The following is a 71,416-nucleotide window of genomic DNA, read 5'->3' as shown; positions in this document are numbered from 1 at the left end:
AGGAATCCTTCTTCATTTGTATCGGATTGGTGTCACCCATAGTAACACACGTGGATGCTCATGTTGATCATTGTCCCCCTCTCCAATGGTGATGGAGGACTATCCGGTCGAGCACGTCCAGAGTCGTCTTCAGCCACGCTACAGACCCCGAGCCGGCATGACAAATCCAAGCATTCGTTATCCGGTTCAACGACACCCAAGCATTTGCACTACAATGTTTTAGCATTTTAGCATAGTTTTGTTCACAATGGAGGTTGCCTCCCTATCGTATTGGATGTCCTCTAATATTTTCATGTTTCGTATTATTTACCTTGTTTTAATCCATAGGAATGTGGCCTTGTTGGACCGTCCCCCAAGGTGGCCCATGAGGGCAAACGTGTGGGTGAGAGATCACTTGCTCTTGTTTCAGAAGAAGAAGATTTACAATCAATTTTTTAGGTTTTCTATTCCTCCATTTTAGGAAGAATCTTGTTTCAAGCACCCTTGATCGCTACTCACATCTTCCCCCCTCTCTTGATGACTTTGTTGTACTACTGAACATTGGGGACCCCACCACAATTATTCGCCCGGCCATCATTCCCTTGGTCAACCATTGATGGTCCCTTTTGGTTCATTCCTGCCCCGCATCATCTCGACCTTATTTCGGGAAGCAATGGTGTTCCCTTGCACCGACGCACATTGCGGGAATGTTTTTGTAGGTAAACGTGAAAGATTCATGCAAGCTGCATCCCTCCAATTGAGATAGTGCAGGTTATCAGCTATTGTTTGGTCTCAGTTCATCTTTCAATCTAAGGATATTCCGAGGGTTTGTATCTGATCTGGGTGTCTGTGGTCAATTCTTCAAAGTATTATTCGGTGCAAGTCCACCTCGTGTGAGGTCATACGGCTGGATTCTTTAACCAGTGTTAATCTATGGCCCTGATGAATACCTACCGCCTTTTTTGTCATTAGCTTGGTCAAATCTTCAGCATTCCCCAATGAGATCTACTCCGATCCAATGATGGTAACCCTCCATCTATGGTGAGCGACTGGTTTGACTTAATGCTTCCTCATTGGGAGTGCAATTCTACGATAAAGTTTACTCTGCTAGCATCCCTTTGGTTCCTACAAATGAGTTACTCGGCTCTATAATTATCCCACCAGCTTTGGGCACTCTTAAATACTACACTTACGTGCGTCGCAGCTTTGGAGGTGATTATGTCTCCCGAGTGACGTCGCTACAACCTCTGTCGATGCTTTGTGTTGTGTTTGATAGCAAAGGCTCATGACTTGATACTCACACGATTATGTTGATCGATGCCCGATCTGTAACACCTATGCTTCCATCGTCAGCCTACACGTGCACCCTCCCAAGTCGATGTATAGTTCTGCCCACTATAGGTGACTCTCCCCCCCAGTCGATTGTTGTGCCATCAGGCTCTAAGCCTTGGTAGCTCACCCTTGGTGCAAAAATTGACAAATTATTACACTCCATCGTCTCTCAATGTCCTATAAGCCAGGACGCATAAGTCACAGCTCACGGCACTTAGTGATGATCCTTCTCTGATGTTGGCACCGTCCAGACACTACTCAAAGTTGCCTAACAGTCGCATAAGCATACACTTTGGATCCAGCATACAGGTCTGATCCTATCTCTCCTTTATACAACATTATTATCTCCATCAGTGTTGGTTTCCCATTCCACATTGCCCAATAGAATTTATAAACATTATAGGTTAGCCATTGCACTCATAATAGGAACATTTTTTGTTGGCTTCGGATCAGTGTGGTTGTTGTCGAGGAATGGGGACATCTACGGACTATGATTATCCCCCTCATTGTTGGCCTTTGGATTGATTACTTGGGTCATTGGGAGCCCATTTGTGGCATGGCTCCCTTGAGTCTTCTAACTGCCTTGTCGACTCATATCCCCGGTTTACTCTTGCATCACTCATTGAATTTAAACTATGCATCATCTAATCACATTCACATCATGCAATCATGTCATTCCCTTGTGGTGTAACACACGCTATCTGATCCTGACCACTGTGTTCCACCAGTTGGCCTTCAAACTGATCACACAGGTCATTGGGAGCCCGATTGTGGCACGACCCCTTCGTGTCATCTACCTACCTTCTTGTCTCATATTGAGTGGTTTTCTCTCTTACTTCTCATTGAACATAAAGTATCCATCATTTATTCTCATTCGCATCACGTCATTTCCTTGTGGTGTAACACGAGCCATTCAATCCCCATACGTCATGTTACAAAACTATGGCATAGTTGCTTACGGGGAACACAGCACCTATAGGAGTAACATGGTCTTCCATTAGATATCTTATTGTAGGCACAAGCTACTGCTTAGGGACCTCTCATGACTGCCCTATTTGGACACTCAAGCTCGATGAAAATTTCTCCTGTTGGTACTCTTTGGGTCATTTTTGAGAGAGATCCCATATAAAGATTTGGGGTTGCCGCATCTAGCATCAGACGATCATTATTCACGTCATATTCTTCTTTTGAAGATTCATGAATAGTGGCCTCCCAACAGATGAATGGGTTACAAGAATCAGTAACCCAGTTGGTTTGCAATGCCATTGCTGTCCTTTTCTCTCCAGGTTGAGACTATGGAACACCTTTTGTTCCGTTCTGAGACTGCGCTAGACTATTGGCACCAATTTACATACCACTGATGCCCATTATTACCTACTCACAATACACCAAAACTGTTAGAGTGCTCTAACAATATATTTTTGTTGTCAGCATGCTCTAGGTGGAACCCTTACCAATCCATCACTATAGCCTACCTACTATGGTAAATTTGGAAAAAACAAAATTCTTCTTGTTTTATAAGGTCTCCATTATGAGCATTAGATATTATGCGACGGGTCAAACTATGTGTGCAACGAATGCATGACCACATACCACTCCTTTGCCGCAGTTCAACCTTTTGCGTGATCTTGAGCATTCCGCTCATCTTGACCTCCATCGTCACTCGGCCACAGATTGTCTATTAGCACCCACCGCCAATGGACATTCTAATGTTGAATCTGGATGGTGCGGCAAAAGGAAACCAGGAACTGGGCAATGGGGGTGGTATTCTCCATGACCACACAAGGAGTAACCTTTCTGCTTTTTCCTATTTTTATGGAGTCCAAAAAAACATAACCGCCAAGGGTGTGATGACAGGTGATGGCTTGCTTCTCTACGAGGAGCGAAACCTCCTCAATATTGTTATAGAATCGAACTCATAGTTGTTAGTCGATATACTTCGTGCAGGTACATGCTCCCAGTGGTGTCTTCAGAGCTTATGGAATGACATCATGAGGTGTTGTCACTGCTTGACAAGCATCTATCATCACTTGCAAGAGAGGAACTAGACCGTTGCCACCCTTGTGTAATATGCAGTTTGCTCTCATACCTCTATCTCCCTATTCCTTTCTTTGCAAGATCTTCCCCGGGTGGCTCGAGGTTGTCGTCAAGTTGAGCTCCTTTGCCTTCTGATTCTTCTCGTGCGGCACACCCTAGCAAAGGATGGACTCTGCAAGCGGTGTATCACATGGAGCATTAGAGGCGGGACCTCTCATCCTCTCACCTAATCAATGTACCCGTTGCGCACCTCAACACTAATACCTGATGAAGATGGGCAGATGAAGCGCACTCCATGTACCACCATCATTACAGGGCACCAGCACACTGGGGCATCGACAGACCCTCTCCTAGACTACCATAGTACCACTACTCTTCCATCTTGTTTATTCCATCATGGGCATTATCAAGTATGGTTTGTGTGTACGTGGGACATTTATGCTAGCTCCATGCCTACATATGCTGATAAACACTACTCTTTATATATAAAATCCCAGAGGTGACGACCACGGCATGGCTCGATTGGTCTTTGCACACAACCCTAGGGTTGGACGTGCCCGGCAGCGTGTTTTCTGCCAAAAATAAAAAAATAAAAATAAAGACATGTATATGCAACTAACTCAAGTACATTATTAAATAAAGTTGGGACAGAAACTTTCCAAGCTGAAGAAGGCCCTATATGGGCTTAAATAGTCCCTAAGAGCATTAGTTGGCCAATTCTCCTATAGCATGAGACACATGGGGTATAAGCAAACTAATGGTGCTAACACTTTATTTGTGAAACACTCCGACCCACGTAGAGTTTCATTTATGTTGGCATATATCAATTACAGTAACGTTGCATGCATTGGTGACTAAGAACAAAGCCTTCAATGCTAGGATGTTAAGGATATGAGGTATTCATATCATAACACAAGTATATGCTTGCTCTCCAAAATGAAACAAAAAGGAGTGGGTGAAAACCCTCTAACACGTGTATTGACTTAAATGTGCAGTTGGGTCTGTGTGAATAAGAGTCACATGTAAAAAATGTCCAAAAATGAAAGCTGATTGGGAAAATCATACAAGACCTGATATTGCATTAAAAGTTTGAATATTCAATAGATTCACAGACCATCCCAGGAAGCCTAATTTAGATGTGCATTACAATGTAACATTGCATGATCATCGTCAAGGGGCATATAGGTCATGCAATATTGTATCATCATCAAGGAGGTGTGGATGTCAAGTTATATATACATGCTGCGTATGCCAGAGCACTGGTAGATAGATGATCATCAAGAGGTTATTACTCATTCTAGATAGGAAACTTGATCGCCTGGATGGCTACAAAACAGTCTGAAATTTCTTTATCGAGTGACGAGGCAAAGTACAAGCCCTAAGGTAAGGGCATTAGCCAGAAACTGTGGATAAAAGCTATCCTCATGGAGCTTAATCATGAAATTTACACAACTACAGTTATGCACTATGATAGTAAAGCAACAATTGATGTCACCCAAAACCTTATCATACATAAAAAATGAAGCATATTGAGCTTAAGAAATAATAGATCAGGAGGAAGACTGATCATAAACATGACGTTATTACACACACCTAATCAGCTAATTAAGTTACTTATATTTTCACTGGGCTTTGTATGGAAATTCTTTGACCGGCAATTGAAAATGCTGGATATCATAAGCATCTTTTTAGCAGGTTGTGGTGGGAAGTCAAAAATAGCCTCCTCATCATTTTTATATTTTTATTGTTTTAATGACTTTTACCCAGTATACTTCTTTTATCTTCTTTCTATTATGCTTGTATACCAAAGCCATTTATATTGATCCCACTATGTAACCCCATAAAACTTGGGGTGGGTCCTTTACTGAAGGCTGGTTCCTTCTACTATTAACCTTCTACGATTAGACCATCTACCAATTGAAGGAGAATAAGTCTTGACAGATCCCATGACCATTATTTTGGATATTCTAAGGAAAGATGATTGCTGATCAGAAATAACATAGATCAGTTAATTGATCTCAATGAATCTCTAGATGGTTTTTTGCATCTGCATCAACCAGGTTCATTAATGTCATAGTTATTTAGGTGATCCTCTTATCTTATACAACAAGGAACTTTTTTGGATGTAGGATTATGTTTTGATTATGACCTAAGGCAACCTAATACTATGATTCTAAACACTGTTTAGCTTAAATGTAAGAACAAGTCAAGAAGGTGAGTGTGTTGTCAGTATGGATCTATCTGTCATATGTATAAGAAAATGGATTTCAATGAAGAAGACATGATGAAATCACTGGACAAGGTATTAAAGATATCAACTACATTGTTCTCCGATGATTTTCAATTGTAAGGGCTGTAACTAGGATTACGGAATGTGGTTGGACAGATGACCATGGTGTATGTTATTGTAGGATCGTCACTTAAATATCAGATTACATATTCATGGTAATTCTTCACATAAAATTTTCATGAAAGGGTTGATGAGCCCATTACCTTCTAGAGTATGTAGTGTCACTTGACACCTGATGTATTGGTAAAACAAGTTATTTTTTGGCTTGAATCAAACATAGACTAAATTAATAAATGGTTAATTAATTAGGTTAGCCAACAAGATGATCAAGATGATGTAGTCATTGGCTTGACTAGTGTATGTGCCCAAGGAGTCACATACCTAAGGTTCATTGGACATTGGAGAATACTGAAAATAATAAACATAATTAAATAATAATGGGTTCAATTCCTTACTTGAGAAACACCCACAAAAGTTATCCTCAAATATCCTACTCTTCTTACCCCTTCTTATTGGCTTTCACCTCTCATAGTTCAACTAAAATGGTGAAAATATCCTAATAGATCTCAAGTGACACTTATCAAGTAAAAAAACCAGAACATCTAACACTGTGAGGCTTATGTGAGGCTTGAGAAAAGACATTAAATTAGCCACATATTTGACTCTACCTGAGTTGATTTGACCAGCATTGTGAAGTGGATTTTTTAGAGGTTCATTTTGGTTTCCATTTCTCACACTACAAATCTTGTATTAGAGTACTCATCATGCTTGAAACCAAAAAAACAGAGCCTCTAACATTTTGTCGTTGGCGTCAAGACTACTGCATAATCTTGAAACTGAGTTTTTCTAAAACAGATACCATGCCTTTTATTTTTTAATGTTTCCCGTGTATTCATTTTATTGTCATTGAGTTCAACGCAAACTTAAACAGAATTTGAATGACAACAGTAACAATGAAATATATTTTGAGTTAAAGTTGCCAAATTTAAATAATATGTTACGTTTATATGAGCAAAGTGCTTTCACCACGAATGCATGCATACTTGAACTGCATGAGACAAACTTTAAATAAAAAACAACATTGAAAATTTCCCATTTAACAGTTTACGACCCCATTACTGATTTCTATAATTATCCAAAATATAACAGAGATATAATCAACAGATATTATTAAATAGGATTCTGAAAATTTGGAGAAACAGATTAATTTTTAAAATAGTTTGATGAAAGATAATGAATTTTACACAACTTGACCAAAATCAACTCAAACTTTAGCACTTTAGTAGAACAAACTAAACCAGAATCTTTTATTTTCTATTAACCAAATAAAATAATTTAAAAATTATCATTATCAAAATTATAAATGAGCTTGGTTTCTTTTGACGAGCCTTAAAATAAATTAATAAATTTTTGAGACTAAAATCTTAAAATAAATATTTGTTTATTTTTTAGACTATAAACTCCATCAAAATAAGTTAAAATGTTTTAAATATATATATATAACTATTTTTGCGTTAATTACATATCTGTCATAGTTGAATATTTAGCTATGTTTTATGAGAGCAAGAGATTTGGACAGCCTTCGAATTATTCCTATGCACTCATTATTGATGCATATTATGTGCTAGCTTCCACCTGTTATCTAAGTTCATTGAATGAAATATGATTCTTCATTATGATTTCCATGTGATGTATACATTAAATTCCATATATAAGTACAATGACTTAGTGACTCATGATGCTATAATAATACAGTCATCACTAGTTTTTATGTATGTGTGTTAAATATTCTTATCAGATGGATACTTAAGATAGCGATCAAACTGTCTAGATAGAAAAGCAATACCTGATTCTACGTATAATGCATGTATGAATGATCAAGTGCATCATCTTTCTTGAGTCATTCTTGTCTTATTTTGACGGAGGCAATCCCATATTAACCATGTGATTACATTTGTATGTTTCTTGTTATGTAGAAGGTTTGACATTTGAATCCCACAATTAGAGATTCACACGCCTCAGTAAAAACATAGCTATCTGTCCACAATATATAATACAACCAATGGATTACTTCTGTAATCATGTGTTAGGTACCTTACTATGCTGCATTCCTCCCCAAAGGCCTACGGGCTTAGTGGCGAGAGCAAGTTTGTGGTTTGACTCACGATATTTAACGACTAGGTTCGACTTAGTGGGATTCCACAACAGACTAAGGGTGATGACACCGTACCCTCATGTTTTAAGCCCTTGCCTCCGTGGTGGTGATACACTACAGATGGTGCCCGTGCTCGTCAGGGCTTAGGCATGATCAATTAGGGAATACCCGAGTGTACTGGCTGTGCGGATTTGATGGGAGCGCACGTGGGTGCCAACCGCCGCTCGCGTGTACAGGACACATAGGGCGGGGGAACGTCGTGGTGCAGAGTGTGGAACTCGAGGAACCACACGGCTGTGTGAGGGCATCGTGGGCATCGCGCATGTGGGGCGCGGGCGGGAGACATCATACAAGAAGACTAAGGCATTAGTGCACGGTGAGTGCCAAGGCGGCATGGGCATGTGGCATCCCCACAGATAGAACTAGGAAATGGGCAGGAGACAACCCACTAGAAAACTAAGACATTGGCGCACAGTAAGCAGCAACATGGTGTGGGCACGTGGCATCCCCGCGGATATCACTAGGCGTACTGCAACCAGCTTGAGGTGTCGAGCACGGCTGCGCTTAGCAGAACGCGCGATAGGTGTTAGTGGGGGTGTCCGTGGCATGAGTGATCGCCAAATTTGGGATGGTGTATGTAATCGCCATGCCCACGGGCATGCGACACTGGGCCCCAGGGCACGTGTGTAATGAGAGGGCAAGTGGGCTGGCGTGTAGAGCGGCGGGCCTCAAGGTCTAAGGGTGACACTACCCCGGTGTGTTGCGCCTTGTCTCGTTACTTCAGTATCAACCTTCCTCTTCGCCCATGCAATGTTCATGACTATGATATAACCTCCTATGATATGAATTGAATGAGACCATTACCCATTAGGGCTGCATCCCCTCCTGATCCTATAACCCATTCTTTGCAAACTTATGCTGTTATAAGAGACTTCCACTACAAGAAATCAAGGCTGCTCAGAGTTCTGGTCAAAGCAGTGAGGCCAGGACGCTCCCGATTTGAGCATTTTTCCTAGCTTGAGATTTGACCACTTGACACCATGACACAGATCAATTCAAGGATTAGTTTATAGACACTAAATACAAAGAAAGAGTTTACTGAAGTGAAGTGCATGGCTCCCTTAATTTTATTATATATAAATGTCAGTTAGGTTGATATGTATCATGGTAATAGAAGTACTCTCTTTATTCTATTAATTCTTGTGGATGCATGGCTAGGATTTAACTGCAACATATGAATATCCAATCATGAGATTCAAACATGTCTTCCCTTGAATATAACAAGAAATATACGAAGGTGATCAAAACGGTTCGTATAGGATTGCCTACCCTCGACATAACTGGAGAATAACTAAGGGTACAGGATGCATTTAATCCTTGGTAAGAGTAGTGGGGATATTTGAGAAGGTGTTTGCTAATGATTTCCATTACTGATTAGGTTTTGATAAGCAAACATAGCCTAGTTATATTGCAGTCCCCACATTGATAAAAGATTATGCATATATGCTATCTAATGATGGTAGAAGTTTCATGCGAGAGTTCAAGTAATAATTTTATCTTCTCGAGCAGGAGGTGTAGTCGTGTACCTACATGCTGGAAACTTAACCTATTGATCATGTTAAATTGATTTAGAATATTCCATATAATTTATTCATAATATGGATCCTTAATTGTTATTAGGATATTAAAGTTATTAAATAGGCTGATGCATTACCCTGGAGAGTTGCACAGAATATTACGAACACATTGCTGGATGTACTTTATCCATAAGGGCTTTTATCATAAGTTTGTAAATAAGTAAAGATAGGGCAGACACACATTTTTGGCACACATAGAAGCTAGATATGCCCCTTTCCATATTTCGGTTCCACTCCACTTGCTCCACTTGAAGGTCTTGATACTAAGAAGATCACTTTGATATTCAGTAAGAGCTGAGAAAAAATAAATGGAGATCTAAAATCCTTTAATGATGTAGATACTATGAGAGGCAATGCACACGAACAGTTTGAAAGCACCCTCGAGAGGAGCCAGTCAAAGGTGGAAAAAGTCCTCTCAAAGTTAATTTGATTACTGTTAGGTCATAAATAAACTATAAACTGATAATCCATTGAAAAACATTTTGCAGACCTAAATCATAGGATTAGAACCCAATAGTTCTAGGTTCATCACACTAATAAAACACAATCATTATTCAAACTCTATCTCCCTTGTTTATATCATGACGTAATACAGAATTTTTGAGATCGTTCAACATGTATTACAACACAGAAAAATTAGAAATTATGCACGAGTTAGTATGAATACATTTTATGAGAATAACCCTAAACAATTGTACATGGCAACAGTCGTTCCATAAAATACGGTACACTAAATTTCCGAGAAAGAAAATGATCACAATCAGGCTCTCAATGACCCGAGCAAGTATTTAGAAATGCCTATGACGCGAGGGGCTTGACAGCCCGGAAGCGTAAACGACTCCGTTATCAAGCGATAATCCTTCAACCACACAAAATACCCTAACACTCAATATAGGTGGCTATCCTATATACAAAATTTTGGACCCGGCAGCAGAACAGATAGGGGAAGACAGCAGAACAGATCGTAACAATACTCTCTAGAAAGGGAAAATGAGACGAACCTAGTGTAGGAGCACGAGGCTCCGGTGGACTAGCAGAAATGAGTCAATGTCGCCCGTGCTGTAGTAAGATGGGGCACGACTAAGAAGGTAGTGGGGGGCCTGGTGTAGGTGCGAGATCCCGATGTGCAAACAGAGATGAGTCACTATTGCCCCTGTGTAGTTGAAGACAAAGTAGATAGAGTGACAATGGAAACTCGCCAATCAGCTTATAGGGACGTTAATAGAGATTAGCGAATAGTAAAAGAAGAACGTAACATATACTCGTTAGAGATTAGAGAAATAGGAAAATATAAGGTTAAAGATAGATAGGATGAAATATAGAAAGGGCACACATAGATAGGATCTAACGACTACGACTTAATCAAGACCTAGCCATTATACCAGTTATAACGGCTATGATTAAAACGGATCAAACGATCTAAACCGTTCGATCCATAGCCGTTATAATAACGTTATAACGGCTTTCAGTTTTCAAATCTTACTATTTTCAGCCTATACCATACGATATATAATACGCACCAATGCAGCAACTCATAGATAATGAAGATCTTGAAACTGTAGGCTTACGCATGTGTCTCTTCCTTCTCTCCATCTCTATCTCTCTTCTTCTCCCTTCTCCTCTCTTCTCTTTTCTTTCAACCTACACTCGCGCGCTTACATGGTATCAGAGCCAAGCTGCTCGGCAATCAAGATGGCTGGAGAACTGTCTACCATGGCTATTACTCCGATTGTGCCGATCAATAAAGCCTCTACAGCAATAGTTGGACAAGTCCAAGTTGCAATCCCTCCAGGAATCATCATCAATCCCCGTCTAGACTGCAGGAACTACCAAATGTGCAAGCGCTCGATGCTGCCAGTCTTAGACGGGTATGATTTAATGAGATTTATAGAAGGGATCTCGCCTCCTAACGTGATTGTAGATGCGCAAGGAAGCACGATAGAAAATCCTGTTTTCAAGAAGCGGTGGAGAGCGGATCAATAAGTGTTGGGATTTCTTCACCAGACAATCTCTGATTTGGCTTGACCATATATCAGAAAAGCAAAATCGTCATGAGAAGCATGGGAATGCCTGGAAAACACATTCGTTGGTTGGAACCAGTCCAGAGTAATGGAGCAACATAGAAAGTTTCACAACATGAGAAAAGGTACCCTTAATGTTGAAGATTACATTAAGCATTTCAAAGAAGTAGTAGACTCGTTGGAACAGATGGGTCATCCGTAGATGAGTCATCCATTGTCTACACGTTTTTAAGAGGATTAGGGTCAGCATACTCCCAATTTGTGGTCAGTATCAACGCCAATCTGTATCATCTCAAATTTGATGAAATAGTTGCTCATCTGAAATCACATGATGCCTTCCTCGTCTATGAGGAAGAAGAAGAAAAAAACTCACTTCCACTAGTGGCTAACAATCTGCAGATCCAAAGGAGTCAACCAGTATACAACCATCCGAGAAGATATTCTGGTCAAAACAGATTCTATGCCCAGAACAGGGGACGAGGGAGGGAAAGAAATCAAAGATTTCAGCCCAGATGTCAAATATGTGCTCAATTTGGCCACAGAGCAAGATAATGTCCAGAATTGCAAAACTCAGGTACAAGAAATTCTCTAGCTTTCACAGTAGAACATCGAGAATGCTATCCGGATACGGAGCGACACACCATGTGACTGCTGACCAAGGAAATTTGACTCAACCAAGGCTCTACACTCAGAATGATCAGCTCCAAATCGGTAATGGGTCAGGTTTGAAAATTCTATCCCTAGGCTCATCCAAAATTACTACTTCTAACCGAATTTTATATCTTAATGACATTCTTCACGTACCAGATATCACGAAAAATCTTGTCTGTTCATACTTTTACCAAAAATAACAATGTTTTCATTGAGTTTCATGACTTTTATTGCCTGGTGAAGGACAAAGCAACCCGCCAAGTACTGCTCAAAGGGACAGTTAGGGACGGCCTATATCACCTTGAAAATCAACATCCTTCTAAATGTGCGCTAGTGGGAGAAAAAGCATCATCGGAAATATGGCATTCTCTCCTGGGACATCCTCAACTTTGAATTTTAAATTCAATTCTAAACAAATTTGGTCTTCCCGTTTATCCACGGATTTCAAATTTCATTTGTGAACCTTGCAACCTCGTTAAATCCCAAAAAATATGGTTTGTTTCTACAAATCATGCTTCAAATAAATGTTTAGAAATCATTCACTCTGACCTCTGGGGGCCTTCTCCTATTTTATCTATACCCGGTTTTTCTTACTATGTATCTTCATCAATGATTTTAGCAAATATACATGGGTCTACCCTCTTAAAAAAGAAAGAGATCTATATTCTGTCTTTATTGAATTTAAGAATCGTGTTGAAAAACAACTCAATGCTATTATTAAATATGCGCAGTCTGATTGGGGTGTGAATTCCAATCACTTAATTCTTTTTTCAAAAATAATGGAATCATACATAGAGTCTCTTGTCCTCATACCCCTGAGCAGAATGGAACTGCGGAAAGAAGGCATCGTCATATTATTGAAATGTCACTTGCCTTCCTAAAACATGCAAACATATGCCTAATTATTTTTTGGATGAAGCTGTTGCCACATCTGTTTTTCTAATTAATTGTCTTGCTACTCCTATTCTGAAAAATAAGTCTCCATATAAAATATTGTTCAAATTTCCTCCTGATTACACCTTCTTACGGACATTTGGCTGTTTATGTTATCCGTACCTTAAACCGTATGCTCAAAATAAACTTGAAAAAAGGTCTGAAACTTGCATTTTTTTGGGCTACAGCTCTATACATCATGGGTACAGATGCCTTTCTCTCCAAACATGTAGACTCTACACCTCTCGACCTGTTGTTTTCTATGAAAATAATTTTCCTTTTAAGAGCCATGAGACTCATCCGTCGGATGGTATTCTAAGTTCTTTTCCTCAATTTTTTTTTCAAAGTAATAAAGATATCTCTTGCTCCTTGTCTTCACAAATATCCAACCATCTAAAAGATCAGATATTAACCAAAGGTTATATAGAGTCAGAAAATGATTCATCTGAAGCACGGATGAAGCTCTCGGACTCGAACTCATCCGTAGAATATTGTTCAGAAACCACACACTCTCAAACTGATTGTATAAACACCCCTGTTTTAAGTAAACATTATCCGGATATATTGGCTAAGGAATATCCTGATATTGTTTCCACGTTTGATTGTACTCCATAGTCTAATGTAAAGCTGAAAGTTAAACGTCTCCTTGATATTAATGATGATCCGATTTGTAGCCCCAAATAATCATTCTTATGCACTAAAGTACGTCATCCAATATGTCTTTATAGTGAGAAACAGAATACATCTGAACCTACTTCATTTACATCTGCACCCAAAAATATAAATTGGATGCAAACCATGGCTCTAGAATTTCAGGCACTCATGAAAAACAACACCAGGACACTTCTTCCTCGTAACCCAAATGTCCACATCATTGGCTGCAAGTGGGTCTACAAGTTAAAATTTACACCATCAAGGGATATAGAAAAATACACGGCTCGCTTAGTTGCAAAAGGGTATAACCAACAAGAAGGTCTTGATTTCAATGAAACCTTCAGTCTGATTATCAAACACACAACAATTAGACTAATGCTATCTTTAGCTATTAGTCAAAACTGGCATATTCATCAATTGGATGTCTCGAATGCCTTTCTTCCTGGCAATTTAGATGAAACCATCTTTATGGAACAACCTCCAGGTTTTAAAAATAAAACTTTTCCTGATTACATCTGCCGTCTCAACAAATCTCTATATGGTTTAAAACAGTCTCCACGAGCTTGGTTCACCAAACTCTCATGTAAATTGCTCACACTTGGTTTTTCTGGTTCAAAGATAGATACGTCGTTATTTTTCAAACTTGAGCCTACTCCTGTTTTCATCTTGATTTATGTAGATGACATTCTAGTTATGGGACCAATATTCTTGATATTAAGCTTCTTGTAACCCAATTGCATCTTGAATTTGCAATTAAAGACTTAGGTCCGGCCCATTTTTTCTTAGGCATTGAGTTCTTAAAAAGCAACACTGGATACTTCTTGACACAATCTAAATACATTTTGTCCATTCTTGAATGGACAAAAATGGAATACTGTAAACCATTACCTACACCATGTGCGGTCTCATATTCCAAAACCATAGATGCTCCTCTAATAGATGGAACACTCTATAGACAAACCTGTGGCTCCTTGCAATATTTGACTTTGACGAGACCTGATATTGCATTTGCTGTCAACAAAGCATGTCAAAAAATGCATTCACAAACTACTACTGATTGACAATTTTTAAAATACTTACTGCATTATTTAAAAGGTACTACATTCATCATGGCCTCAATATGTATAAAAATTCCGATCTTACATTACATGCATTTAGTGATGCTGATTGGGCAGGAGACAAACTTGATAGACAATCAACAAGTGTTTTCTTATTGTATATAGGAAAGAATCTTGTTTCATGAAGTTCTAAAAAGCAACAAACCGTAGCTCGCTCTAGTACAGAAGCAGAATATAAGGCCCTCGGCAACTGTGCAGCAGAAATTTTGTGGATACAATCAATTCTCAAAGAAATCAATATCCACTCTAACCAAAATCCAACATTATGGTGTGACAACATTGGAGCTACGTATTTAGCTGCTAATCCTGTTTTCCATGCCAGAACTAAACATGTGGAAATAGAGTTTCATTTTGTGCATGAACAGGTAGCTGCCAAAAGCATTAAGGTCAAATTCATAAAGGGAGATGATCACCTTGCAGATGCCTTGATGAAGTCACTGCCTCATCCTCGTTTTAAGATGCTTTGCGACAAGCTCAACGTCGGGAGCCGTCCGTTGTGCTTGAAGGGGGGTGAAGATGAAGCAGATAGAGTGACAACGGAAACTCGCCAAGCAGCTTATAGGGACGTTAATAAAGATTAGCAAATAGTAAAAGAAGCACGTAACATATACTCGTTAGAGATTAGAGAATAGGAAAATATAAGGTTAAAGATAGATAGGATGAAATATAGAAAGGGCACACATAGATAGGATCTAACGGCTACAACTTAATCAAGACCTAGCCGTTATACAAGTTATAACGGCTATGATTAAAACGGATCAAACGATCTAAACTGTTCGATACATAGCCGTTATAATAACGTTATAACGGTTTTCAGTTTTCAAATCTTACTATTTTTAGCCTATACCATACGCTATATAATACGCACCAATGCAGCAACTCAGAGATAACGAAGATCTTGAAATTGTAGGCTTACGCATGTGTCTCTTCCTTCTCTCCGTCTCTATCTCTCTTCTCTTTTCTTTCGAGCTACACTCGCACGCTTATAGTAAAGTAGTAATAAAATGGGTGCAACCAAGGAGATAGCATGGCGTCTATTATTGATCAATCACACAAAAGTGGTATATCATCAGGAGGATGACGATCTCAAAGCGTTGGCAAGAATGAGTGTTTGCGTGGAACATCGTTGGAGCTTGCAGCGTCGTGGAGGATCCACATGGATGAGGGCACGGTTGGGGCACGTGTACCCAGCGGGAGAAGGATGATCACGGTTGTGGGCCTGCGATCTGAAGGAGTGATCCTCACCGTAGGATCACGATCTAACGCTTTGTTTTACTTAAGTGCAGGCGTTAAATCGTAGCCGTCGGATCTGCTGAGTTATAACGGCATCCATGAGGCCACGATGGAGGAAGTGGGGCCCGACGGTTACAACTGCTATTTTTTACTTTCTGTTTGTTTAAATGCCCGACTGTAGGGCGTTGTTCGTAAGCGGTGTGTGTAAACTTTGTGGCTCTTCTCTTCTTCTAGTGTTTCCGTTTTTGGTTCTCTCCTCGTTCTTGAGTGCTAGGCTAGCAGAAAATCGTTCCTTGAGAGCCCTTTGTGCTTACACGATCTCCGTGGTGGACGGCAGAGGATGCCAATGAGGGCGAGCGATCACGTATGGGCTTGAGCTGACTGAACGATTACCATGGTGAGCGGAAGGACAATCACGGCTGGGGTGCGCGATCACCGTGGTGGATGGCAGAGGACACCGGTGAGGGCGCGCAATCACGTATGAGTTGAAGCTCCCTTAATGATCTCAATGGCAGGATTCTTGACATTTCTTGAATGATAACCGTTCAAGAACTTTGTTTCTTGAGGATTTCAAAGAACTCAAGAACGGATGTAGGCCATCGTCGACGGTGTTCCGTTCCATGGAGTAATCTCGACATGGGAGACAAGCAAACGCAGTGAGTAGTTCATGATCTCGATACGATGTAGGTCTACAACTGGTCTGAAACTCTCTAATGGGAAGGATATTCTAAAGAATAAAGAACTTTCAATTTTCAAAATTTACAACCTGCCTGTCCTTGGGCATGCCACCCTTTATATATGGAGGGGGGATGCCCAAGTGGCCGACAACTAGGGGAAAACCGCTGCGAGACGATGTTCCCCTAAACATACATTACAATGATGAGAGAAAATAACGAACAAGGCCCAAACATAATGGCCCAATCAGATCGTTTGACAAAATTAAAAATAGAAAGAAATAAAATGCGACACTTACAGATAAGAATTAGGCCGGATACTTGAAGCTGGAATTACGAACACCAGCTTGAGCAGTGCGGCATAGTTGAACTTGTCCTGTGTTCACGCTGCAATGGTGGTCCCCCATCATATCACATCTCTTATATTTGTTACAACCATTTATTGAAGGCAAGATACAACATATTTTCTTAATCATTCTGTCTACAAACTGTCTGATTGCATGAAAAATGAGCCAGATAATTTGACTTAGATGAGCAGGAACAATGAGCCAGATAATTTGACTTAAATGAGCAGGAACAATGAGCCAGATATGTTAACCTGGATAAGCAGGAAAAACTAGCGACATAATCAAGATACTTGGCTTTAAAATGAAATGAAAAACTATTGATGATCTGAGGTCCTCTAAGACGTCGTCCAGTCCACATTGAATATGATGGTTCTGCGTCGATGAATGATGAGGGTATAGGACTACGGCAACGTCTTTGGCTGATAGAAAAGTGTAAACGTGAATATATGCTACGATGTGATGCACAGTGCGTCTAATTATGGTATGTGCAAGTGCCGACTAACAGAAAATACCGACTCCAGGGGCTGACGGAGTCGCCCGGTGGTGGAGGGAATAGACCTCTCGAGCCTCGTCCAAAGGGGCGAGGATGTCCACAGCGCCGAACAGAACAATTCTGCTGGGATGCCCACACGTGACGGGGGCGCCCAACTTGTACCCAAGGGAAAGACGCTCTAGTTTATCGCAATTATCACCCAACCTGTCCCTCTCACCTATATCTAACCCGAGCGTGGAAGAGGCAATTCGAGAATGCACTGCAGAAAATAAGAGACGGCAGGCAAGGAAGGCATACCTCGTCGATGCCAGCGATTCGTCCTTTCTGCATGGTGCAACGGATTCGAGCAGAAGGGTGATGTGGTGGTGAGGGGCGCCAGTGGAGAAGCCGGCGTGGTATGACAGCCTCGGGCTGGAGCAGGCAATCAGGAGTCGACAAGGAGGGGATGGCGACGAAGCGCAGTGCCGAAGAATCGAGCTGGCTCGGCTAGCAGCTCAGTGAATTTTGGGGCATTCAAGCCTTGGAGTAGTGGCTGTATGGGTCACTGCGGCAGCGTGAGGGCATCGCGGTTGACAGGGTGTTTTGCTCGACTCACAACAGTGACCGGCCGAGAGGGATTCCTGTTGCAGTTCCCGCCCAGGAAATTCCCAAGCTAAGCACAGGTCCAAACCAGAGGCGTCTCATGGTCCCAGTAGGCCCCGGGTGCGAGCAGGGCCATCGCTCCAACACCGTGGGGTCAGGCCGTGGCCTCCGGACGCCGAAGGGTGCCAACATGGAATCCCTCTTGACCAGTTGTCTTCCCGACCCAAACGACTGAACGAACGCACCGGGACATCCCGTAGGCCCGATCTTAGTCGATAGCGTCACACGGAGGAGCGTTGACCAGTCCAAGCGCCAACTCTTCGCATGGTTTGACGACTAGCCGTCGGGTTGTTCCGACGGTGAGGAATACACCGCGCTGCAAGAAGAGGGAGATGCCGTCGAGAAGAAGATCAGGGAGGGCTTTCTCGGGACATGACTGTGTTCTTCCTTCTCCACCCAGGGCTCTTCCTCACAACACTCTTCTCTCCTTCAACCTCTTCTTCTCCTTCTTGGGGCGGGACGTGCACTTTTCTTTGACAACACAAATTTTAGAAGAAACAAGTCCAATGAGCTAGGGCGCCATCCTTTCCTTTTATAGGGGAAGGATATGAATGGGACCCTAGGAATACCTAGGGGGAAGAAACAAGGGTTTAAGGCCCATGAGGGGAAAAGGGGAGGGGAAAGTCCTTGTAGATTGGACTTCCCCTAACTACACAAAGATGATATGAAAGACCAAAGAAGGGGGAACCATGATATTAAAAGACGAACACTGATGGCGGCAAATGCGGGAAAACATGGATAAAAACTCGGATGAAAGCAACATAAAAATGAAGATGATATGCCCCTTACCCCGGATATTTGAATCTGGGCATTCGCGCCGTCGCTTTGGCTTGTCGGGCAGGCTGAACGCAAGTCGGCAGTGGTGTCGTTGGCGACGGCAACATCTCCAAAGACGATCCTTGGCTGCGTCGCGCCATCATGATCGAATCATATTTGTGAATAATCAACTTGTTCTACAATTTTGCTTCATGAACTACATTTCTATGAGGTGGCAAATCTTCCATTCTATGGATATAGCCTTCAGTCATTGACATATCGAATCCCTCATATTCTGCTTGACACTAAAACTATATTATCTTCCATCTTGCGGGTTAACCTTCTAACCCAAGAAGAGAATGAGAAGAAGTAATGATGCTCAAACAAAAACTTGAATTGTCATGTTTGCTTTTGGATTCCTTCCTTTTATATTTCATGTAAATGATTCAGCAAAAAATTGTTCTTAAATGTAATTATTTGATTCCCAATAAAACATATTGTGTATGACTTAAAAAATGTTTATCATGTAACCCAATATATCAAATATATATTACATGTTGATTAACTAGTATTCGCTTTCTTTAAGGCAATTAGTAGATTGAGTCACCAACATGTGAGATGTCATATTAGACCCTATTCTCTAGATGGTACAATGGACCTATCGACCTTTTACAAAATTTTGTGTCGTGAGCTACCAACTACATATAATTTGATATTTCAATGACACTCCAATGATTTTGTCCATGGTAATTAATCAAATCCTGATCTGTAATCGTATTGAGGACTTAAACAGTGTAAAATCATTGGATAGCCCCCCTGATATTTTAACTACACTAACCCTTCAGGTCTGTTCTCCTTTATTGGGGAAACTTTATCCATCTTGAAAAGTCACCCACCTTTTTACTTTTCATTGAATCTGAGCTAAGAGTGCGTTAAAAACCCCATTACTTGGGGACATACATCACTGTAAGAACAAAATTATGCCAAAAACATTTCTTAGTTTACCAGGAATGAATATCACAAACTGGTCAAAAGCAAGGTCTAATACCATCGATGGGTTCATACCTGAAATCATTTTCTAGAAATCCCCGGCCATCTACACTTGTGGCTCAAAACTATTGCGTACATGATAACCATACTCATCTACATAACACTATCATATCTGAATATTTTGATGTTCCTATCCAACATCAATCAAAAATAAATCTTTATAATGTATGCTGGAATAGAATCTTAATCCTCAGGAACGTTCAAACTATGTAATAACTGTTATGTAATTGAGATAAAGGTTGAATGTGTGACTATCTTCCATGACATTTATGATTCCAACAGTCCCCTGCTACTTGAGCATATGAATATGTTTTCCCTTTAACTTAATAACCTTTATCTCAACCTCTCTTCCTTGATCAGTTCTTAATCATCTAAGTTCATTTTTTCTGGTTTGATTGATAGAGAATATTAACTTTTGTCACCCCTACTCTATTACTATCTATTCTATTATCCTCCCTGCATATTCCACTATTCAACTGTACATTATCCTTTTCTGATGTGTCTAGAAATGTTTAGACTGTATGTAGAAATAGAATATGTATCTTAATTGGTGCTGAAGAAGCATAAGAGCTTGTGTAAGTTGATATAGGATATTTATCTACAAGGGTGTTGAAGGTGCATATGAACTGATGTAGTTGTGTGTTTAACCACCAAACACGATGTTGAATGTGTGACTGTCCTCCATGACATTTATAATTCCATGAGCCCACTGCTACTTGTGCAGAAAAATATGTTTTTCTTTTGACTCAACATCCATTACATCATTGATTCTACTTAGATTAGTTCTAGAACATACAAATTCATTTATTATGATTTGCTTCATTAAGAACATTATCTTTTGCCGTATCTACCATATCATTGCCCATCACATTGTCCTCTCTCTATATTCCAATACGGAACTGTATAATCTCCTTTTCTTATTAATATCCACTAACCATAAAACCAAATAAAGGAAAACATTCGAGCCGCAGTAGAAACATTGAAATGATTAAAAGATATATATATATATATATAATTCTCTCCCATCCTCACGTTCACACTACTTTACTCAGTTTTACATTCTCTATGTAGCGAGTTTCCAATTCTCTACTTTGTCAGTTTCATATGCCTCTTAGGACTCATGATTTTGTAAACTTTTCTTTATGATCCATTATGTTTCCTATATAAAAATCCTGAGGCATTACCTGGTTCAGCCAACATCTATGAAGTTTATTGAAGATGAGAAATCTGACTTTGGCTATGGGATAACGAAATGTGACCTAGACTGGGCCTACTTTCCGCCAAGACTGGGTCCAGTCTGAAAAGACACGGCGGCCTTTCCGATCGCTATAATCTTAAGCGAATTCTGACAAAATGGCAACATCAAAATGATGGAGACATCCAAATGAAAGTCGTTTTTAATTTTCGATTGCACCATCAAAATAAGACGTTTTCTATTCTCGCCTCACCATCTCTGCGGCATCGTTCCCACTGCACATAATAACTGCCCCCTCAATCGATATGAAATATCTCAGAAAAACCCACTAATTGAATATGTTGTATGGAAGTTATTCGTCTAAGTCTAACTGTCCAGGAATCTGGGTCCGCTTGAGGATGCGCTGGCTTCTTCCATGCTTGCGGTCAATGACTCTTCTCGTATGCATGTCTCTTCTTACCAATTCCACACCGTTCCGATTTAGTTAGTCAATAATCTTCCTTGCCCGCGTTTCTTTAAAGACCATCGCACTAGTCCGTTCACAGAAGCTTCCCGTCGTCAGCGACTGGAGGTCAATTCACCTTCAGAACGGGTCAAAATCTGAACTCAATAAATCAAGGAATAGCTTGCCTTTCAAACACACTCGGCAAAGAGAGACATAGAGAGAAGAGAAGAAGTAGAAGAAGAATAAGAAGAAGAAGAAGAAGAAAGGAGGAGAGAGAGAGAGAGAGAGAGAGAGAGAGAGGAGGAGAGGAGATAAAGGGATAGAGAAGGAGAAAGTGAGAGAGAGGGGGAGAGAGTGAGAAAGATGGGAGTGAAAGGAGTGCTGGAAGTTCATCTCCTCGACGCCAGGGGATTAAAGTCAAGTGACCTTCTCTGTGAGTCCATCTCTTCATGACATGATTCAATGGTTTAGCCACGATATTTGATTGAACGTTTTGACAGAATTGAAGAAGATAATAGAGCAGATGATAAGTGGAAGGCGAGGAGAGATACGTAGTGTAAATTTGTATTTCATGTTTCTAGGAATTTTCTAAGTGTAACGGATGGCTATGGTCTGAATTTGCACTGTTTCAACCTTGATCTGTCGTTGAAAGAAAAGTACACAATCCATCAATGTTTTCTTTCCTTCTGTTTATCTTATCGTGACCCATTATTTCTCAGCCAAGATGGACCCATTCGTGATACTGCAATACAAAACGGAGCAAGGCAAGAGCCGTGTCCTAAGAGGTAAATCTGGTTCTATCTATCCCCTCCTTAGTAAACGTTAAAGAGTCAACGAAAGAAAAATGTTAAGTGCTACTTCAATTGCAAACTTTAGGTTTTCATAGTCACGAGATAAAGTTTTCTAGGTCAATCCATCAGAACCTCAAATACGCATATCCAATGATATATGTTATCTGCTTTAACTTGTATATAAATATTCTCTCTTGGTATGTTACAAACTGATCCAATATTTTTACGACGGTTTAGATTATAGTTTAATATCCAATTATATTTTGACCTGTAATTTAATCCATATGCTACCATAGGCATCATCGATGCTCCTCACCAAATAAAATTTTATAGGTCAATACATCGCACCTACAAAAAAAAAGCCTTCCCAAAGGCATTATCTGCTTCAACTTACACCTATAAAATTATAATTCAATCCTAATCCTCCTCGATGTCTTCCTCAGTTATGAAATTTCTGGTTGACTGTTTAATATTCTAATTTGGTATAAACCTTTCTTGATGTATTACTTTGTTATTAAATTCGGTGTGCGTTATATAAGACTATAATTCAACATTGGTCTTGCAGAAGGTGGGACGAAACCGACGTGGAACGAGAGGTTCACGTTTCCTGCTGAGTACACTGCGTCTGATCACAAGCAGAAATTGGTCTTAAAGATCATGGACAACAACAGATTCACTGCAGCTGACTTTGCAGGCGCAGCAACGTATGATTTTATCATGTATCTTATTAACCTTTTGTTCTTCAAAGTAGTATTTTATCTGGGGGATGTGCTCTTAGATGAGCATATATCTTATTAATCAATTGTTTCTTTAAAATAGGGTATATGTGGAGGATTTTTCTGGGCCAAACAAATATCTTATTAACAGTTTTGTTCTTTGAAATAGGATATTTGTTGGGGATTTGATGGATTTTGGAGCAGAGCTGGGGATTGCTGAGATGCCTGCGCAACGTTACAACGTTGTTCTGGCTGACGGCACTTACTATGGCGATGTCCGAGTCGGCGTTACGTTCCGCCGAACAGAAGAAGTGAGCTGATTGATTAAAATTTATGGGATGCCAGAGCATTGTTCCTGATTGTTTATTTTTATGGAAACGATTCACAAAAAAAATCTGTACTAAAATATATAATTTGATTTCCTATAAAACCTAATGTGTATGACTCAAAAAAGCTTTATCATTTAACCAATTCGGCTAAGGCAATTAGTCGATTGAGTCACCAACATGTCGGGTTTCAAGCTCGATTCTATCCTCTAGAAGGTAGAAAGGACCCATAAACCCTTTTACAAACTTTATGTCATGAGCTACCAACTACATATAATCTGATATTTGAGTGACACCCCCAAAATCACTTCGTCCATGGTAATTAATCAGAGACTAATCAGTAATCATAGTCTGGACTTATACTGTGGCCAATCTTGGGCAACTCCTCTGATATTTTAACTACACTTGAGGAAAACCAGATCCATCTTGAAAAGACATTCACCTTTTTTACTTGTTCTTAAATCTAAGCTGAGAGTGTTTGAAATCCCATTACGTGGAAGATATATTCCATTGCAAAAACATGATTATTTATCCAAAAATAAGTCAGTGTATCAGCTATGAAGATTACAAATGGTCAAAAGCAAGGTATAATACCATCAAGAAGTTCATCAAGAACAACAAACTGAAATCTTTTCCTAGAATTCCCATCCATCTACCCTCACCTCTCAAAACAAATGTCGACATGATAACCATACTTATCTGGATAATGCTATTCTATCTGAACATTTTGATGTTCTTCTCCAATATCAACTAAAACGAAATATTTAGAATGTAGGATGGAATAGAATCTTAATCCTCGGGAGCGTTCAATCTATGTAATAACTGATAATGCATGTTGGTAATTATGTGCCGCATCACCGAACGCGATGTTGAATGTGTGAGTGTCTTCCATGACATTTATGATTCCATCAGTCCCCTGCTACTTGACCATAAAATATATTTTCCCTTTAACTTAATTTAGATATATTCCAATCTCTCTTCCTAGATTAGTTTTAAATCATCTAAATCCATTTATTCTGGTTCATTGATAAAGAATATTATCTTGTGTCGTCCCTACTCTATTATTATCCATCCTATTATCCTCTCTCCATACTACACTATTCAACTGTATATTCTCCTTTTCTGGGTCACCTAGAAATGTCTAGGCTGTATCTTGAAATAGAATATTTATCTTCAAGGGTGTTGAAGGTGCATAAGAACTGATGTATGGTGAAAGAGAAATATTTATCTTCAAGGGTGTTGAAGGTGCATAAGAACTGATGTATTTCTGTGAGTTAATACAAAACACGACGATGAATGTGTGACTGTCTTGCATGCCATTTATAACTCTATGCGTCCACTGCTACTTGAAGAGAAAAATATATTCTTCTTTTAGCTGAACATTCCTTACATCAATGGCTCTGCTTAGATTAATTCTAAATACTCGAAGATTATTTAGTATGATGTCATTGATAAAGCGTAGTATCTTTTGCCGTATCTAGTCTATCACTGGCCATCACGTGGTCCTCTCCTTATATTCCAATATGCAACTTTATATTCTTCTTCTCTTATTTCTATCCACTTACCATGTAATCATCTTGAATAAATTATTCAAGCTGCAGTAGAACCATAGAAACGATTAAAATAAAATATTTTGTATATATCGGTCACTTTTTCTGTACTTTATCCTAAATTCTGTCCAATCGTCACTTTTACACGACTTTATTTCCCACTTTAAACTCTCCACTTAGCCAGTTTTAAATTCTGTATTTTCTCAGTTTCACGTGCCATCTAAGACTGAATATTTCGTAAAGTTCTCTTCATGATCCATTATGTTTACTGGATTCCTGTGTAAAGGTCGTGAGGCATTACCTGGTTCAGCCTGCATCTATGGAGTTTATTGATGATGAGAAATCTGACTTTGGCTGTAGTGTAACGAAATGTGACCTTGACTGGACCTATTTTTCGCGAAGACTGGGTCCAATCTGAAAAGACACGGTGGCCATTTCCGATCCTTGTAATCTCAGCCAAATTATGACAGACTAGCAACATGAAAGTGATGGAGACAAAAAATCTTATGCGCGTCTCTGGTTACCAATTCCACACCGTTTTGGTTTAGTCAGTCAAAAGTTTTCATTGCCCGCGTTTATTTGAAGACCATCGCGCTAGTCCCTTCACGGAAGGTTCGCTTTGTCAACGACTGGACCCCAAGTCACCTTCTGAACGAGTCAAAATCCCATCTGAATAAATCCCGGAATAGCTTACTTCCAAACGCACTCGGCAAAGAGAGACAGAGAGAGAAAGGAGAAAGAGAGACAAAGAGAGAGAAGAAGAAATAGAAGAAGAAGAAGAAGACAGGGAGAAGAAGAAAGAGAGCGAGAGGAGAGGAGAGAAAGGGATAGAGAAAGAGAGAGAAAAAGATGGGAGTGAAGGGAGTGCTGGAGGTGTATCTGGTCGACGCCAGGAGATTAAAGTCAAGTGACATTCTCTGTGAGTCCAACTCTTCATAATATGATTCAATGATTAGGCCCCAATATTTGACAGAATAGATGAAGATAATAGATTGTAGATATTAAAAGGAGAGGAGAGGAGAGTTACGTAGTGTAAGTTGTTTTGATTTTCATGTTTCAAGGAATTTTCGAAGAGTAATGCATGGCTATGATCTGAATTTGCACTGTTTCAACCTTGGTCTGTCGTTTGAAAAAAACACGCAATCCATCATTGTTTTCTTTCCTTCTGTTTTTCTTATCGTGACTCATTTTTTCTCAGCCAAGATGGACCCATTTGTTATACTGCAATACAAAACGCAGCAACGCAAGAGCCGCGTCCTTAGAGGTAAACCTGGTTCTCTCTATCCCCTCCTTACTAAACGTACCAAAGTCAATGCAAGAATAATGTAAAAGTGTTAATTCCATCGCAAACTTCAACGTTTCCTTAGTCACGAGATCGAGTTTTCTCGGTCAATCCATCCGAACCCCAAAAATTACGCACGTCCAATGATATCTGCTTCAACTTGTTCTTAAATTCTCTCTCTTGATATGTTTCTAACTGATCAAAAAAAAATTTACATAGTTTAGGTTACAATTTAATAAAATCCAATTATATTTGAATCCTTAATTTAATCCATTTGTTATCATAGGATGTATCGATGCTCCTCACCAAATCAATTTTTCTAGGTCAATCCATCACGGCCCCAAAAATTTAGCATGCCCAATGACTTGTTATCTGCTTCACTTTATAAATATAACGTTATAATTCAGTACTAATCGTTATCGATGTATTGCGAAGTAATGAAATTTTCTATGTACTATATTAGAATCTATTTCGGTACTAATCTTTCTCCATGTGTGAATTACTATGTTATGAAATTTGTAGTTGATTGTATAAGATTCTACTTCAGTATTAATCTTTCTTGATGTATTATGATGTTATGAAATTAGTTGTGGATTATAAAAGATTATAATTCAGTATCTGCCTTGCAGAAGGTGGGACGAAACCGAAGTGGAACGAGAGGTTCACGTTTCCTGCGGAGTACACCGCGTCTGATCACAAGAACAAATTGGTCTTGAAGATCATGGACGACGACAGGTTCACTGCAGCTGACTTTGCAGGCACAGCAACGTATGATTTTGTCATATATCTTATTATTCGTTTTGTTCTTTGAAATAGGGTATATGTGGGTGATTTGTTCTGGGCCAAACATATATATTTTTAATCGGTTTGTTCTTTAAATAGGATTTATGTGGTGGATTCTTTCCGGGCCATGCAAATATCTTATTAATCATTTTTTTCTTTCAAATATTGTTTATGTAGGGCATTCGTTCTGGCCAAGCATATATCTGATTAATCGTTTTGTTATTTGAAATAGGATCTATGTGGGCGATTTTTTCTGGGCCAAGCAAAGAACTTATTAATCGTTTTTTTTTCTCTGAAACAGGATATATGTTGGGGATTTGATGGATTTTGGAGCAGAGTTGGGGATTGCAGAGATGCCGGTCCAACGGTATAACGTTGTTCTAGCTGACGGCACTTACTATGGTGATATCCGAGTTGGCGTTACATTCCGCCGAACGGAAGAAGTGAGTTGATTGTTTAAAATTTATGGGATGCCAGAGCATTGTTCCTCATATTACTCTTTTGTTTGCTTTTTCGTTTTGGTATTTCCAGTAGCGAGCAAAACTGTCCGTCAAGTCCCATGGATATGGAGGGAGAAGAATTGAAGTCTTTCATGAGAAAAATCAAAAGAGGAGTAGAGATTCTTTGAAATCTGTATGTGGATTCAATTGGACTACTGTAACATCTCATATTGGAATAATAATTTTTTGGAATTTTCATGCGAGATGGAACTAGTATGAAGCAAGGGATAATATATACGACAATTTAATTAGGGTTTGATTGTCCCCGGCTGATCCAGTGTGGTCCAGGCTTCTAGTAAACACCTCAACCTTATCTACAGTTCCATCCGTTTCCCATCTGGCCTTGTTTGGTCTGTTTCCTGTCATGTTTACGGATGAAAGTTAAATAATAAAAGCCAAAATAAATTACTGGCATGGACTTATATGATTCCCATCTTGGAAGATGAATAGAACAATAAGAAGATGAATAGAAAACAAACATAATACGAAATAAGAACCATAAGACACTATGGAATGGGCATTCAAAGTTGTTTGATCGTATAATTTTCCAATAGCTGAGGGTGAGATAGACAATGCACGGAGGTATATTATTAATCTAACATATGACTAATGTAATTAGATTTTGGAGGAGATAGAAAGTGCACACAAAGCTGGGTTGCCGTAGGGAAGCCGCCTGGTCGAGAAATATGCAAGTAAGATTTTAAACTAGTTTAATTCATTTTGAGACATTTTTCTTCACATTAGTTTTTAGTCACATTTATATGTTTATATATCGAATAAAAAATACTATTCTTCTGTCTGAAAGATTGTGAAGAAATTGTACAAGTAAATGCTTTATTTTTCACTAAATAATTAAACATGTTATTCATAAAAATAAGGTAACGGATTATCACAAATAGCATGATTTCAAAAGAAATCCAAACGTAACAAGATAAACTTCGAAGTGAATGCTTATTACCCATGATCCAGGTTGATTCCTTGACGCATTATGAGCATTATTAATTTGCCCAGCTCTTATGATGCTCTCTGCATTCCTCATTTTGAAAATTTTTGTTATGAATTATTTATAATTTTGATAATGAATGGAGTAAACAAAGAAGAATTTTTTTATTTATTTACGGATTGAAGGATGTATTCTTAGACCATAAAAGAAAAACATTATAAATTCAGAACCTGGAAATGTGCAAAAATATTTTTAATATAACTCATGGCATGTGCTTTTATTCAACTGAATTATGTTGATAGCATGTAAGTTACAAAAACTATCAAGTATTTTTTGCGGTTCATGACACATAAAATTTTATAGAGTACTTAATATCCAACGATATAAATAACAGTATGATTATTTATGAATTTCTAAAGCATATAATGTAGAGCCTTTATTGACTTCTCACAAGTTAAAAGATATTGTTTTTAGATGTTTTCAAGTATTTGTGTGGATAAAATGCTAGAATTTAGTAAACGGGGTGGAAACACTTGGCATACCTTAAAGATGATCTACCCTAAAGTGTGAGCCTTATTAAACGCACCAGCAGCCCAGGGAGCCAAGGAAACTCTGTTTCATGCTTCTTAATGATAAGTTGTCATGCCAATGGAGGGAAATTTTGAAATTCCCACTGAAATTGGGAAACAATAAAGAGGGTGAGTTAAAAAATAATTAAGAAATAAAAAACATAAATTTCATTCGCATGTTATTTGTTTTCATACTATTTTCCAAACTTTTTTCTTAACTGAGAATCTTCTGGTAATAGTTGGCCATCAAGATAGAGCATTTTGGTTGATGAAATATGTTTAAAAATAATATCACTTTATATCTAATCCATAAGTTAGTATTATATCTCCAAATCACAGTAGAATAAATAATCAATGTAAGGTGAGTCAATGGTTTCAGAAAGACATTTGGATTTAAATTATTAGTTAAATGAAATATTCAAATTTTAAATTGGAGAAACTATTTTCTAAGTGGTCTAGAAGTTACATAAGACGGGGGCCTATTAGGTTGTCTAATAATTGATTCCCATATCAATTTTAATTTTATGTTACATGGGTTCCAGTTTTCCTACATGGACAAGAAGGTAGAGGATAAAGATGTAAAAGAATTGTTCTACAGAGGTTTAGGGAGAACTCCTTTCTAGATCTTCACTAAAAAACAACCCACAGCCTCATGCCTCTAAAACTTGGGCTTGTTCACACATCCTTTGAATCCTTAAGCGGTTGACCATGTCGTCACTGCACTATCTCTCAGTCCCCCAACCTCTACAACATTCATGCTTTCAGATTCGGTGGTGAGTCCTCGTATCTTCATAGTTGGAAATACCCTCACCTTGCCTTTCAGCCCTCCAAAGTTGTGAGCAGACCTTCCCCTTCTTAATTCCTCAGCCCCAATGGAATTTCTCTTATTGATAATAATAATTTTCATTTCTTAAACAAGAAGTTTATGCATATGGATTTTTTATTTGTTTCTAATCTCTTGTTCCCTTAAATTTCCTCATTCTTTTTAAGTCCCTTTTAATATGGAAGTTAGTTTCATGAAAAATACTAGTGCACATTAGTCACAGGTCATCTCTTTTTTATATTGATGAATATACATAAATACTACTTCCCTTTGTTTGTCGTTATCTTTAATAAAAACCAATCCAATTCACTAAGACACCTGTCATTGAATTTTCCTTTCAAAGTCAACTTTAATGTCCATAGTCAACAGAATAACATTTTTATAAAGTTTAACTAAAAAGATGTTAATGGGGACCATCTAGCTCCGAATACCTGGTCTCAACCAGCTCGAGAAGCCTGGCCAGAGATGAAAGACCTGGCCTTTAAGTATTTAACCTAGTCAACGGAAAATCTTTGGATAAACCAGACATCACTGCTTTCCCTGGACCTCTTATTATACACTACCCCTTGAAGTAAACATTGTAACCTGATTTATCTTACCATGGATAAAGGTAAAACACAGATATTGAAGAAAATTTATATGGAAACTCTCAACATGATATTTTCTGAATATGAAACAGACCAAAAGCTACACAAATGTAGCATTCTCCCTGAAAAAATGAAAACCTGAATGAGTTATGTGGAAATCAAACATACTTTCAACGCCAATGTCATGGAGCATGATTTTGTTAATTCTGAGTTTGAGCATATTTCTGTGTAGAGTTAATTTTTGAATCAGTCAGTCAACTCATATTAGCTTATTCGTTGCATTATTGAGTGATATATTTGCATTCGATGTGGTCCCTGGCACACTATGACACCAATTGATGGACCAAATGTGACAAAAAACCATGTTGTATCATTATATTCCAAATTATCCATATATTTTGTGCTAGGAAAAAACATGTACACCTAGTTCAGAGCAGTATTATTTATTTCTTCTCTCCCAATCCTTGTCTCTTCCACTTTCTCGTCACTAGCTTTTTCTGCTCATAACTCTACTGCATGCCACCGTTCTTTCAACTTTTTCTCTCTTTCGATTTCTCAACAATTTTCAATTATATATTTCTGGGTGATCAAGTGCGAAGATGAGCTCCTACACAGTGTCAGTGATCGAATGAGTGGGCATAATGGGCTTTGGACTGGCCTCATACTGTGGAAGTATAACACACCATTAAAAGATAATCCCTAGTAAGCCTATTTTTCCTTACATAAATTGTTGATGTAGTTTATTTACTTGATTACTCGATTCATTAAACAATCGAATTAAGATCAGAATATTTTTCTTAATATCATGCTTGATAGCAATGTATGGATATATATCAGTGGTCAATAAGTTTTAAGGTTCATTCATTAATAAAAATCTCATGGGGTAATCATCTTTTTTTAGTGAACTATCAGTATAACTATTTTTATAGTTTAGTTCTTGAGTTAACATTCTTTTTAAAAATTGCATTCATCTCTTAAGTTTCTCATACCCCTATCTTATTTTCATCATTTAATAGTTTTAATAAAAAACATCATATATGTAAATGTACCCTACCTATGTTTTGGCATGCCACACTGAGTATCAAGGTCAAACTTACCAAAAAGATGCAATTCATCACATTACGTGTTTTATCTCATGGCCTGAACTCCAAAATCTCTATATAGATGAAATCTTTGCTCTTTATCTCCGTAAATTCCAGTTTTGGTTAGTTTTCACATGTACTATGTCCAGGTGTTTACTTGGAAATATAGTCCAAATAATCTTAATAGTGTTCCATGAGAAATCCTTTGTCGATTGGATTACTTTTCTCGTGGAAATGCCAAAAGACCCGAACCAACATCTGCAATATGCAAATCAAAATAATAATGAGGATAAAAAAAACACCGTGATGTAAGTCATTTATTCCTTGCACAATAGGTCTTGCTGTATCTTGTGATCCAACTTGCAATTGTTCTGATGCACCACAAGGAGTGATTGTGAGAAAGCTCTTCTCTAGAACTAGAACAATCATCTGGTTCATTCTCTTTCTTCTCTGCTCCCATAAAAATAGAGAGACTTGCTCAGGGTGGGGCACTGGGATTTCCAACCAAGACAGGTTCTGAGGCACAACTTTAGGAGGAGGCATGAGCAGCAGGAACCAAGGTTATGTTATTTTTTACAATAAAATATTATCTAATAGAAAATCAATAAGTGACAGGATGCAAAAGTTTTCATGGCCATTGAAATCTTTCGTCAGAGTGATTTTTAGGTAACTTTTTCAAAAGGGTTGACGGCAGGTACCATAAAAAATTAAATAAACAAAAAAGTTGGGGATCACTCTTCTTTTATCTTTTGTCATCATTGCTTCTTTGATTGTCTATTTGTTTTTTAAGGTAACTATCAATTAAGTTAGCCAACACCCTGGGGGTAAGTTAAACCCTCAACCAAGAAAAGATAATCAATTTTTAACCGTAAATCCATTTTTTTTATTTTGTAATATTTCTGTAATAAAAATTTTATTTAAATTTATGACCAAAAATAACCTTCTTTCGTCACTGCTTGAATATGTATACATGTTATAATATATGTAAAATCCATTTTTTCCCATCTCATTGTTCTTCAATGAAGGTTGGTTTCTCCAGAAAATAATAGGTAGAAATATGGGAACTTCTCTGCCATTTGAATCAGATAATTTGTGCTCCAATAAAAATAATAATTATTTAACAATACATGGGAACAAAGCAAAAATCAAGGTACTGAGAAACGGTAGCTTAAATACGTAGAAAGACAACAGAGGGGGGAGAGATAGATGGAAAGATATATAGATTGATCCACTTGCTTGCCAAAGTAGATACAACGAGCGGGGAACACCATAGTTAAGCATGCTACGGTCGACGTAATTCGGGATAAGAGAATAGATGAGAAGTTTGTCAATGAGACACCACCAAGAAAGAAGGTTTGGGAAAAATGAATTAATACAGCTTCACATGTACAAATTCTGAACAAAGTGAATATCTTCATATGGAACCCATAAAAGGTTTTTTGAAAGATAGATATATAGATAACTAGAATGAGATCAAACTTGAACAGAGAGAGATGGAGAGACAAACACACATTAAGAGAGGGAAAGAGAAAGAAATGTTATAACCAACTCAATCATTAATATCTCCCTAGAAAGAGACTATATCACTATTCTGAGAACAAACATTAATTGAATATATCTTAGAGAACAGATTTTTTGTACATGATATGAGAAATAGATGGCACAATTTCCTCCGAAAACATAGCGGAAAGATAGAGAGATGAAGGGATGGAGATACCTCGAGGGAGAGATGCGTAGAAAGAGAACGTGTGGTCGAAGTCAGCCCTCTTCGCCAAACTCTTTGGTAAATCTTTCATGCACCTCGAGATCACCCTTGCTCACTGTCGGCCTTTGCCGGGACAACACCTTGTCAAAGTCCGTCTTTGCAATTGGTGGCGGGAGAATCTACACCATATAATACATTATAAATCACCGGATAGAAGAGCGATGAATAGAGAAAATCAAGCCAACTTAAGAGAGAGAAATGATGGGATGTAAGCTGCATTTAGAGTGTGTGTGTGTGAAGGGGAGATAGTGTTGAGATTCGTCAATTCCGTATTCCCATTTATGTCTATGTCCCATTTATTCTCTCCATGTAAATGGGACATGGAGAGAATAAATGGGACGTAGACAAAAAAAGACGAATAAATAGAGATGAGCCAACACCAAAGATTGACAAAAAAAAGAGAATAAAATGGAGGTGAGACAACATCAAATCCACAGCTTCAATAGATAGGGCGTCAAACTTAGTTTGAAGAGCGAGGAAGAGAGATAAAGAGAGAGATTAAAAAGTGGTATGAGCTGACGTTAATGAGAAAAAAGACAGAGAGGAGAGAACAATGGGAGAAGCCAACGTCAAAAAGTAAAAGAGACTAAAAACAGACTAAATGGGACATGGAGAGAATAAATGGGACATAGACAAAAAAAGATAGAATAAATAGAGATGAGCCAACATCAAAGATTGACAAAAAAAAAGAGAATAAAATGGAGGCGAGACAACATCAAATCCAGACCAAAAAAATAGAGAACAAAACGGAGATGAGGCAAGTATAAGGAAGAAAAAAAAAGGGAACTGGGCCGATTAGAGAGAGTGAAAGGGAAGAGAAGATATGGGTGACCAGCAGATTTCAAAGAGATAGAGAAATAAATGAAGGGAGATACGACATCGTAGAGACATAAAAAAAGAGGAGACAAAAAGCAACGGCATTTTTAGAGAGAGAAATTGTAGAAAGAGAACCTTCGAGCCGAGGTCCTTCCCAGCCAGTTCCTGCATGGTGGTCTGAATGGCGCCCCGCTGCTTGGGTCCACATGGCACCCACATATCGTTCTCATTTTTTATGAAAAACATGGCATCCTGGGTCTTCCTCACAGGTTCGAAGAGCACGTCTTTAACCTGCCCCAACCAAATACAAAAACAAACGTTAGAGAAAGATAATGAACAGTCACGCTCGTCGCAGATAATGAACAGGAAATTCACTCACACAAACAGATATGTCAGATCCGGAGAATCCCTCTGTTTTACGAGCCAAGCTCTCAAAATCTTTCTCCGTCAAATTATGTGGCGTATCCCCTAAATGAACCTGCACAAGAATAGTTCGATGATTAAACTAGGTTCAACTTACATGATGACCATGACGATGCCACATCATCACAGTCCTATCTTGTCATTCATCGGTTGATGACAAATCGTATGGCCATAAGACCCGCATCCAAACCCAAACATCGATTATGATAACGAGCTTTCAGAGCGACGATGAGGACAATGATGATGATGTGTTCATTGTTAGCCAACCTTCGTTTGACGCCAACAGTGATCATGACAAGTCAATGATAATGATAACAAAGTCAAATTTCCATTATCTTAGATCATTGTAATCCAATAGTTGGCCATGATTTTGTTATCATCATCATCATCATCATCGGTCCAAGCGAACAATGGATGATGATGATAACAAGATTTGGGGATGACAATGACAATATGCTGAATTCGTTTTTGCCATCCAACCATTGTTTTGCATCAACAATGATGATAAAAAGAGCAAAACAACATTGACAAATTCGTCCCCCTCTACCAACCCGAGTTGAAAGATTGGAGCTAAGATAAGACTAGAGACAAGAAATGACACCTTGAACATGTGCTGCCGGGCCTTCAAATCAGGTAGAGGGATGTAGATTCTCTTGTCAAACCGCCGTCTGATGGCCTGGAAATTCCAAGGAAGTGAAATGTCGAGAAAGTGAAGTTATTATAGATTTAAATTTGATAAAGTAATTGAGACAAACTTGTCGGATATATAACCTGATCAAGAGCATACGGGGTATTTGTGGCAGCCAGTACAAGAACTTTCTGCTCGTTGGTTCCAACCCCCTAAATTTGTGGGCTCTAGCGAATATTAGTTTCACAATAATTTATGAAAATAGTGTATTAAAAAAATTACTATCAAATATTCAACAGACAGAGATAATGAAGATAGATCTGAAGGATTACAAAAAATTAAACAATGCGTTTTAATGAAGACCACAAAGAACATCACCTGCACTGTGAATATTACTTACATAATCATCAAATTCAATCTTTTGAAAAAATATTTGATTGAAGATTTAATGAATATCACAAGAATTCATCAGAGAAACCGAATCGTCTTCTTCAGGATGGAAAGATAAATCTTGAGGAATTCAGAATTTAAAATATACAAGGTTTAATCAACCCAATAAATAAGTCAACAATATCGTCAATATTAGTTTCAGAATCTTCGGAAAAATATCTTTAATTAAGCTATATTAATTATAATCCTTATATGCAGGCATGTACTGATTATCACTGAACAGAACTAGAGAAAACGAAGTATCCAACACAGTACAAGAAGATAAATCTGGAGGAATTCAAAAAAAAAATTAAAATAAAATGTATAATGTAACAGATGCAAAAGTACCTGCATTTGTACAAGCAATTCCGTCTTGATTCTCCGAGAGGCTTCACTCTCATTTCCTTCACCCCTCTGACCACAAAGGGAATCTATTTCATCAATGAAAATGATGGATGGGGCATTTTCCCTCGCCATCTGGAAAAGATTGGCAACGAGCTTTTCACTTTCACCCATCCATTTGGAGACAAGATCTGATGATGAAATACTGCAAGGATAAGAAGACCTCACATATTTAGAAATAAATAAAAAATAATTAATTTACTGAAATAAACAAGCTGTCATCAAAGTTGCAAAAACAGAAAAACTAATGGATAATGTCGAATTTGTCATTATTGTTGAACTATAAAAATGGAACAAAACCATATTTTGATCAAATCCAGAAGCTGAACAGTGAAACAGAAAAGTGCATGGTGGGGAAAATTGAATTGAAATTGGATCTCCTAGAATGGTTTTCAACAAAAAATCACAATGATTAGAACCTGAAGAATGTTGATTCAGCCTCTGTCGCCACAGCTTTGGCCAAGTATGATTTTCCTGTCCCAGGTGGACCATATAAAAGAAATGCTCTCCATGGTCGACGCTTCCCTGGAAGCAAACAATGATACAGTTCATCAAAGACAGGATTAAAAGATTTGATTTAGATTTTTTTCTTGTGGATGCACAGATTTTAATGGAGCGAAATTATTGTCCAAGAATTTCAAAATGAGCACTTTTCAATTAAGGGAAATATTATAAGCTTATTTAAATCCCACAATCCTTCTGAAATGCTCAGAATGAGGCACTAAGCCAGTGAATACTACGTCTCTACCTCTAAAAGCCTAATAAACAGAAGTCCAACGTAAAAGACATTCTCTATTAATTGGGTTAGTCGACATGTCTAAGTTCAATAACACCTAAAGAACCCAAGAAGAAATTCATCTCGAAATATTCTAACTCTCAACAAACAAGTCGGTTATTCTAAAGGGTAAAAGATTAAATAAACTACCCAAGAAGTTACCAATACAAACCCAAAAAAAATTCCAAGTTACCATCTATATACACAATGAGAGAAAACAAAAGAAAACCCAGAAAATAGTACAAAAAAAAACCAAACCCAAATCAAAAAAAAAATCTTCCATGTCACTACCAATCCAAAAGAGATAATGAAGCCTACCCAGAAACTCAAAATTTCCTAGAAAGAGGGAGATGGGGAAATGCGCACCAGTGAAGAACTGAGGGAACTTGAATATAAACTACCCAAGAACTTATCTATACAAACAAACAAAAACAAAAACAATTCGAATTTACCATCTACACATACAATGAGAGAAACCAAAAGAAAACCCAGAAAATAGCAGAAAGAAATCCAAACACAAACCAAAAAAAAAATCTTCCATGTCACTACCAATCCAAAAGAGATAATGAAGCCTACCAAGAAACTCAAAATTTCCTAGAAAGAGGGAGATGGGGAAATGCGCACCAGTGAAGAACTGAGGGAACTTGAATATAAACTACGCAATAACTTATCTATACAAACAAACAAAAAAAAACAATTCGAAGTTACCATCTATGCATCCAATGAGAGAAACCAAAAGAAAACCCAGAAAATAGCAGAAAGAAATCCAAACCCAAAGCAAAGAAAAAACTCTTCAATGTCACTACCAATCCAAAAGAGATACTGAAGCCTACCCAGAAACTCAAAATTTCCTAGAAAGAGGGAGATTGGGAGGGGAGATGCGCACCAGTGAAGAACTGAGGGAACTTGACAGGGAGGATGACGGCCTCCTGAAGAGCTTGCTTGGCGCTTTCCAGCCCTGCAACATCGTTCCACTTGACGTTGGGCTTCTCCCTGATGATCGCAGAGTTGAGCCCAGCCCTCAATTTCGCCTGTTCTGGATCTTCCCCGCCATCGTCCCCTTCCTTGGGCTTCGTCTTCGGACGAGTAGCCACGGCTGCACCGCCATTGGAGGCCGGCCCAGATCCTCCTTCGTCAAGAACAGCCCTGATTTCCTCAGCACGGCGAAGATACTCTGTGAATTTCTGCGTGATCGCCTCCTTCACCTTGGGATTCTTCTCGTACTTGAGATGCGTGCGGAAGTACTCCAGCGCGTTCATGTACAGCGGGAACGCCTTCACATAGTTGCCCGCGTTGTCCTCCTGCACCGCCTGCTTCACGTACTCGATCGCCTGCTCCTTGAAGTTGCTGTACATCTCGATTCAAGCCCCAAATCGAGCTCCAGATCGGTGAATTCCGCTCTGATTCCGAGATCTAGGAATAGATCGCTGCCAGAGAGGGAAAATCTGGAAATTTTAGACTCAGAATCGCCGATGCCGACGAGAAATTCGATCTGAACACCAAATCGAGCCCCAGATCGGGGAATTCCACTCCGATTCCGGGGTCTACTGTTCAATATCCGCCAGAGAATGAAAATCGGATGAATTTCGAATCAAAAAAGCGCCGATATCAACGTGCAACTCGATCCAAGCCTCAAATCGAGCCCCAGACCGGTGAATTGCGCTCCAATCCCGAGATCTACGCTTCGATCGCCGGCACAGAATGAAAATCTGATGAATTCCGAATAGAAATCGCCGATGCCAACGAGCAACTCGATCCAAGCCCCAAAACGGTGAATCGCTCTCCGATTCCGAGATCTACGGCTCGATCGCCGCCGGAGAACGAAAATCTGATGATTTTCGAAACGAAATCGCCGGTGCCAACGAGCAACTCGATCCACGCCCCAAATCGAGCCCCAAAACGGTCAATTGCGCTCTGATTCCGAGATCTACAGCTCGATCGCCGCCGGAGAACGAAAATCTGATGATTATCGAATCAAAATCGCAGATGCGGACGTGCGATTCGATCGTCGAAAAGCCCCAATCGGATCGCGAGAAGGAAGTTTAGGAATCTCTTCGCGAAGGGAAGTTCCTCCCGCCGAGAAATCCGCGGTCGATGATAGAACACGACGAATGACTAAGACTTTATTATTCCCTTCTGTCTTATAACCAAATACGTTTTGCTACGCACGGACGCGGTACGCCCTCTCTCGTCATTTTAAGGTCAACATACGAATCAGTCTTTCTCTCTACCTTTCTCTGTCTACAAATCTATCTCTTTGTAGAATCAAGAGAGAGAATCTAGAGAGAGAGAGAGAGTCTAGAGAGATGGGGCGTTCGTCGCCGTTCAAGGTGGAGGCGTTGAAGGGGAAGGTGGCGCTGATAACCGGAGGAGCGTCGGGAATCGGCTTCGAGATCGCCACGCAGTTCGGTCTCCATGGCGCTGCCGTCGCCCTCATGGGACGCCGGAGCCACGTCCTCCAGGCCGCCGTTGAAGCTCTTCGATCCCAGGGAATCCAGGTGCAAAATCTCTCTGAGATTTCTCGTTTTCCTGTTTTTTTTCTGATTTTGTTGTATGTTGATCGATTTAGTCGGTTTTGAAGACTCGCTGATTTCTAATCGGCTCGGTTTTGATGTCGAAATTCGATCGATTAGAAATTTTGAATGGTCTCTGGCTCTGGTTCTGATCATCTACCGATTGTTCAGTTTGACGGGAAGTGATTCGCCGATCTGCTTCACGTTCATTCGTGACCCAATCCTCTCTGTTTTGTTGTAGAAATTTTGAATAGTCTCTGCCTCTAGTTCTGATCTTCCGCCGATTGTTTGACTTGAAATCGACGGAAAGTGATTAGCTGATCTGCTATTCGGCCAATCCTCTTTGTTTTGCTTTAGCAATTTTGTATAGTCTATGCTTTTAGTTCTGATCTTTCACCGATTGCTCGACTTGAAATCGACGGAATTTGATTCGCCCATCGGCTACTCGGTCAATCCTCTTTGTTTTCTGTGGAAATTTTGAATAGCCTCTGCCTGTAATTTTGATCTTCCGCCCCTTATTCGACTTGAAAGCGACCGATCGTGATCCTCTGTTGTACTATTCGTTCATCGGTGATCCAATCCTCTCTGTTTTGCTGTAGAAATTTGGAATAGTCTCTCCCATTGGTTCTGATCGTCCATCGATTGTTCGGATTGAAATGGATGATGTGCGCTACGTTCGATTTTGAAATCCGCAGTGTATGATTATCTTGAATGTTCATCAGCAATCCAACCCTGTCTGACCGAACCCTGTCTTGGGGAAGAACTTTGGATTGGTAGGCTTTGGTTCAAATCTTTCATCAATCGTCCAAATTTAAATCAAGAGAGCGTAATTCTCTGATCTGATCATTCCTGGTTCTTCCAATGATTCAATTCTTTCTGAAGTAGGCCATCGGGTTGGAAGGTGACGTTCGACGGCAGGCGGATGCAGCTAGGGTTCTTGAGGCGACTGTCAAACGCTTCCGCAAGCTCGACATCCTCATCAATGGCGCCGCCGGGAATTTCCTTGCTTCGCCGGAGGATCTCTCCCCCAATGGTTTCCGCACTGGTGAGATTTCTTCTTCTTCTGATCAAATTCTTTCTCTTCTTCTGCATGAATTCAAAGATTCAAATCTTGGAACAATTCTCTGAATTTTCTGCTTCACAACAAATATTTCTTCTCTTCAGCATCAATCCAATACGATTCAAGTCATGAACCTATTCTCCAAACTTTCTCCTTTGCGTTAAATTCTCCTCCTCGGCATGAAATTGAAGATTCTCCAAGCTCCCAACCAAGTGCCTGACTCAGATGATAAGATATGCTGATGATTTCTGCGTATTAATGAATCCTCATTTATTATTGTATGAGCTCAATGATTAATGACATCAAACGATTCTCTGAACTTTATTCTTTGAAACTTAATCCCCTTCGTCTTCATGAAACTGAAGATTAAGCCATCAACTAATTGGTGTTTGACGTCACCAATGGCAATGAGAGTTGTCATTGCCCTCATCTTTGACCCTCTGTTAACCTCACTCAGAGGGCAAGAGATGATGTTGATTTCGTCATTGTCATTCGTCTGCGACCAGAATGAGGATGATGACGACGACGACGTGTTTCTGATGGGAATGAGGATTTTTTAAACATTACTATTTTTGAATATATATATATATATGTAAAACATGGAGTTTAAACAAGTCCAGTCATGTATCGGGCTACTTAGCCCATTATCCGATTGGCTCGCCTATCTGTAACGGGTAAGCCCGATAACGGATAAGTAACGGCTAGTTTAAACTAGCCGTTAATAACCATTAACTAGCCGTTATAAAACAAGCTATTTAAATGTACTCTTGATGATGATGAATAGTGAATGTTTTTCTTGATTTCTCTATACTCGTGCTTCATTCTCTGCATCCTTGAGAAGAATCTGCATAATCGTCAGGTATGATTGCACTGAACTTTCTGCTTTGTCATCAAACCGTTTTTATCGTCACATGAATCTGAAGACTGAAGCCATCAACCAATTCTCTGAACTTTCTTCTGCATTTGGCATTGACGGCAGTCATTGATATCGACACCGTCGGCACATACACCATGTGCCATGAAAGTCTCAAGTATCTCAAGGCTGGGGGACTTGGAAAAGCTCCATCCGAGGGAGGGCTCATCTTGAACATCTCTGCCACCCTCCATTATACTGCTGCCTGGTATCAGATCAACGTCTCGGCGGCCAAGGTAATCTCATATGGCAAATTCATAAATCTGCATTTATATCAACCGATATCTGCTTGTTCAGTTTCTTCACATTTCATCATCTGCCGGGTTGTATACATTTTGAGTGTACCTTAGGCTTAGTTGTGATCATGATTGAATGATCAATTGGATATGCCAAAAAAAAATTGAATATGCCAATCAATCCAGTCGTGCATCAAGTCCCAACCAATCCAATTGATCAATAACTATTGAAGAATAACTCGCTTTCTTCTAAGTTCCCTCTCTCTCTCTCTCTCTATCAGTCTTGATCCCATTCGCTTACCTTTGGTCTCATTGTCATCTACCTCGTCATGTGTGTAGCTAGGATAACAATGATGATGACGCTGACGGCTAAGATTGAATGATCAACTGGATATGCCAATCAATCCAGTCGTTTGATTGGCCCGATTGTCTTGTCAAATCCTCGTGCATCAAGTCCCAACCAATCCATTTGATCAATAATAATTTAAAAAAAAGTCGCTTTCTTCTAAGTTCCCTCTCTCTCTCTATCAGTCTTGATCCCTGTCGCCGTACCACTGGTCTCATTGTCATCTACCTCGTCATGTGTGTGTGGCTAGGATGACGATGATGATGATGCTGGCGATTCTGTCCTCGTAAGTTTGACCACAGATGAGGAAGAACCATCATCATCCCTTGTTGATGAAAAACTTATCACTGCCAGCAAACACTATCATAAGTACGAGACTCGACATTCATGCATAATCAACGAGACACACTAATCAATTTAATCAATGATCCTCAGCCCATTGTCTAGTCAATCAGATAAATGAAGGAAATCATGGAAGTTGATGTTATCTCTGGTTATGGTGATGGGCAGGCGGCTGTGGATAGCATAACTCGGGGTCTGGCCCTGGAATGGGGAACAGATTATGACATCAGGGTGAATGGGATTGCGCCGGGGCCGATTGCGGCCACGCCGGGAATGAGGAAGCTGGCTCCAGAAGAGATGAAGAGCAGGATCAGGGATGATATTCCGCTCTTCAAGCTTGGGGATAAATGGGACATCGCCATGGCTGCCATTTATATGGCATCGGATGCAGGTCAGAATCTCCTCTTCTTTGTCTTGCTTCATTGCATTTCTAATTCACAAAGTTGTCTTTTTTGTACAAGAATGTGAAAACGAGGGGTATTAAACAGCATCAGGTCAAAATGAAATTAAATGAAACCTGTGAGTTAAGTCTTTAAGCATCGTGGAGATTCATTGGGTCCTATAAGGGTTTTTGAGGTTGTGTAAGTGTTTTTCTTTGTTTTGTTGTCTCTTGCACTCTGTATCTCTATCTCTTTCTTCCTCTGTATATTCATGCATGTATGTACCTACCTTTTATGATTCTTTGCTGTCCCAAAACCTCTCTTTACATTTATACATTTATATCAGTGTACATGTTTGTTTTTTATCTCTTTATATGGTAACTTAGATACTTGTCTCTCTTTCGTGTCATTTTCTTTCTCTCTTTAAGTATATATATATATATATATATATATGTTTGCGTGTACTTACCTGTCGTATTTCTCTCTTTATTATCTTATTCTCGCCCTCTAGCTTGTGTGTTTACAAAGGCATCTTGGCTGTAGCAACTAAAGCCACCATTTTGATCTTTGTGGATCAGCCTTTTCTCTGTCACTCATGTGTTTTAAGTAAAACCAAACCTATCGGCAACAAACTTTGCATTTGCGCATTCTTTTCAGGATTTAGGATAATTCTCTCCTCTTTTTCCCATTTCTTTTATCCCGTATGTTATAAGAAGGCATCAGTTTTACCGCAATTGAACATACATCCGGATCCACTTATAGATAATTAGATATGGAACTAGTCTCTTATTGTCTTCTTTCCCTTCTCTTCACTTTTCATCTTCTATTTTAAGCAATTTTTTAGAGCATCATAAGCCGTTGTATCTGAATTTTGCATTTGCAGCCTATTGCTTACTAATCTATGCCTCCATCCCTTCCCTCTCATTAAGTACAAATACATTTAAAAGTTTAATCGTCGAACCTTCATAGGCAGTATGATTTGGGTTGAAGTGTATCCCTCTCTCCTCATACCGATGATGGTTGAACTTGACACTAGGGCCACACAATCATCTTACAGTTAGCAGGATGCCATAGACCAGTTTCTCTTCTCTCGCATTAAATGCTGTAGTAACCGAACCCTGCAACTTGGCATGTGATTTGGCATCACAGAAAGTATGATTTGACATAGATAAACCGAGTTCTCTCACAAAATCATGATTGATTTTCTCATATAATGCAATTCTTTTTTCCCAGGAAAGTACATCAACGGGGCAACCCTGATTGTGGATGGAGGACTGTGGCTGAGCCATCCTCGTATAATACCGAAGGAAGAAGTGAAGCAGCTCTCCCGGCTCGTGGAGACAAAGTCCAGGAAGGACCCTGTCGGTATGCCCCCCAAAAGCAAGCTCTAATTCTCCTCTTGCTAAAAGAATTATTACCCATGTCTCATATTAGCATTTATCTCAGATGAATTAATATCATGCTGATTTCTCATCTGCTGCCAAAACTAGAAATGTACCTTGTTGGGGTCTTTAAGCTGAATCCGCTCCTTATGCTATTAAACTCGCGTCTTGCAGAACGTTGATTCATCTTTGTTGTTCCTAACGGCGCTCTGGCTCATAAACTCGCACTTTTACTAATCATGTGGATAATCCCCATCCAGTTTTAGGTATATAAAGTTTACAAATCGTTGTATGAGTGAGATATAAATGGCTTCTTAAGCCATCTATCTCTCAAGGGCTTAGAGCTAGCCGAAATGGATGATTATAAAACTCATTACATCCACTCTTAAGAACCATGCCAGTAATATCAGTCCCTGGAGCACAAATCTCAATGTCAACCTCTGTCCAACATAGTGAAACAACCTCAACCTTAATGAGGGTATTTAGGCCATTTCAACCCTACTGGAGGGGCATTTTTGTTCCCCTAAATAGGGTTGGCTCCCTTTTGGAGGGTAGCCAAGACCATTCCACCTCCACCCTGTTAGAGGAACAACATACTGATACAAACCTGCTGGTTCGTATCGGGGAGAAGACGAGAAGAAAGGGAGAAGACGCCGGGATGGTCATCAGCGTGACGGAATGGACTACGGCAGGATGAGGGCGGGCGGAATGGACGTCGCCTACGAGAGGGGTCCGGTGGTATGGACGTCGCCGGAGGGAGCCAGACATATCATTGTGATACTTCTTGGATACCCTCCTCAAGGGAGGACTGCGCTATTTAAAGGGATTACAAAATGTCCAAATGGCCTAAAATAGGTGGCATCCATTCCGCCACCTCCACCTCCACATATCCCTAAATGAAAGAGGGGTTACAAAGTGAAAGAGGGATTACAAAATGTCTAAATGAAAGAGCCTCGATACGTCGGGGCCGTATCACATACCCTCCACCTCCACCCTCTCTCGGCGACAGCCATTCCGCCACATATCCCTCGATGATGTCCATCCCGCCATCAACCGTATCTTCGATGTCTCTATCTTTGTGATAAGAATGCATGTTCTTATCATACAGTAAACTAGAAATCACCATATTAGATATATAGGTCGATCAGGCAATGCCGATCAGGCCTCATACTCATGAACAGAAGTGCCCTTTACATTTCAATCATATTATATCCTTTACTTTTCAATCATATTATATTAATCCTACACATAAATGTTTATACATATATAAAACCATGACACATTACTCACTGGACATAATGACTTCGAAGTAACCTCGATGATCAAAATGCACCAGTTCTGTAGAGATAGAATGGGGCTGACAGGGAGACGAGCAAGGTGGGTTTCCCTGAACGGAGAGGCAGCGGAGAGATCGAACAAGGGAGGCAGGGATCGGTCAGGGACAAGCCACCTGAAGACGCGGTGAGGTGGAGACTATCACGGGGGACAGGCATTGAGAAAAGAGACCAATGACTCTAGCTTCATTCTTTTTGGCTGCCCTCCGAGAGGGAGCGCTTCCCTATTTAAAGTAAATACATGAGGGCCAAAGGAGCAAAATACCTACAGTGGGCTAACATGACTAAACTCATCCTAGATAGGATGGGGATCGTATCACATCATCACGCATGTGAGTACATCATGGAAGGCCAATCATGTCTCATTCCATCATTACAAACAGACATACCTTAACCTTTTCATGCATATTAACATACACACACAGACTGTAGATACATATTAGGCATATAGATACATACAAAGATACATTTATACATTTACATATATATACATGCAAATCTAACAGATTCAACTAGTATTGGCATGACTCACTCTAGTTAAATCAGGGAATCAAGGAGGAAGTCAATGTTGGGTGTCACCACCACATGCTTGGTCAGATCCCCCAAAGCACAGCATTGCTTCTTTTTGGTGTTGATGGCCATCACATCCTGCGCGAACATGCAATCCGAACCCGGTGAGACCTGCGCAAGATAAAATCCCCAATCGATTATCGATTAGAGTCACTAATTTCAGACCACCTCTCAGAATCAAGTCCAATTTCAGAGAATACAACAGATGTAGTGAATCATGAAAAGAAGATAAATGAAAAAGAGAAATAGGGTGAGTAAAAAGGAAATACGGTGAATAAAAAAGAAATACAGAAAATAAAAAATAAATGTGGTGCAAAAAATTTATTTGTTGAAAAAAAGAAAAAGAAGCAAAAAAAATATGGTGAATAAAAAGAAATATGATAAAATGGAAAAGAAAAAGGGTGAATGAATAAAATATGGTAAAAAAAAAAAACGCTGAATAAATAAAATATGTAAAGAAAGAAAAGAAAATGGAGAATAAATAAAATATGGTAAGAGAAAAAAATATGGTGCATAAAAACGAATATGGTAAAAAAGAAAAGAAAAACAGTGAATAAAAAATTATAGGATGGAGAAAAAAAATATATGGTGAATGAGAGAGAAATAAGTTAACTAAATGATAAATCAGGAGAATAAAAAAAAGGAAATGGAGAATTTATAAAAAAAGGGGAGAGACCCAACCTCGAAAAGGACACCCCCGATCTTCATCTTGACGGCACCGCTCTTATAAACCAGCATTTTTCCCATTAACCCAGCAGGCAGATCATCCAGATCGCTGTTTTTACTTACTAATCCAACCATATCTTCCCCTTTTATGGGCATAACTGTAGGAAGTTGTAGGAAGAACATTTGCCGACCTGCATTCCCATCCTGTCCATCCACAACAGTAATTTGTTTTACTTAATTAATGGTCATGTAAATCGTAAATCAGGTTCTGTTTAAGGATTTCACCAGTAGATCCAACTCTTTTGCAGCGTTTATTTTTCTTTCATCGTACTCTTCCGCAGTAGAAAAACTCTCCCCAAACTCCTCTTCGTCCAAACGCTCTGAGAAATGAGGTCTTATCCCATTAGTAATGGCTCTGTAAGAGGTAAATTTTCAAATTTGAAAGTATTGGGCTTGACCTTGATTTCCCGGGCATGGTCTTCTCAGGGGAAGCGTCAGAGGATAGTAAGAGCGGAAATCCTAGAAGAAAATGATGTTCTAATCAGTAAGTTAGACGCATAAGAAAAAAAATATAAAATTTTAAATTTAAATGATATTCTAATCAGTAATTTGTTTTACTTTAATCGTGTTGACCGGCGATCAACACGATTAAAGGATAAGAAATTAAGGAGAGAAGTATAATATGACTAACCCATGGTTCAACAATATCTTCTTTTTTCTCTTCCGCTAATGGCTTTGTCAAATTATCTGCAGGGATTCTCCGTATCAAATAAATCACAACAAATTTGAATTAAAGTAACGAAGATTAAGGGGACCTTGTTCTGTATTTTCAACTTTCACAGTACCAAAAGACCGTACAGAAGACCTTCCCTCTGTCGGCCCAAAGGTTACTTCCAGAGAGGCAGCTGAAGAAAATAAAATACAATTCAGTCACCTGTCTCCTATGTCTACTATAAACTATAAAATACAATAAGAATGAAAGGGTTTTTTGAGAGGAAGAGAGAGAATAAGAGGGAATGGAGGAGCGATTGATCGGAGAAGGGACGAGACTGATTCATAGAAGCTGGCAAAAGATTTGTTAATATGGAGACAATAAGTTTTTAAATTGGGAGATTGCTATATTTCTCTCTCTCTCTCTCTCTCTCTCTCTCTCTCTCTCTCTCTCTCTCTCTCTCTCTCTCTCTCTCTCTCTCTCTCTATCTATCTATCTATCTATCTATCTATCTATCTATCTCCTTGCCAGATCTTTCCTCGATCAGATTGCAGGGGAATTAAGGACCAAAAGATCGGTGGACGAGGAGAAGTTGAGCAAAGCCTCAGTTTTTTCAATTCATTCTTTGCTGACATCCAAAAAGGAAAGCTAGAACTATTTAAAGGGAACTAAGCTGATAGGTAAATGACCAAAAGACCCCTCCTTCAACGAACTTGCTAAGATAACCCTTGGGGGACATTAGATTGTATCATAAGATATATAAGCAGAATAAATGTCGGTTTGGTAAATTACTCTTAAATATTGAACAAACGAAACAATCAAATAGTCCCACGAAAATAAATAAAAATCGAAGTTCTCTTCTGAGACACAGGATACTAACCTTTTCTTTCGGAAGAAGGTGACCTTCCTGAACCGGACTCTGCTTTCTGATCCAAAATTCAAATGATTAGAACATGAGTATAATCTAACTGTTATAAATCAATAGTTAAACTCCATTTATAACTTCATATGGAGTAGGAGCAGAATCAAGAGAAAGATGACGATAGAGCCAGGGGGAGAGAGAAAAATAGAAAAGCCAAACTCAGCTAATAACTGATTTCCGTACCCTTTAATAAGGATAGGAAACACAATGACAATTTACATAAAGACACTTACTTAAAACAGGATTAAGGAAACACAAAGACACTTACATAAAATAAACAATGATGAATGCAGCCTGTGAATAAGTACCTTAATAATCCTCAACAGTCTGCGATCCAGAACATCTCCAACATTGAAACCAGACTCTTCCCTGTAAATAAAAAACAAGGGGATAGATATGAACATAAAGAGAGATATGATGGGGAGATACGGTATCATGGATAAGATGGGGAGATACGGTTTCTGAGTTGCAGTTTTGGGAGACTTCCGAGGTGAAATCTTTGGAGAGAATTTCATCTGAAAACAAATAGAAAAAAGTGATTACACCCTTCAGAGTGGGAAAATTAGGGATACATTTAAGGAATAACGTTCATAAGAAAGAGAGAAAGATTGTGGATGTATGAACCTTCCTTGGTGCAACACTTGATGATGTACTATCTCCCATTTTTTGTCAACTTTATTAGAACAATCTGCTATCGTCTGCATTCGAAAAATCGCCTATTAAATTGATGGTTGAACATGAAAAATTAGATTAACGTCATTAGTGCAGACGTTTCGGTCAAAAGATGTCCTTTCCGTTGCCAGAAATGGAAAATAAATCCCATTAAATTACTTTCTCTAAGGGTAATAGAAAACCCATTTCGATTTTCAAGAAAAATCGATGAACTCAAAATGAAGCTAGAATAAGATAAAACGTGGATGATGTTTCATCTAAACTTAAAGGTTCAGCTCAATTGAGAGGATTAAGAGAGTTTACTCAACAGCAATGATAAAAAAAAACTTCAAGAACGCCAGAAGATATGGAGGATACGAACACTTATCAGGAGAATTTTTTTATTCGTGTTTAAATGTTATAAGTTATTTATTTATTTATGTTTTATGAGGGTTTATCTTCAGGGTCAGACCAGCCCTACCAGCAAAGTAATTGAATAAACTAATACGGTTCTGATATCCTACTTTGTTTACTTGACACGTATATCAAATAATTTTTTCGACAGACACGCACGCACAAGGAAACTTACACTAACATAAAGTTCTTTCTAACGTTTAAAAACAACAGATTAGGATCAAATTTCAAATTCTGTTCATTTTCAAAATCATGCAAGAATTCCTCACCAATAATCACTGAACGACAAGGATAGCAACCAATATCACGCACCGGTTAGAAAATCAAGACATACTACGATCCCCAACAGAGAATCGAAATCCCCAAAAAGAATGAATCAAGAAATCTTGAACCCCAGAGTTTCCATACTTAATTAGCTTACCAAAAACCTACCCTTGAAGAACGGCCCTTGAATCTCGAGAAGAATTCCCCGTCTTCGAACGTTCTTCTTGATCCCAAAAAATTTCCCGCCTAATTTGACGCCGGGAACGACATCCCCCCGTTGGATTCAACCCAATAAGCTCCCAGAAATCAACGATTTTCTCTACTAAACTTCCCTCCCGTGGGAATTTCGACTGAAGATCGCGGAAATCTGGGAGAGGAGAGTGAATTTTGGACTCTTTCTGTGATGTGTCAGGAGCGGATCTTCTGTCAGTTTTGGCAGGTTTTAAGAATTAGGATTTATAACGTGGAAAATATGAAAGACATTTACAAAGATTAAAAGCCTAATATTTAATTGTCATCTGCAGTATTTGTTCCTCATCCAATAATCCGTCATCGTCATCATCCTCATCATCGTCGTCGTCGTTATCTTCGTCATTGTCGTCTTTGTTCATTGTCGTCATCATCTTCGTCGTCATTGTCATCATCATCAGTGTCGTCATCGTCATCATCCTCATTGTCATTATTATCATCACCGTCATCATCTTCACCATCATCATCATCATCCTTGTCGTAAACGTCATCATCATCATCATCATTGCCATCCTCATTGTCGTCATCATCATTTTCATCACCGTCATCATTTTCACCATCATCATCCTTGTAGTAAACGCCATCATCATTATCAACATCATCATCATCACCATCCTCATTGTCATCATCCTCATCATCCTCTTTGTCATTATCACTATCATCATCATCACCTCCACATCCTCGTTATCATCATCATCCTCATTATCATCATCGTCTTCGTCGTCGTCGTCATCATCATCCTCATTGTCATCATCACCAACACTATTATCATCACCATCATTACCTTCCACATCATCATCATCCTTATTATCATCATCACCATCACTATTATCGTCATCATCACCATCACTATTATCGTCATCATCAGCATCCTCCTCATTTTAATCATCATCATCGTCATCAATGCCATCGTCCTCGTCGCAATCGTTACCATCATCATCATCATTGTCTTCGTCATTGACATCATAATAATCATTGTCTTCGTCATTACCATCTTCATTGTCATCGTTATCATGATCGTCTTTGTCATTACCATAGTCATTGCCATCATTATCGTCACTATCTTTGTCATTGCCATCGTCATTGTCATTGTTATCATCTTCATCTTCATCATTTTGACTAAAGATTGCAGAAATCTGGAAAGAAAAGTGACCTTTTGCCTACATTTGAGACAAAAAGGGGTGATATTTGGCAGATATTTCTATAGTGCACACAACCACACAGTTGGGTATGATTTTTATTAAAACTTTATAATTAATATTCTAAAGTCTATAGATATTAAATTTATATAATATCCATTTAAGTTCGGATTAATAGGCGACTTCCGAAATTTGGAATGATAAGAAAATTAGAAAAATGAACCTATTTGTTTTTAACAACAAAGACCGATTAATCAAGTCTTTCAACAAGTTTTCCTACAACCTTTACAAGGAGCTCTAGGGACGCTGAATAGTTGTGTGAATAGTGAATACATTTGTATACCATTGGTCCAACTATTGGCAGTATAGGGATATTAATCAAACCAGATGGTTATGTTTGTCAAACTTTTGGAATTTCTGCTATGCAACAATGGTTGAAAAGATTGCGAAATTAAGCCATTCATACCCACTGATGGAGATTTCTCAAACAGTTGAGAATTTGTAATCGTTTATAGAAATCGAATGAATTTATTGTGAACTACTTTTTAAAAATCTTTATGAATGAGTATTTTATAATTCCAGATTGTATGTTAAATAATAGCATTATGACTTTAAAAATACCTTTACAATCCATCTGTTTATAGATATCCCATATACCCAAATTTTTAAATACAACTTCCTGAAAATAAATTTACTAATATAATTTTTAGGTAGATTCAAAACTGATGCAATTTAAAGGTATAATATGATGTTTGATCACTTATGGCAGCTGTTCCATCTTACAATAGCAATCAAATATGATATTTACAGTAAATGATGATAACCACACATTTATTGATATCGTATAGGCATGAATATTAAAATATACAAACACAATTCAGCAAATGAAACCAAAATACAGTAAATGCCAAGGCAGACATGAAGAATGACACTATTTCACACATAGTGACATAGTAAAGCTGTTTGAGTAAACTTTGGACTTCCGTGGTAAAAAATAAATAATATTCATTTACATTATTGAAGTGGCCTGATCGTCGGCCAAAGTTCACTTAATGAATATTAAATAGAAATCTATAGAGGTATTGATGTAGTTTAATGTATGAAGGTTCATATGCATATTGATAACATCAAATTAGATCAATAAAGATATGCTTTTATACCTACTTTTATCACTTATTTTTAGATTTGTTCTTTCATTATGCACCATTTAAGGATAAAAAGAGAAATTTATGACTTAGATTCCTATGATCAATTTTGTGTATTTTATTGCATTCTGAGACTAACCCCTCTTGACTCCTTAGAGTCTATTGGATTTCTCATAGCTTCTTGTACTTTTATTTGGAATACAGGACTTAGGTAAAAAAAATAGAGAATTTGGGATACAAATGGGGGGACAGTATAAACCCAACCATCTCTTATATAATAAGAGGCTCAATACACAAGAAGCCTATTGCCCATTCAAAACTTATAAGAGCTGGGTCAACTTAAGACAATAATTATGGAACTAACCTACAATTTGAATGTGAAAGGCCTATTTTCAAATCTGGGAAGGAGGGAACATGGATCCACGATGGAAATCAATTAATATTTTCCCTTCAAAATCGTGGAATTAAATCAAATACCTGGAAGAGTTAGGGCACTTTTTTTTAATCTCTTCTCCACTCTCTATGTGTCTCATCTTGGATTTTCACTCCCAAATTGTTGTTGGAGGCCTAGTGCATCAGATTTCTTTGATCCACTCTAATTCTACAAGAGTGTGGGAGAGAGATTCAAGGGTGATCAATATTCTTGGAGAAAGAGCACCACTTGACCCTTGGGGGAAGTGATAAATAGGGTTGTGTGATTTCCTGAATGTTTAATTTTATTTTTCTCTAGGTAAACATTCCATTGGATGACCTCAACTTCAAGATTCCAACACATCAAAGGACACTAAAAAATGCCTCAGATTGCAAAATTGACAGCATTTTTCATCCACTACCAATTGATGTCCAATTCTGCAATGCGCCAACATGCTGGTGCATGCAAATTTCACTGCGGGAAGGGTGGCCTAAGGTTCTATTTTTCCTTAAAATTTATTTATTGCCCTAAAAAATCCCAAAAATTCCTAAAAATTATAATAAATTACTGAAAGTTATCAGATATATATATACATTTCATATATTTAAAATAGGTTTTCCCTAGTTTTCCTTTATTTCATTGATTTTATCTTTAGAAAATAATTAAAAATCCATAAAAATATATAATCACCTAAACTTTTATTTTAAAATATATTTAAACTGCAATTTACTCTCTTAGTGAAATATTTTTAAAATGCAATTTACTCTCTCATATCCTGCTCCTTGTGGATTCAACCCTTACTTACCCTAATTAAGGGAATTTCTTAAAATAGTGTGGCATAAATCAGAGCCTGAAAAGGACCTATTTAACCCAAATTCTGGTTTATCACATACACTACTGGTTAATCTAAATAAAATGAGAACATGCATTTGATGACGCATGCCATCAAGAGTCATCATCGACATCATCAGCACCGTGCCCATCCTTGACGTTGAAGACCGGGTGAAAGATGCTCATTATCGCCCTTTGATTTTGCCGTTCCTTTCTCGTGTTTTTGTGTTTCCCGATTCGTAGTCGTGTTTTTCATCGCACCCGCAACAGTCATCTTTCGTTGTTTTTCCGTCGAGGGGAATGGGTCTTTATCCATTCCCCCTCTTCCCCTTGTTCTTCCCCCTTTTTCCTTCTTTTTCCCTTCTTTCCCTAATTCTCCCTTATTTCCTCTTGTTTGTGTCTTGTGTTTGTAAGGAGGCCCATTTCTAAGGGCTAGGGCTCCAATTGGACCCGTTATGGCCCACTTAGGGCCCAACTCTTCTCCCGTTATAAGGGAAGAGAGGCGCCTAGGTTCTCAGACCCTTGTTTTTTCAGTTTGGCATTTCATCGAACAGAACGTGGGTCTCATACCGCTTGAGAAGAACAGAAAGAAGAGGAGAAGAGGAAAAGAAGAAGGAAGGGAAGAGAAGGAAGGGGAAGAGATTTCCCGCCGCTGCACGCCCGCGCCGCTGCCGCCACGCCGCTCCACCGCCACGCCCACGCTGCCGCCCCGCCCGCCGCCGCTGCCCCACGTGCGCCACCGCCCGCGCCGCCGCGCCGCCCGCCGCCACGCCGCTCCGCCGCGCCGCCGCTCTGCTCGCGCCCTCGCCAAGCTGTCCGTCCCGCACCGTCCCGCGCCGCCCCATGCGCACCCCACCATCTCCGTTCGACGGTTTTCGTCTGAACCCTCGACGACCGAACTTTACGAACTGCTCCGGCACCTTTCATTGCACGTCGAGCCGCCATTACCTCTCCGGCGCCCGTCATCCAACCCGCTCCGAGATCAGCCGTCAATGAACCACCGCATTACGAGCCCATCGTCCAGGTACGCCGTACTCTCCGACGCTCGTTTATTTACTCCTTGCAGTGTACTTTTGTTTCGACTCCACCGCGCTCGGGCTAGGTAGGTGAGCGTGGTAAAACGAGAGAAAACTACGTCTTTGAGTGTCTTACAGGTGCGGACGAGTACATCCGTTACGTGCAAGCCCAACAGATTGAGTCCGTTCGGCCGTAGACGCCTTCGTCACTCCGACGAGGTTCGAGTGGCCCCTGTCGCCGTCACCCGGTGACTCCCGTCCAAGCTTGGAGCTCGGCGCCTCCCTCGGGTCGGAGCCTGCACGTACAACACGTAGGGCATTCATCCACGTAGTTACATACCCGTTAGGGTATCGTCGGACGATAACATCGCCGTCTCCCGATACATTAACACTTATCGTCGCTGAGCCATCATACTCGGTGACGACGGGACGTCGTTCTTGATGTACATCCAGCATCAGTATTCTAACCTTTTTTGTATGGTCCATTGGACAAGCATGCATGATTTCAAATTCTACAAGCCACGTAATTATCCATCCAATGCAGAAGATCAGACAAGATAAAGGATTGTACCCACTATTGGCTCATCGCCAATGAGACATGTAAACTGATAAGTCCAAAATTAGGGGTTTTATATCATTGTTTTTATTCAGACTTAACCAAAAATATTTATAAACGTTTTCCAGTTAAATACTCTATAATTAATAAAGGGTAAGTAAGGGGTAGATCCACAGAGACCCAGAAATTTAATTTCAGAGCTTTTTTCTCAAGTTTGGGATGAAGACAATGATATTAAAATTGAAAAATAAAATTTCTCAGATTTTTATAGATTTTTAGATAGTTTATATAATTTCCTATGACTTAAATTAAAGCCACAATACAAAGAAAAACACAAAAATATTTTTACACTAATTTTCCTAATTTTTCTTAACAAAGTAAATCATTTTAACATTTAAAATATTTTTAGAATTTTTTGGAATTTAATTTACACCAAAAACCACTAGAAATATTAAAAACGAGAGTTAGAGATTTTTAAATGTTAAAATGATTGTAAATTGATTATCTGAATTTTCTAGATTTTTTCTAATTTTTTCAGTATTTTGAAATCCAGAAAATAATTTTGTCTATGTTTTTCTGATTTTTTAAATAATTTTTAAATACTAAAAATATAAAATTTACCTCCTCTAGCGATCGCTAGTGGCGGCAACAACGGAGGTGGAGCGACGGTGACAGTGGCAGTGGCGGAGGTGGAGCGATGGCACTGGCGGCGGAACGGCGGCGATGGCGACGGCGGTGGCGACAAACCGGATGGGCTGGCAGACCTGGTTGAGCCGCTATTGGGCTGGCCTTAGTGGGTCGGGCAACTAAGGTTCAGCCCAATTGGGCTAAGTGAAGACTTAGCCAAACGGGCTTTAACCCTATTGGGCTAAGTGAAGACTTAGCCAAACGGGCTTCAACCCTATTGAGCTTAACGCAATGGTCAGCTGATTTGGCTAAGCGAAGACTTGGCCAAATGGGCTTAAACCCTATTGAGCTTAACCCAATGGTTAGCTGATTTCTCCAAGTCCTGCACAGGGTTACCCTCTGCTCTGTGGTCGTGTGTAATGCCCGCGTGCAGACCGATGGGCAGAGGGCTGTCCCTGCTACACAAGTACCGAACGGCAGCACACGACGGCGGCTAGGAGAGGGAAAATTTGAGCTTTGAAAGGATAAAAAGTGATATTCAAATGCGATTTTTTTGGGATTCGTAGTGGGGAATGCTTGAGTATCTAGATAGAGATAGGGAGATATTTTACAGGGATAACTAAATCTGTTTAGAGGGATATTTTAGATGCTTGAGTACCTGGTTGAGCCGTTATTGGGCTGGCCTTAGTGGGTCGGGCAACTAAGGTTCAGCCCAATTGGGCTAAGTGAAGACTTAGCCAAACGGGCTTTAACCCTATTGAGCTTAACGCAATGGTCAGCTGATTTGGCTAAGCGAAGACTTGGCCAAATGGGCTTAAACCCTATTGAGCTTAACCCAATGGATAGCTGATTTCTCCAAGTCCTGCACAGGGCTACCCTCTGCTCTGTGGTCGTGTCTACTGCCCGCGTGCAGACCGATGGGCAGAGGGCTGTCCCTGCTACACAAGTACCGCCACGGCACGGCAGCACACGGCGGCTAGGAGGAAAATTTGAGTTTTGAAAGGATAAAAGTGATATTCAAATGCAATTTTTTTGGGATTCGCAGTGGGGAATGCTTGAGTATCTAGATAGAGATAGGGAGATATTTTAGAGGGATAATTAAATCTGTTTAGAGGGATATTTTAGATGCTTGAGTACCTGGTTGAGCCGCTATTGGGCTGGCCTTAGTGGGTCGGGCAACTAAGGTTCAGCCCAACTAGGCTAAGTGAAGACTTAGCCAAACGGGCTTTAACCCTATTGGGCTAAGTGAAGACTTAGCCAAACGGGCTTCAACCCTATTGAGCTTAACGCAATGGTCAGCTGATTTGGCTAAGCGAAGACTTGGCCAAATGGGCTTAAACCCTATTGAGCTTAACCCAATGGTTAGCTGATTTCTCCAAGTCCTGCACAGGGTTACCCTCTGCTCTGTGGTCGTGTGTAATGCCCGCGTGCAGACCGATGGGCAGAGGGCTGTCCCTGCTACACAAGTACCGAACGGCAGCACACGACGGCGGCTAGGAGAGGGAAAATTTGAGCTTTGAAAGGATAAAAAGTGATATTCAAATGCGATTTTTTTGGGATTCGTAGTGGGGAATGCTTGAGTATCTAGATAGAGATAGGGAGATATTTTACAGGGATAACTAAATCTGTTTAGAGGGATATTTTAGATGCTTGAGTACCTGGTTGAGCCGTTATTGGGCTGGCCTTAGTGGGTCGGGCAACTAAGGTTCAGCCCAATTGGGCTAAGTGAAGACTTAGCCAAACGGGCTTTAACCCTATTGAGCTTAACGCAATGGTCAGCTGATTTGGCTAAGCGAAGACTTGGCCAAATGGGCTTAAACCCTATTGAGCTTAACCCAATGGATAGCTGATTTCTCCAAGTCCTGCACAGGGCTACCCTCTGCTCTGTGGTCGTGTCTACTGCCCGCGTGCAGACCGATGGGCAGAGGGCTGTCCCTGCTACACAAGTACCGCACGGCACCGCACGGCAGCACACGACGGCGGCTAGGAGAGGGAAAATTTGAGTTTTGAAAGGATAAAAAGTGATATTCAAATGCAATTTTTTTGGGATTCGCAGTGGGGAATGCTTGAGTATCTAGATAGAGATAGGGAGATATTTTAGAGGGATAATTAAATCTGTTTAGAGGGATATTTTAGATGCTTGAGTACCTGGTTGAGCCGCTATTGGGCTGGCCTTAGTGGGTCGGGCAACTAAGGTTCAGCCCAACTAGGCTAAGTGAAGACTTAGCCAAACGGGCTTTAACCCTATTGGGCTAAGTGAAGACTTAGCCAAACGGGCTTCAACCCTATTGAGCTTAACGCAATGGTCAGCTGATTTGGCTAAGCGAAGACTTGGCCAAATGGGCTTAAACCCTATTGAGCTTAACCCAATGGTTAGCTGATTTCTCCAAGTCCTGCACAGGGTTACCCTCTGCTCTGTGGTCGTGTGTAATGCCCGCGTGCAGACCGATGGGCAGAGGGCTGTCCCTGCTACACAAGTACCGAACGGCAGCACACGACGGCGGCTAGGAGAGGGAAAATTTGAGCTTTGAAAGGATAAAAAGTGATATTCAAATGCGATTTTTTTGGGATTCGTAGTGGGGAATGCTTGAGTATCTAGATAGAGATAGGGAGATATTTTACAGGGATAACTAAATCTGTTTAGAGGGATATTTTAGATGCTTGAGTACCTGGTTGAGCCGTTATTGGGCTGGCCTTAGTGGGTCGGGCAACTAAGGTTCAGCCCAATTGGGCTAAGTGAAGACTTAGCCAAACGGGCTTTAACCCTATTGAGCTTAACGCAATGGTCAGCTGATTTGGCTAAGCGAAGACTTGGCCAAATGGGCTTAAACCCTATTGAGCTTAACCCAATGGATAGCTGATTTCTCCAAGTCCTGCACAGGGCTACCCTCTGCTCTGTGGTCAGACCGATGGGCAGAGGGCTGTCCTGCTACACAAGTACGGCACCGCACGGCAGCACACTAGGAGAGGAAAATTTGAGTTTTGAAAGGATAAAAGTGATATTCAAATGCAATTTTTGGGATTTGGGGAATGCTTGAGTATCTAGATAGAGATAGGGAGATATTTTAGAGGATAATTAAATCTGTTTAGAGGATATTTTAGATGCTTGAGTACCTGGTTGAGCCGCTATTGGGCTGGCCTTAGTGGGTCGGGCAACTAAGGTTCAGCCCAATTGGGCTAAGTGAAGACTTAGCCAAACGGGCTTCAACCCTATTGAGCTTAACGCAATGGTCAGCTGATTTGGCTAGCGAAGACTTGGCCAAATGGGCTTAAACCCTATTGAGCTTAACCCAATGGTTAGCTGATTTCTCCAAGTCCTGCACAGGGTTACCTACTCTCTGTGGTCGTGTGTAATGCCCGCGTGCAGACCGATGGGCAGAGGGCTGTCCCTGCTACACAAGTACAACGGCAGCACACGGCGGCTAGGAGAGGGAAAATTTGAGCTTTGAAAGGATAAAAGTGATATTCAAATGCGATTTTTGGGATTCGTAGTGGGAATGCTTGAGTATCTAGATAGAGATAGGGAGATATTTTACAGGGATAACTAAATCTGTTTAGAGGGATATTTTAGATGCTTGAGTACCTGGTTGAGCCGTTATTGGGCTGGCCTTAGTGGGTCGGGCAACTAAGGTTCAGCCCAATTGGGCTAAGTGAAGACATAGCCAAACGGGCTTTAACCCTATTGAGCTTAACGCAATGGTCAGCTGATTTGGCTAGCGAAGACTTGGCCAAATGGGCTTAAACCCTATTGAGCTTAACCCAATGGATAGCTGATTTCTCCAAGTCCTGCACAGGCTACCCTCTGCTCTGTGGTCGTGCTGCCCGCGTGCAGACCGATGGGCAGAGGGCTGTCCTGCTACACAAGTACCGGCACCGCACGGCAGCACACGACGGCGGCTAGGAGAGGGAAAATTTGAGTTTTGAAAGGATAAAAAGTGATATTCAAATGCAATTTTTTTGGGATTCGCAGTGGGGAATGCTTGAGTATCTAGATAGAGATAGGGAGATATTTTAGGGGCATAATTAAATCTGTTTAGAGGATATTTTAGATGCTTGAGTACCTGGTTGAGCCGCTATTGGGCTGGCCTTAGTGGGTCGGGCAACTAAGGTTCAGCCCAACTAGGCTAAGTGAAGACTTAGCCAAACGGGCTTTAACCCTATTGAGCTTAACGCAATGGTCAGCTGATTTGGCTAGCGAGACTTGGCCAAATGGGCTTAAACCCTATTGAGCTTAACCCAATGGTTAGCTGATTTCTCCAAGTCCTGCACAGGGTTACCCTCTGCTCGTAATGCCCATGTGCAGACCGATGGGCAGAGGGCTGTCCACACACACAACACGCAGAACGGCAGCACACACGCTGCTAGGAGAGGGAAAATTTGAGCTTTGAAAGGATAAAAGTGATATTCAAATGCGATTTTTGGGATTCGTGGGGAATGCTTGAGTATCTAGATAGAGATAGGGAGATATTTTACAGGGATAACTAAATCTGTTTAGAGGATATTTTAGATGCTTGAGTACCTGGTTGAGCCGTTATTGGGCTGGCCTTAGTGGAAGGTTCAGCCCAATTGGGCTAAGTGAAGACTTAGCCAAACGGGCTTTAACCCTATTGAGCTTAACGCAATGGTCAGCTGATTTGGCTAGCGAAGACTTGGCCAAATGGGCTTAAACCTATTGAGCTTAACCCAATGGATAGCTGATTTCGCCAAGTCCTGCACAGGGCTACCCTCTGCTCTGTGGTCGTGTGCCCGTGCAGACCGATGGGCAGAGGGCTGTCCCTGCTACACAAGTACGGCACCGCACGGCAGCACGGCTAGGAGAGGGAAAATTTGAGTTTTGAAAGGATAAAAAGTGATATTCAAATGCAATTTTTTTGGGATTCGCAGTGGGGAATGCTTGAGTATCTAGATAGAGATAGGGAGATATTTTAGAGGGATAATTAAATCTGTTTAGAGGGATATTTTAGATGCTTGAGTACCTGGTTGAGCCGCTATTGGGCTGGCCTTAGTGGGTCGGGCAACTAAGGTTCAGCCCAACTAGGCTAAGTGAAGACTTAGCCAAACGGGCTTTAACCCTATTGGGCTAAGTGAAGACTTAGCCAAACGGGCTTCAACCCTATTGAGCTTAACGCAATGGTCAGCTGATTTGGCTAAGCGAAGACTTGGCCAAATGGGCTTAAACCCTATTGAGCTTAACCCAATGGTTAGCTGATTTCTCCAAGTCCTGCACAGGGTTACCCTCTGCTCTGTGGTCGTGTGTAATGCCCGCGTGCAGACCGATGGGCAGAGGGCTGTCCCTGCTACACAAGTACCGAACGGCAGCACACGACGGCGGCTAGGAGAGGGAAAATTTGAGCTTTGAAAGGATAAAAAGTGATATTCAAATGCGATTTTTTTGGGATTCGTAGTGGGGAATGCTTGAGTATCTAGATAGAGATAGGGAGATATTTTACAGGGATAACTAAATCTGTTTAGAGGGATATTTTAGATGCTTGAGTACCTGGTTGAGCCGTTATTGGGCTGGCCTTAGTGGGTCGGGCAACTAAGGTTCAGCCCAATTGGGCTAAGTGAAGACATAGCCAAACGGGCTTCAACCCTATTGAGCTTAACGCAATGGTCAGCTGATTTGGCTAAGCGAAGACTTGGCCAAATGGGCTTAAACCCTATTGAGCTTAACCGAATGGTTAGCTGATTTCTCCAAGTCCTGCACAAGGCTACCCTCTGCTCTGTGGTCGGGTGTGCTGCCCGCGTGCAGACCGATGGGCAGAGGGCTGTCCCTGCTAGACAAGTATCGCACGGCACCGCACGGCAGCACACGACGGCGGCTAGGAGAGGGAAAATTTTAGTTTTGAAAGGATAAAAAGTGATATTCAAATGCGATGTTTTTGGGATTCGTAGTGGGGAATGCTTGAGTATCTAAATAGAGATAGGGAGATATTTTAGAGGGATAATTAAATCTGCTCTGTGGTCGTGTGTGCTGCCCGCGTGCAGACCGATGGGCAGAGGGCTTTCCCTGCTACACAAGTACCGCACGGCACCGCACGGCAGCACACGACGGCGGCTAGGAGAGGGAAAATTTGAGTTTTGAAAGGATAAAAAGTGATATTCAAATGCGATTTTTTTGGGATTCGCAATGGGGAATGCTTGAGTATCTAGATAGAGATAGGGAGATATTTTAGAGGGATAATTAAATCTGTTTAGAGGGATATTTTAGATGCTTGAGTACCTGGTTGAGCCGCTATTGGGCTGGCCTTAGTGGGTCGGGCAACTAAGGTTCAGCCCAAATGGGCTAAGTGAAGACTTAGCCAAACGGGCTTTAACCCTATTGGGCTAAGTGAAGACTTAGCCAAACAGGCTTCAACCCTATTGAGCTTAACGCAATGGTCAGCTGATTTGGCTAAGCGAAGACTTGGCCAAATGGGCTTAAACCCTATTGAGCTTAACCGAATGGTTAGCTGATTTCTCCAAGTCCTGCACATGGCTACCCTCTGCTCTGTGGTCGTGTGTGCTGCCCGCGTGCAGACCGATGGGCAGAGGGCTGTCCCTGCTACACAAGTACCTCACGGCCGCACACGACGGCGGCTAGGAGAGGGAAAATTTTAGTTTTGGAAGGATAAAAAAAGATATTCAAATGCGATTTTTTTGGGATTCGCAGTGGCGAATGCTTGAGTATCTGGATAGAGATAGGGAGATATTTTAGAGGGATAATTAAATCTGTTTAGAGGGATATTTTAGATGCTTGAGTACCTGGTTGAGCCGCTATTGGGCTGGCCTTAGTGGGTCGGGCAACTAAGGTTCAGCCCAATTGGGCTAAGTGAAGACTTAGCCAAACGGGCTTTAACCCTATTGGGCTAAGTGAAGACTTAGCCAAACGGGCTTCAACCCTATTGAGCTTAACGCAATGGTCAGCTGATTTGGCTAAGCGAAGACTTGGCCAAATGGGCTTAAACACTATTGAGCTTAACCCAATGGTTCGCTGATTTCTCCAAGTCCTGCACATGGCTACCCTCTGCTCTCTGGTCGTGTGTGCTGCCCGCGTGCAGACCGATGGGCAGAGGGCTGTCCCTGCTACACAAGTACCTCATGGCCGCACACGACGGCGGCTAGGAGAGGGAAAATTTTAGTTTTGAAAGGATAAAGAGTGATATTCAAATGTGATTTTTTTGGGATTCGCAGTGGGGAATGCTTGAGTATCTAGATAGAGATAGGGAGATATTTTAGAGGGATAATTAAATCTGTTTAGAGGGATATTTTAGATGCTTGAGTACCTGGTTGAGCCGCTATTGGGCTGGCCTTAGTGGGTCGGGCAACTAAGGTTCAGCCCAATTGGGCTAAGTGAAGACTTAGCAAAACGGGCTTTAACCCTAGTGGGCTAAGTGAAGAAATAGCCAAACGGGCTTTAACCCTATTGAGCTTAACGCAATGGTCAGCTGATTTGTCTAAGCGAAGACTTGGCCAAATGGGCTTAAACCCTATTGAGCTTAACCCAATGGTTAGCTGATTTATCCAAGTCCTGCACAGGGCTACCCTCTGCTCTGTGGTCGTGTGTGCTGCCCGCGTGCAGATCGATGGGCAGAGGGCTGTCCCTGCTACACAAGTACCGCACGGCACCGCACGGCAGCACACGACGGCGGCTAGGAGAGGGAAAATTTGAGTTTTGAAAGGATAAAAAGTGATATTCAAATGCAATTTTTTTGGGATTCGCAGTGGGGAATGCTTGAGTATCTAGATAGAGATAGGGAGATATTTTAGAGGGATAGTTTAATCTGCTCTGTGGTCCTGTGTGCTGCCCGCGTGCAGACCGATGGGCAGAGGGCTGTCCCTGCTACACACAAGTACGCACCGCACGCAGCAATACGGCACGGCAGCTAGGAGAGGGAAAATTTGAGTTTTGAAAGGATAAAAAGTGATATTCAAATGCGATTTTTTTGGGATTCGTAGTGGGGAATGCTTGAGTATCTAGATAGAGATAGGGAGATATTTTAGGGGCATAATTAAATCTGCTCTGTGGTCGTGTGTGCTGCCCACGTGCAGACCGATGGGCAGAGGGCTGTCCCTGCTACACAAGTACCGCACGGCACCGCACGGCAGCACACGACGGCGGCTAGGAGAGGGAAAATTGGAGTTTTGAAAGGATAAAAAGTGATATTCAAATGCGATTTTTTTGGGATTCGCAATGGGGAATGCTTTAGTATGTGGATAGAGATAGGGAGATATTTTAGAGGGATAATTAAATCTGTTTAGAGGGATATTTTAGATGCTTGAGTACCTGGTTGAGCCGCTATTGGGCTGGCCTTAGTGGGTCGGGCAACTAAGGTTCAGCCCAAATGGGCTAAGTGAAGACTTAGCCAAACGGGCTTTAACCCTATTGGGCTAAGTGAAGACTTAGCCAAACGGGCTTTAACCCTATTGAGCTTAACGCAATGGTCAGCTGATTTGGCTAAGCGAAGACTTGGCCAAATGGGCTTAAACCCTATTGAGCTTAACCCAATGGTTAGCTGATTTCTCCAAGTCCTGCACATGGCTACCCTCTGCTCTGTGGTCGTGTGTGCTGCCCGCGTGCAGACCGATGGGCAGAGGGCTGTCCCTGCTACACAAGTACCGCACGGCAGCACACGACGGCGGCTAGGAGAGGGAAAATTTGAGTTTTGAAAGGATAAAAAGTGATATTCAAATGCGATTTTTTTGGGATTCGCAGTGGGGAATGCTTGAGTATCTAGATAGAGATAGGGAGATATTTTAGAGGGATAATTAAATCTGTTTAGAGGGATATTTTAGATGCTTGAGTACCTGGTTGAGCCGCTATTTGGCTGGCCATAGTTTGAGATAGAATTTGAAGTTGTAAATGAAGAGGATTTTTTTTGAAATTTTTAAGTGAGTAACTAGGGATATGGATGAAGGTATATAGAGATAAAAAACTTATTCTAGAGAGAGAAAGGTGGGAAAATGAGTGTTTAGAGTTGGAAAGTGTTGGATTTTAAGGGTAAATTAATGGGAAATGATGGAGAAGGTAGAAATCTAAGATCCTAAAGCCTCAATGCAAGTTTAATGAGCCCTCAATGCTTCCTCTCAAGTCTGGATTCTTATATTTTCTCTAGGATCAGGCATTTTTCAATGCAAACAAGAGATGGAATTAAGAGAAAACTTCGACAAACGGACATTAAGCAGATTGAACAACCTGGATTCTGAAAAATGCCTTGTCCTTCTGGCCATCCACTTGATAGATAACATTCAGAATGAGGGAAAATGATGGAGAAATGTCTATTTATACATCGAGATACCCTTTGGGAATTTTGTATTATCTTTTCTTGCCATTTTGCCTCTTTTCTTCATTGGTTGGGAGCTTCCCCTTGTAATCTTTAGCTTCTTTCTTTATAAGGCTTTTGGAAGCCCAATGGACTGGTCAGGTACTGGCCCATCTTCCTCAGATTTTCTCTTTTGAAGGTCCTGACATCCACTTGATCCTTTCAAGCCTCTTTGTAGAATCACTAAGCTCACAAAAATTCTCCAACTCTTTAAGAGTTATCATCTTCTCCTTCCTGTAAATTTGTGTACATGTGAAACTATATAATAATCATCACTACTAAAATTGCTTGACTTCAAAGAAGTCAAGGAGTTTAGTCAAAATAACCATAATGTGCAAAAATTAGAGTTTATAGCTAGTGCATAATATTTAGTTAATTAGAGTGATAACATGATAAATTGTAAATTAATATTACCAAAAAGGTCTAAAATATATGAAAATATACATGCACTTATCATGTTCTCATAAACACAACATGGCATGGTGTTCTAAGAATGACTTTCTGACAACTGATATTGTAGAAGTTTTTTTAGGTTCCTCTTCAAAGGCTCATCATGGTATCTGATAAACCATGCTGTTTAGGATTAATTACATTTTTTACGGATTCTAGTTTATGATGGAAATATATGTGGCCGGCAAGCCAATCACACATTCCACGTCTCATTCTATGTTCATTAATACAACATATTCATTATAGTGCACGTATGATGGTTATAATGAAGTCCATGAATACATGATCGGAGTTAGTGAATTATGATGAGATCGTAATACGGCGATCACTAGTCTTTACGCATGTGTTCTAAACATTCCTATTCAAAGGATACGAAAGAAGGACATCAAAGTGTTCAGATAGAATAGCACTATGTAGCCTCACTCATATGATGAGTGTGGCCGGTCCCGTAGCCATTAGAGTTGAGACATTAAGGATAGATAGTGGGTGCTCTTAGTGGAAAAAGTTCACTGAATTGATCCGTACAAATCCCTGAATGGTATTATACCGAACTGTCAATCAGGTCAATTCACATCATGGTTGTGTAAGTGGTCCTTAGACCTGAGACACCAAAGATGTCTTGTGGACAGACGTTGTACTTTGGCTATGCCTAATGAGTCTCTAATCATGGGATTCAAAATGGTCTTAGTACGGGTACATCAAGAAGTTCACAAAAATGATTGAGTGATCAAGATGGGATCGTCCACCCTCGGTATAAGAGGTGACAGCTCAAGGAAGACAATACAATGAAGTGCTTGGCCACGGTAGTGAAATATCGGAGAAGAGTTCTTCAATGATTTTTGAATACATCAGTACTAACTCGAATAACCAATTAGGGTTTGACAGATGACCATACCCTAAGTCGTCTAAGGACTGTCAAGTGGATGAGGGATTATACATACACGATATTCAATGATGAACATGTTCCATGAGTGTGTTGATATACACTCCTTTGTATCTTCTATAATACGAGGTGTAGCTTGGCACCCCATGTGTTCGAGACTCGATCTATCAATTGGATTAAATTGATTCGATATTATATAATCTATATGATGATATAGTTAATTAATTTGGAAGGTCAATAAGGGTTATTGGGTCACTAGAGTCATTAACTAGACTAATACATGAGCCTAGAGGGTCACACGCAAATGGTCTTTTGGACATCGGAAGATATACTTAAGTTTTGGGGGGTTTTATGGAAAATACCCACTGAGTATAAACAGGGGAAGGCCCTGCACTAATATCACCCAGGCCAGAATTTTTCAGGGGCCTCCCCTTCTTCTCTAGTCTCCCAACACCCCTCTCCATGCCCGATGCAATTGGAATGGCGTAATGATGACGGTGGAGGTAGAACGGGACTCGTCAATTAGGAGGAGGAGGTTCAACGTACCAAGGATCGCGTGGATACATCTAGAGGCTGCACACTTGAACAGCTCGACTCCTCTCACTCCGGGATCCAAGAAATCACGGATGTGATCCGTGGGAAGGTACTTCGTTTCATGTTTTTGTCGATACCGTTCAATTCGCAAAAGTCTTCCACTGTGTGTTGCTATGATTTGCTCATCCACGTTAAGGCCTCTAGAACCCAACAGGTTATGCAACAATATTCATAATTCATTCATGACAAGAAAGTGAACAAGGGTAGAATGCAAAAGGACAAAGTATTGATTCAGTGAAATTTAAATTTACCTTAATGTTTTTAGAGTTGTATGTTTATTTTAGGAATTCAGTCTATTAAAATGTAAACATAGTAGTTTAAATTTATTACCAATAATTATAAAATGGTTAGAAATATTTTTTTCAAAAACACATACAAATGATTTTGGAACACATAATCAGAATTGATACAGTGATTTTGGGAATTTCCATAAATTGTTTTAGATAAAAATAAAAAATAATTCTAAATAAGTACCTATGCTAACACTTTGACAAACTTGGGCGACGGTTGATGGCAGTGGTGGAGAATGGAGATAGTTTTGACTATCTGATAAACCCAAAATGTGTCATATAATTATACATATTTTAAAGTCATTTTGGGATAATTTCATATGTATTTTATGCAATCTTATAAGATTTTGCATCACATGCACTAAATGGAGCATGTTATAAAATAATGAATTTATAATGTCATTTTTTATTCATGCTTTACAACTTTAGATATTTGTTAGTAAAAATATATATTTAAGACCTTTTTAATTTTTAAATGCTCTATTTAGTATGGGTCTATGCTATTGCAAGGATGAAGTCAACATAGAAGATGAAGAAATAAATAAATTAAAAAGAAGAAAGAAACATATATTAATAAAATAGAAAAAAATGTTAATAGGCGGCTAAGGAGCCGGCCAGCAGTACTAGCGCCTAAGACAGCCAGGGAAGGCAAGTGCGCAGAGTACTCAAGCCCGCCCGCGGCCGGCAGGGGGCAACGTCCCAGGAAGCAAGCCAAAGACAGCCACAGAAGGGGTACACCGGCCCACAAAGAGGCCACAACAAGTCACACGGATCGAAGGAGGTATGTCGTTTATTTTGATTCAGTAAGTAGTTAACGCCAACATTTATATATAGGTAATATGATCGGATTGCGAATCCCACTATTTCTTTTAGTCTCGCATCGGGACGGCCTAATGAACATCGAAGGGTTGGGCCGCGATCTGATTAAATTAGAAAACATAATATGATCAGGCTTCGAGCCGACTCGGCCCAAAGCCCATATAATTTTGGGCCACTTTAAAAAAAGGTGGATATGATCTCAGCCATTTGATCCTCTCAAAAAATATTGGACAGTGGAGATCCATTCTGTCCATTTAACTGTTTTATTCTTAGTCCAGGCCTCTAATTGGTCCGGGGTGGCTGATGCGGGCGTGAGACCCGTCGACGGACAAATCAGGAGAAGACAAGGAGAATGACGAGGAGCTCACGGGGCGCCGGCAAGGCAAAATGTGGGTACACTGTAAGAGGATCCAGGGCTGCAATTTAATCACAGCCATTGAACCCATTTGAATGGGGATCGGACGGTCAGGGTAGTGATTGTCCAACCGATTTCCGTCTGATATCGGATATCGAACAACCAATATCCGATATCCGTGAGAAAACTGGGATGGTGTCTGATATCAGATATCGGTCGATATTCATCCTTTAAGTCTAGACGGATATCGATGATGGATATCGGGGGGGTGAGGACAAAACGGGTATAGGATACCGGATATCATATTTTGATATCCGAATATTGGAACCGGTATCCCGATATTGAAATCCACTATCGACTAAAAAAAATAAATATTTCTACCACATTCATAGGCTTATGTACATCAGCGTCGTATTATCTTAATGTTATACCAACCTCAGTTAATATGTAGCGTGCAACATTTTTAATTTCTTCCATATGGGATAACAGGATTCGAAGTTTGATGTAAAGTCCAAATCCCATTATCCCACATGGAAGAAATTAGAAATGTTGCTTTGTATATATTAAATGAGGCAGGATATATGTTAAATAATAAAATAATATTCTACATATTGTCGTTATATTTTAAGCCCCATAAATATGTTGGTTAATTAATGTATTTACATATCGTTCAATAAATAGAGCTAAAATTTTCCATTTTCTTCCATATGGGATAAAGGGATTCCGAGTTTAACATCAAACTCCAAATCCGGTTATCCCATATGGAAGAACTTGAAAATATTGAGCTGTATATATTAAACGAAATGGGTTAACAATCAACACGGTCTCCTAGTAATATCTTCCCCACGTTAATCCCTTTAAACCGCAAAATACTTGCTAGTTAATAATATTTTTAAGTATCCTTTCGATGTGGATATTGAAATCTGATATCCACACCCGATATCCAATGTCGTCATCCTCCCCCTGAGACAGAGGCAGATGACGACATCAAGACGGATATCTATATCGGATATCATCACTATAGCAATTGATATCCGATACGGATATCCGATATCCGGATATCGAAAAAAATGGATACCGGAAATTCCCTTTTCGGTATGCGATACAGCATCCGTCCCAATATCATCATCCGATACCGGTATCGGGACAGGCGAACCTAGGTCAGGGGGCAATCTCGTCCATCTTCACCCCTAATCGTCGACGTTGCCGGCTGGAGGCTGTCTCGTCTGGCGAGGCGGGACCACCGGTGATCCAACAGCCTGGGAGGATCCCCAAAGCTGTCCCCTACATCGTATGGCCTAAGGGATCCATCCCACGCCGCTAAAGAGGCCCTGAAGGCCCCAATTCATCGCATCTTTTGACCTTAAGTCCATACAACAATGGAGATCCCTTCTGTGTTTGGAAGCAAGCTGCGGCGTCATGACAGCGCCGGTGGTTGTGGACAGCAAGGAAGGAGCAGAAGAAGCTCTAAAGGAGCCTGGATTCGTGCCCGGACGGAGGAGAAGAGAAAGGGGATCCCTAAACTGAAGCTCGGCGGTGGTGATCGGCGCCGCCACCCCTTCTTTTCAAACCAGGGCGATTCAGGTTATTTTGTGTTCCTTCGGCTAATTTTCATATTTTCCATTACTTTCGATACTTAATCGCTCATCCAATCCCTATCTTTCTTGTGTTTTTGTTGAAATTCGCACTGCGAACTTGTTCTGGCATTTCATTGAACACCTAGTGTCTTTGATGATTATTTATTTGATTTACGTAAGTTTGACTTTATCGATCTCATAAATTTTTTCCAAAATTCATTCCTCTCTTACCGGACTTCTATCGAGCATTCTGTCGAACACCTCACGGTCGTTCGACAGAAATACCCCTATCTTCAATTTTCAACTATTAAAAAACCAATATAAATATATGTAAATCATATAAAAATTCAATACAATATACATATCTCTTAGTTCAGCATCTTTTTGAGCATTTGGTCGAACACCTATCAGGTGTCGACTAAATCGAGCCTTATAACTTCAGAAGTCAAACTTAAAAATCTATAGAAATACATATATAAATATAAAAACATCTAAAATATCTATAGTACTTCTATACTATATATTTCACCTACGCAAGTAGTATTCTATAAGTATAGGCAATCTCATATTAATATAATTACTAGTTAAATACTACTCTAACCCTTTTATTCTATCATAACATATATGTATAGCTTCTTCTTCTTGTTCCTACTCATATTAAACTAGTTAGTCTTATTAAATACTTATCTATATTTTCACGAACTATACTATCATTCTTAAATATAATATCTAATATCTGAATTATTCTTAGTATCTCTAGTACATATACATATAATCTCAGATATTTTGTCTTCTCTATTTCTCTTATTATCCTATTAATCTATTTACTTGCTACTACTTATTTCTTCTTTATTACTATTATTATATCTTAATGAATAACAACTTATTTATTGAATATATACCTAAAGGCCAGTCCCTATGGAGACGACCTTACTCACAACTATACATATCTGAGTAAGTTTCTATATTTTTAAATTTTATTGGATTGTAGGCAAATTAAAAAAATACAACGACATTTAACATTAACACAGTAATTTGCCTCCGTCACTATTGTACAATAGGGTGGAGATGGTGACAATTTTAACTTCTAATGGAGACAGATGAAGGAAGATATGAGCCAACAAATGATGAAGTTGGAGGTAGTTTTCATGATGGATAAAACTTTGGACATACAAGACACTAATGGGAAAAGGACAAAGACATGAGTTAGAAAAAGATGAAGGTCACACTAACCTTGTTTTTATGTGCCCAACAGGCCAAGTGGTGCTTTCTGTTCTTGTGGATTGATCTCAATGCTAGTCATTTAATCATTTGCTTTTCAAGTTCAATAATAGGCCAAAGTGATATTTTTAAGGTGAAAATTACTCTATTCATCATAATTAGGAACCTAATTCAAGGTTTCATTTTTTAAAAGAATGGGAGGGATCTTTTTATAGATTTGATATAGTGGCTATATATAGGATGTGAAGACAGAACTTCCCTCAAAATTGCAGCCCAAAACCTATTTTGGTTTGTTAGATATCAGCGATTAAAGTTTGAGCAATCTGAGCCATCATATTTTCTCTCTCCTCTGATCCATGTTGTAGATTGTATGCATGGCACGAAATTTCAAGAAGACATGAAAAAATGAAAAA

General features: G+C 39.9%; 5 protein-coding genes across 6 annotated transcripts; 3 read left to right on the top strand and 2 right to left on the bottom strand.

Moving 5' to 3' along the window:
* The first annotated feature begins 21,828 nt into the window (after nucleotides 1-21,828).
* Nucleotides 21,829-23,579, top strand: LOC144708540 (elicitor-responsive protein 1-like). Its single transcript, XM_078581911.1, has 4 exons — nucleotides 21,829-22,075; nucleotides 22,362-22,427; nucleotides 22,999-23,137; nucleotides 23,319-23,579. The coding sequence occupies exons 1-4, from the start codon at nucleotides 22,006-22,008 to the stop codon at nucleotides 23,467-23,469; spliced, it is 426 nt and encodes a 141-aa protein (XP_078438037.1). The 5' UTR covers nucleotides 21,829-22,005; the 3' UTR covers nucleotides 23,470-23,579.
* A 2,135-nt stretch (nucleotides 23,580-25,714) lies between these two features.
* On the top strand, nucleotides 25,715-27,793 carry LOC144708541 (elicitor-responsive protein 1-like). Its single transcript, XM_078581912.1, has 5 exons — nucleotides 25,715-25,944; nucleotides 26,224-26,289; nucleotides 26,937-27,075; nucleotides 27,392-27,533; nucleotides 27,622-27,793. Exons 1-5 carry the CDS (start codon nucleotides 25,875-25,877, stop codon nucleotides 27,622-27,624), a joined length of 420 nt encoding a protein of 139 aa, XP_078438038.1. The 5' UTR covers nucleotides 25,715-25,874; the 3' UTR covers nucleotides 27,625-27,793.
* A 5,390-nt stretch (nucleotides 27,794-33,183) lies between these two features.
* On the bottom strand, nucleotides 33,184-38,930 carry LOC144708439 (protein SUPPRESSOR OF K(+) TRANSPORT GROWTH DEFECT 1-like). The gene is made up of 8 exons (XM_078581760.1): nucleotides 37,719-38,930; nucleotides 36,477-36,582; nucleotides 36,004-36,202; nucleotides 35,370-35,438; nucleotides 35,200-35,274; nucleotides 34,555-34,653; nucleotides 34,311-34,466; nucleotides 33,184-33,478 (listed from the first exon to the last, which is right to left on the bottom strand). The coding sequence occupies exons 1-8, from the start codon at nucleotides 38,185-38,187 to the stop codon at nucleotides 33,353-33,355; spliced, it is 1,299 nt and encodes a 432-aa protein (XP_078437886.1). The 5' UTR covers nucleotides 38,188-38,930; the 3' UTR covers nucleotides 33,184-33,352.
* A 132-nt stretch (nucleotides 38,931-39,062) lies between these two features.
* SDRB (short-chain dehydrogenase-reductase B) lies at nucleotides 39,063-44,164 on the top strand. The gene is made up of 5 exons (XM_078581761.1): nucleotides 39,063-39,330; nucleotides 40,231-40,390; nucleotides 41,385-41,554; nucleotides 42,411-42,633; nucleotides 43,856-44,164. The coding sequence occupies exons 1-5, from the start codon at nucleotides 39,139-39,141 to the stop codon at nucleotides 44,011-44,013; spliced, it is 903 nt and encodes a 300-aa protein (XP_078437887.1). The 5' UTR covers nucleotides 39,063-39,138; the 3' UTR covers nucleotides 44,014-44,164.
* A 1,544-nt stretch (nucleotides 44,165-45,708) lies between these two features.
* On the bottom strand, nucleotides 45,709-49,978 carry LOC144708441 (uncharacterized). Of its 2 annotated transcripts, none has more exons than XM_078581763.1 (11): nucleotides 49,695-49,978; nucleotides 48,833-48,906; nucleotides 48,665-48,723; nucleotides 48,517-48,577; nucleotides 48,167-48,212; nucleotides 47,390-47,479; nucleotides 47,266-47,321; nucleotides 47,033-47,093; nucleotides 46,860-46,954; nucleotides 46,590-46,778; nucleotides 45,709-46,019 (listed from the first exon to the last, which is right to left on the bottom strand). In XM_078581763.1, the coding sequence occupies exons 2-11, from the start codon at nucleotides 48,869-48,871 to the stop codon at nucleotides 45,876-45,878; spliced, it is 840 nt and encodes a 279-aa protein (XP_078437889.1). In that variant the 5' UTR covers nucleotides 48,872-48,906; nucleotides 49,695-49,978; the 3' UTR covers nucleotides 45,709-45,875. The 2 variants fall into 2 exon arrangements, with proteins under 2 accessions (XP_078437889.1, XP_078437888.1); XM_078581762.1 differs by having other exon boundaries at nucleotides 49,706-49,978.
* Nucleotides 49,979-71,416: the final 21,438 nt, after the last annotated feature.

This window comes from Wolffia australiana, chromosome 10 (assembly GCF_029677425.1).
Source record: "Wolffia australiana isolate 7733 chromosome 10, ASM2967742v1".
In the NCBI taxonomy this organism is placed as follows: Eukaryota; Viridiplantae; Streptophyta; class Magnoliopsida; order Alismatales; family Araceae; genus Wolffia; species Wolffia australiana.
Note: the sequence above shows the minus strand (reverse complement) of the source record. Positions and strands in the feature narration are given on the sequence as shown.

What these genes read in the sequence shown, in the direction of transcription:
- LOC144708439 (XM_078581760.1), bottom strand. Translation starts at nt 38,187, where the DNA reads ATGTACAGCAACTTCAAGGAGCAGGCGATCGAGTACGTGAAGCAGGCG. An exon ending in GTTCCCTCAGTTCTTCACTG is followed by an intron (nt 36,583 to 37,718) that starts GTGCGCATCTCC and finishes GTTTGCTTCCAG; the next exon opens with GGAAGCGTCGACCATGGAGA. An exon ending in CCCCGTATGCTCTTGATCAG is followed by an intron (nt 35,275 to 35,369) that starts GTTATATATCCG and finishes TGGAATTTCCAG; the next exon opens with GCCATCAGACGGCGGTTTGA.
- LOC144708540 (XM_078581911.1), top strand. Translation starts at nt 22,006, where the DNA reads ATGGGAGTGAAAGGAGTGCTGGAAGTTCATCTCCTCGACGCCAGGGGA. An exon ending in AAAGTCAAGTGACCTTCTCT is followed by an intron (nt 22,076 to 22,361) that starts GTGAGTCCATCT and finishes ATTATTTCTCAG; the next exon opens with CCAAGATGGACCCATTCGTG. An exon ending in GACTTTGCAGGCGCAGCAAC is followed by an intron (nt 23,138 to 23,318) that starts GTATGATTTTAT and finishes TCTTTGAAATAG; the next exon opens with GATATTTGTTGGGGATTTGA.
- LOC144708441 (XM_078581763.1), bottom strand. Translation starts at nt 48,871, where the DNA reads ATGGGAGATAGTACATCATCAAGTGTTGCACCAAGGAAG. An exon ending in AAGATATTGTTGAACCATGG is followed by an intron (nt 47,094 to 47,265) that starts GTTAGTCATATT and finishes ATTTTCTTCTAG; the next exon opens with GATTTCCGCTCTTACTATCC. An exon ending in ACCATGCCCGGGAAATCAAG is followed by an intron (nt 46,955 to 47,032) that starts GTCAAGCCCAAT and finishes CTCATTTCTCAG; the next exon opens with AGCGTTTGGACGAAGAGGAG.
- SDRB (XM_078581761.1), top strand. Translation starts at nt 39,139, where the DNA reads ATGGGGCGTTCGTCGCCGTTCAAGGTGGAGGCGTTGAAGGGGAAGGTG. An exon ending in CCCCAATGGTTTCCGCACTG is followed by an intron (nt 40,391 to 41,384) that starts GTGAGATTTCTT and finishes CATTGACGGCAG; the next exon opens with TCATTGATATCGACACCGTC. An exon ending in TCAACGTCTCGGCGGCCAAG is followed by an intron (nt 41,555 to 42,410) that starts GTAATCTCATAT and finishes GGTGATGGGCAG; the next exon opens with GCGGCTGTGGATAGCATAAC.
- LOC144708541 (XM_078581912.1), top strand. Translation starts at nt 25,875, where the DNA reads ATGGGAGTGAAGGGAGTGCTGGAGGTGTATCTGGTCGACGCCAGGAGA. An exon ending in AAAGTCAAGTGACATTCTCT is followed by an intron (nt 25,945 to 26,223) that starts GTGAGTCCAACT and finishes ATTTTTTCTCAG; the next exon opens with CCAAGATGGACCCATTTGTT. An exon ending in CAAGAGCCGCGTCCTTAGAG is followed by an intron (nt 26,290 to 26,936) that starts GTAAACCTGGTT and finishes TCTGCCTTGCAG; the next exon opens with AAGGTGGGACGAAACCGAAG.